The sequence below is a fragment of the Gossypium hirsutum genome, chromosome A10, assembly GCF_007990345.1.
Source record: "Gossypium hirsutum isolate 1008001.06 chromosome A10, Gossypium_hirsutum_v2.1, whole genome shotgun sequence".
In the NCBI taxonomy this organism is placed as follows: domain Eukaryota; kingdom Viridiplantae; phylum Streptophyta; class Magnoliopsida; order Malvales; family Malvaceae; genus Gossypium; species Gossypium hirsutum.
In genome coordinates this window covers 11387717-11459805 of record NC_053433.1, presented here as the reverse complement: position 1 = coordinate 11459805, position 72089 = coordinate 11387717, and the positions used below count along the sequence as shown (strand labels likewise).

Genomic DNA, 72089 nt, shown 5'->3' with positions numbered 1-72089 from the left:
ATTTTCTTGCTTATTTCATGCCCTTTCCGTCCAGCCCAAATAGACCTTGGGTCTATTTGCCTTTTAAACCCTCTTTCTTTTATCACTTAAGCTATTTAATCATTTCCCACAATTTTGCATTTGATACAATTTAGTCCTTTTTGTTCAATTAACTATCAGAACTTTAAGATTTCTTGACGAAACTTTAATACTAACTTATTAACACTCCATAAATATTTATAAAAATATTTATGGCTCCATTTAAAGTTTCTGAGTTCTCGATAACCCGTTTTCGATTCTAATTATTTTAATATTTATTTTTAGTACACTATTCACTATTCCAAATTTTTTCCTAACTTCACATTTAACTTATACTCACTAAATTAATAATATTTCCTACTCATTTGTCGGATTTAGTGATCTCGAATCACTGTTTCGACACCACTGAAAATTAAGCTGTTACAGATTCGTTCGTCCTAGTGTGTCTCCATGGGGAGCACCAGTGCTGTTTGTGAAAAAGAAGGATGGATCCTTGCGTATGTGTATCTACTACTGACAACTGAATAAGCTGACCATCAAGAATAAGTACCCCCTACTGAGGATAGATGATCTGTTTGACCAGTTCCGAGGTGCTTTAGTTTTTTATAAAGTTTGATATCTGATCAGGGTATCACCAGTTGAAAGTTAAGGAGATTAATGTGCATAAGACAGTGTTTAAGACTCTTTATGAACATTACGAGTTCCTAGTAATGCCATTTGGATTGACTAATGCACCGGTAACTTTTATGGATCTGATGAACCGAGTGTTTCAGCCTTATTTGGATCGGTTCGTAGTGGTATTTATTGACGACATACTGGTGTATTCAAAGACTGAGGATGAGAATGATGAACATCTCAAAATGGTTCTATAGATTCTACGATAGAAATAACTGTACACCAAGTTTAATAAATGTGAGTTCTGGTTACGTGAAGTAACGTTTCTAGGACATGTGGTTTCAGCAGAGGGGATTAGAGTTGACCATGGAAAGATTGAGGCTGTCTTGGATTGGAAGTAGCCTAAAAGTGAATCTGAGATCCGTAGTTTTCTAGGACTGGCTGGGTATTATCGATGATTTTTAGAGGGGTTCTCACTTATCGCTGCACCGTTGACTAACCTGCTACGTAAAGAGGTGCTATTTAACTGGACTGATGCGCAGTAAGAAAGCTTTGAGAAGCTTAAAATTGTACTGACAGAAGCCCCTATTTTGATACAGCCAGAGTCTGGAAAAGAGTTCACTATCTACAGTGATGCATCACATGTTGGTTTGGGATGTGTATTGATGTAGGAGGGTAAGGTGGTAGCTTACGTGTCTCGTCAGCTTAAAATTCACGAGGCAAATTATTCGATGTACGACCTGGAGTTGGCCGCAGTGGTTTTCACACTAAAAATCTGGAGGCATTACCTTTATAGTGAAAAGTGTTTCATCTATACGGATTAAAAGAGCCTCAAATATCTCCTCACTCAGAAAGAGTTAAATCTTAGGCAGCGTAGATGGGTAGAGCTGCTTAAGGACTATGATTGTACGATCAAATACCATTCACGTAAGGCCAATGTAGTGGCCGATGCACTAAGCCGTAGAGCCATGACTAATCTAAGGGTGATGTTGCTCGCCTCAGTTTATTTGATGACAGTAGTTTGTTGGCTGAGCTTCAAGTTAAACCGACGTGGATAGATAAGATTGAGGGTAAACAAATAGAGGACGAGTCGTTAGGTCTTCGCTTCTGACAGGTTGAGAGTGGGGATATTGTGGATTTTGGACTGAATAGTGAAGGAGTACTCTGTTTCCGTGGGAGAATCTGTGTTCCCAAAGATACCAAGTTGAGGTAGTCTATACTACGAGAGGTGCATAGTAGCCCTTATGCTATGCATCTTGGCGGAAACAAAATGTATCGGGACCTTCATGAGTTATATTGGTGGCCAGATCTTAAGCATGAGGTTACAAACTTTGTGGGTAAATGTCTGACATGCCAATAGGTTAAGGTTGAGCATCAGTTACCTTTGGGGTTGCTTCAGCCAGTTAAGATTCCACTTTGGAAGTGGGAGCGAGTGACTATAGACTTCGTTAATGGGTTGCCCCTGACGCCCACTAAGAAGGTGTGACAACCCTAATTAGACCCTAGTCGGAATGTGGTTTCGGGACCACATTACTGAGTCAAAAATTTATTTTTTTGTTTTAATTACATAAATTTATGTGTGATAGTGAATATATGAAAAATTAAATGCTTAATATTAGCTTTAGGAATGTGAATTAATTCGAAAGGACCTAGTTGATGAAGTTAGAAAAGATGATAGATGAATTATAAGGAGTAAATAATAATAGAGAGAGGAAGCATGGGTTTGCATGTCAAAATGCCCATTTTTGACTTAATGGCCGGCCAAGTAGTGATGCATTCCACTAATTTAAATTAGATTAGTATATTTAATTGGTAAGAAAATAAAATATTCATAACATAAAAGTTAATAAAAATAATAAAATGAACAAGAGAAAAAAGAAAGAAAGGGGTGTTCATCTTTGCTATCCTTTAGCCGAAAAACCAAGTAAAAGAAAGAAAGAAAGGTTTGAAGAAGTTCGACCATGCTTGTAACTAGGTTGAGGTATGTTTGATGTTATTCCTTGAAATTCATGCATATTTTTAGTTGTTAGTTTGAATTCTACCTAGTCCATGGTTTAAATTTTTGCTATTTGATGGAGATGATATTCGGCCATGGATGTTGTCTTTCTTGGTTGGTGTTTTGATGTTGTTGTGATGAGGCATGAAGATGATTGAGTTTGAGTGTTTAATAAAAAGGATTGGATGTGAGTGTGTGTGAGAATTAGAAAATGATGGGTCTTAGCAACTTCATGAAGTGTTCGGCCATGGTGCTAAAATGTTGTACTTGTGTTTAAACTTAGAATTATTTAGTTATATGGTTAGTATAGGTATGGATAACCGAATATGAGAGCATGAATAGATGAAGAGTTTTGTAATTATAAAAAAAGGTTAATTGATATGTGGTAAATGTTAAGTGTTAAATGAAATGGAAATGATATTATATTGGAATATGTATATTCGACCACATGAATGAATACATAAATTGATGTTGCATATATTCGGCCTTTAATTAAGTATATAGGTGATAGTGATAGATTGATGTTGCACATTCGGCTATAGGTAAGCATATTGATGATTTTATCTTGACTTAGATAATCGGCTAAAGGAGAATATTGGCTAATATGTTGAATTTGATTCATGATTTCATATATATGACTGGATGTAAATATATTCAGAAGATGATATGATGGGAAGTGATGTTGCATTCGGCATTGGAGAAATTGAAATATTAATTAGACTATTGATAGTAAGGTGATATTAATTGGCTATAAGCCGAATAGCTTAAGAGCATAAGGTAGAAAGATAAAAATTTTACCATGTTGTTCCGTATGTTATAAAATCATTAAAATGTGGATACAAATATATGTAGCAAAGCGGTTAAATGAGTTAATTTATTTGTTTAAGCTCAAGATCCTAAAGGAGAGGAGTCCAACAAGGGAAAATCGAAGGTCATCGAGTAGCCGACTTGGAACTATTTTACCCAACACAAGGTAAGTTCATAAGCAATCATAAGGTTAATTTAAATTATACATAAATGACTTTAACATGTCATGAAAGAATCTCTTTATTAAGTATTTCCTTGGAGAAATTATATATGTTTATTGTTGTGGCCGTATATGCCAAATGAATTAATTAAATTGTTTTATCATAGAAAGTGTACATTGGCACTATGTGTGCGGTGTAGTATGGCACTATGTGTGCGGAGTTGAATAGCACTATGTGTGCTGATTTGAATGTCAACATATGAGATAAACTTTCAAGGCACTATGTGTGCGGGATAGTACGGCACTAAGTGTGCAAATTTGTTTAGCACTAAGTGTGCAAAAGCGGTTGATGATACGAAGAGCATAAGTAAAGAATTAAGGTGCTAAAATGATTAACTGAAAAGTATGTGTGTATATACATCTAGTTCATAATTATTTCTTACCTTGAGAATAGTTTTAAAACGGTTGGTTGTTTAATAATTGATTCGATATCGAAAACTTGGGTTCGAGGTTGGATAAATAAACTAGGTAGTTGTAGCCTAGTTTGGTGTGATTGAATTAGCTGAACTTGCAAGGCTTTTATTTCAATTTCTTATAAACAACCTGTATTATTTTGCTTATGGAATACTGAGTTGAATACTCATTTGGTGTGTTTGTTTGTTTCTTATTTAGATATCTCTGACCATTTTGCGTACTTGGGACCATCGTCCAAGTCATCACACCGGCTTGTAACTTTTTGGTACCCTCTTCTTAGTTCGCCTAAGAGAACATTTCGGCATGTATAGGCTATTATGTTTTGTTTGAACCCCAATATGTAAACTTTTAGCCATGCGAATATGGCTTAAATGCTAAGTTTGAATTTAGCCTTATGGGTGCTTAGTTATAAGGTTCAGTAGATTTGGCCTTGATAATTCGGTTTTGATGGAGTAGTAGTCTAAGTCTATTTGATTATTATGCCGTATGCCATGGCTGATCATATTTGGTGTTATGTATGTCAAATTACTAGCTAATCCATGGAAACCATAAAATAGATTTAGACAGCAGTAGTGGTGTGAATTTGAAAAATCACTAAAAATAGTAGAAATGGAATTAAATAATGAATAAATTATGGCATCGAATCTTGATGAGTCTATTTTCATATAGAAGAAGTAAAACAGATATATGAGCTATATTGTATGAGATATTTAAAATTTTGTGAAACAGGGCCAGAACGATTTTTGGATCCCCTGTTCTGAATTTGGAAATTCACCATAAATTTTAAAAAGATAATTAGAAGTCATAATTTATATGTACAAAATCCTTATTGAGTCTAGTTTTATTAGAGACAAACGCAATTGTCATTAAATCTCTGTACAGGGAGATATCTAATTTGTAATACACAGAGGTCAGAGTAGTCGAACCCTGAAACAGGGGAGACTTTAACTAATAAACTGTACTAATTGGACCGACCAAAAATTCTGGAAAAAATTTAGTAGATAGATAAATGAGTCTAGTTTCAGGAAAAATTTACGGAATTGGATTTCGAGTTTCAGAACTCAAGATATGATTTTTAAAGCAACTATGATGCAGTTAGCTAGCTTGTCTAGAAAATTTTAAAATGAATTGCATTAGCTGTTTAAGTAATAAATTAAACCCGTTTACACCTTGTGTTCGACTCCGGCAACGGTCTCAAGTACGGGGTGTTTCAGAAGGATTCAGTATGGGTCATTATGGATCGATTGACTAAGTCTGCCCATTTCATACATGTTCGTACTGACTACTCTCTTCAAAAGTTGGCTAAATTGTATGTGCCTGAGATAGTGAGACTGCATGGGGTACCGGTTTTAATCATCTCTGACAAGGATCCTTGCTTCACGTCTCGGTTCTGGAAGAAGCTTCATGAAGCTCTGGGTACTAGATTGGACTTCAGTACTGCTTTCCATCCTTAGATAGATGGTCAGTCACAGAGGGTGATTCAGATACTGGAGGACATATTAAGGAGTTGCGTGATTGATTTTTGTGGTAGTTAGGAGGAGTACTTGTCGCTAAAAGAGTTTGCTTATAACAACAGTTATCTGTCTAGTATACAGATGGCACTTTACGAGGCTCTATATGGCCGTAAGTTCCGTACTCCTTCATGTTGGACTGAGTTAGGCGAGCGGCGTGTTCTGGGCCCTGAGCTAGTTTTTGAGACTGAGGATAAGGTTCAGCTGATTAGGGACCGTCTAAAGGTAGCTTCTGATAGGCAGAAGTCTTATGCTAATCTGAAGAGGCGTGAGATTGAGTATTTTGTGGGGGAATTCGTGTTTCTGAAGGTCTCGCCTTGGAAGAAGGTTCTGAGGTGTGGTCGCAAGGGCAAGCTAAGCCCTAGATTTATTGGGCCTTACTGTATTCTGAGACAAGTGGGACCAGTTGCTTACCAGTTGGAGCTACCACTAGAGTTGGATCAGATTCACGACGTGTTCCACGTCTCTATGTTAAGGTGTTACCGCTCTGATCCCACACATATTGTGCCAGTTGAGGAGATTAAAGTTAGGCCAGATCTGACTTTCGAGGAGGAACCGGTACAGATATTGGATTGGGATGTGAAGGTTCTGAGGAGGAAATCAATTCCACTGGTTAAGGTTCTCTGGCATAATCTAGCACCGAGAAGGCTACGTGGGAGCCTGAGGATGCGATGCGTCAGCAATACGTTCACCTATTCTGATCAGGTAAATTTCGAGGCCGAAATTTTCTTTCAGGGGGTTAAAGTTGTAGCGCCCCAAAATTCATATTTTTAGTTCTGTTAAAATTTGACACAAATGTCTATCTGCTTCAGTGGTTAAGTGTTCTGGGTCTGTCTGAGAGGTCCCAATTTCAAGCTTTAGCTTGGGCAAATTTTTTGCTTTTAAATGAACAAACCCCTCGCTCTAATCAATAGGCTTATTAATATATGTTGGTAAAATATGTCAGAATGGGCTTGCTGTCTGGTGGTTAAGTAGAGTGTTGAGTGTTAGAAGTCTTGAGTTCGAATCTCGAATATGGAATAAGTAATATTTTTTTGCTCTAAATTTTGACTAGAGTTGTGTTGATATGGGGAACTGAGTGGTGGTATGTTAGTAGAGTTAGTGGGAGGGAAGTTAAGGAGTTATCAGCTTTTTTGAACAGTTCTATTTTAAAAAAATTTCGGCTCTCTTTCTTTCTCAAAATTCTCTGCAGTTCCTTCACCTTATTCCCCCTCTTGTCGAAATTTCACTGATGTTTCCCCTTTATCTGCTTCTTATTCTTTCACCCTTTTATTTTTCTTCGTTTATGCAACGTGGCTAGTGCTTGTTCGAATTCAGCAAGTGGTTTCTGATTGATCTTGTCGGGATTTTTTCTTTTCTGAATATTGGTTAAAAAGGGATTTCAGCTGGTTGTAGGTGTTAATCGAAGGGCTGAATATCATACATCGGCGTTCTAAGGGCGTGGAATTCCTATTATTCTTCAGAAGGTAAGGTTGTCGATGGTTTTTGAGAATTGTCTGTTCGTAGCAATTTGGCTTAAGTGACAGAAGTTTGGCTTTATTGTCAAATATAGGTTCTGGAGTGCTCGAGAGTGATTACGCGTCGAAATTAAACCAGTTGTGTACTTGAAACATCAAAAATGAGGATCGATGAAATGCCAAAAAAGTATTCTGTCGATGCCACAATAGCGTGTAGTCACCCGTATGGTAGGCCGTGTGATAGAACACGTGCATGTGAGCGATGAGCCAGGCCGTGCGCGCCTGACACAGCCTTGTAATGGTCAGATGGGCTATGTGTGACATACGGGCTTGACCAATTTGGGTCGTATGGGCCACACGAGCGTGTGGGATATTGGGCTAAGCCGTGTGATCCATATGGCCAAGGCCAATCTGGGCTGTGTGAGCCACACGAGCGTATGGGCTCACAAGAGCAGATTACATAGGCGTGTAAGCCCAATTTATTGATTTATTTGCTAAGGTTGCACGGGTCACCCGAGACGACTGTAAACCTACTGTGGAGTCGCTAAGCAATGTTTTGATTCCTTAATTGACTGAATGATATATGTATGATTGTTTATTGAGCATGATTAGAATACTGTACTGATTATATGCATGACACTATGCGATAGCATGCCATGACTGTATGTTGCATTGCATGGGGATGAGATGATATATGTGGAGGAAGTGTACTGAAAGGCTTTAAGCCTAATATACTGACAGCTCAGCTGCAAATTACTGTCTAGTGCCGCTTTCGGTATTATTTTAGAGTGTAGAGATGGGTAGGTTGATTATATCCCCACACGGAGTGTAGGGTTAGACGGAGATGGTGTGTAGAGGCTGGCTGGGTAGAACTTGTTTACTGCCTAATCTGTTACTGTAGTGATTACTAATATTGTAATGAGCCAAGGCCCAAATGCATGATTGCTTTTGTACTGAGATGGGCTAAAGCCCTAACTGATACTGTCACTGATACTGAAAAGGGCTTAAGCCCAAACTAAGTTTATTTTGTATACTGTCTGTTTGTTTGCACGGGGGATTACATACTGAGTTTACATAAACTCACCCCTTCTGCTTAATCTATGCAGGTAATCCCCAGACTTGACGAATCAGTGCAGCGGAGGACTTGCGGTGGCCACACGAGCCTAAACTTTTTCTTCAACTTTGGGTATTTAATTTTTAATTATATTTTGGGGTAATTTTTAATGTAAACTGCAGACTTTCTGGGACTTTTACTTAATTTGAGTTATTATTTATTTTTATGAATTTATAACTGCTAAGACATTTAAAATTTGATTTTCAAAAAGGCAAAGTTTTCTCTAAACACGCAATTTACTCAAAATGCTTTTAAAAGCTTCCGCAATGAAATGTGTAAAAACGTACGACTAGATAAGTAATGATTTTAGGGTTAACAAGTGTAAGCAAATGGAAATTATTTTATCATAACAACCTAGTTTCAACTTTATCACGTGGCATCGCCAGATTCGGCCATAACGTCTAGGCCGGGATTGGGGTGCTACATGAAACATTTTCAAGTGGTCATCTATAGAAGTCTCTTCCTTGTATCTCAGCGTCATCATTCTCTTAAGCATGAACAACTAGTTATTGTCGGACTTCGAAGCATACATGTTTTCAAACTTGTTCTATAATGTGCCCCCATGTGTCTCTTGATGAATGTGATTATAAACATTCTCTTGAACAAATTTTCGAATAAAATCACACACCTACTGATGCTCTAATGCTCACTTCTCATCAGTTTTCGACTCAAGTTTTTGAATAGCAAAAACAAGAAGGTGCAAAGCTTTCACTAACAGAAGATCTTTCATTTTTTTCTGCCAAAGTTGATAATTTGTCATTCAATATAATCATCTTACTAATGATAATTTACATGATTACTAAACACGAAAATCAAGCTCTGATACCATTTTGTTAGAATGAAATTGAACTCGAGGAAACAATGTAGAAGCACAATCAATGTTCTTTCACTCCCTATAAATCAATTTGGTAATTATGGCAAATCGAATAATACAATATATCAACAATTAACGCAAATCAACCACAATATCGTAAAATAATAATAATAAATCGAAACACACAATTTTTACATGGAGAACCCCTTTAAAGCAAAGGGTAAAACTACAGAACTTAAAAGTACGCCAAAATTTTCACTATAATCAGAGTCTTGCTATAAGATCACAACCAAGCCACCATAAAGAGTATACAACTCAAACAAGACTAAAGCAAACTTTAGAGAAAAGTTGAGAATATCACAAAAAGAGGTTGACTTTAAAAGTCAAAAATCGCGAAGCTATAGTATATCAAACGAAAATCAGACCGTACACATTAAATATCTTCAAGTCTACTAGATACTTGAAATTGAAGATCTTTCATTTTTTTCTGCCAAAGTTGATAATTTGTCATTCAATATAATCATCTTACTAATGATAATTTTCATGATTACTAAACACGAAAATCAAGCTCTGATACTATTTTGTTAGAATGAAATTGAACTCGACGAAACAATATAGAAGTACAATCAGTGTTCTTTCACTCTCTATAAATCAATTTGGTAATTATGGCAAACCGAATAATACAATATATCAATAATCAACGAAAATCAACCACAATATCGTAAAATAATAATAATAAATCGAAACACACAATTTTTACATGGAGAACCCCTTTAAAGCGAAGGGTAAAAACTACAGAACTTGAAAGTACGCCAAAATTTTCACTATAATCAGAGTCTTGCTATAAGATCACAACCAAGCCACCATAAAGAGTATACAACTCAAACAAGACTAAAGCAAACTTAAGAGAAAAGTTGAGAATATCACAAAAAGAGGTTGACTTTAAAAGTCAAAAATCGCGAAGCTATAGTATATCAAACGAAAATCAGACCGTACACATTAAATATCTTCAAGTCTACTAGATACCTGAAATTGAAGATCTTTCATTTTTTTCTGCCAAAGTTGATAATTTGTCATTCAATATAATCATCTTACTAATGATAATTTTCATGATTACTAAACACGAAAATCAAGCTCTGATACTATTTTTTAGAATGAAATTGAACTCGACGAAACAATATAGAAGTACAATCAGTGTTCTTTCACTCTCTATAAATCAATTTGGTAATTATGGCAAACCGAATAATACAATATATCAATAATCAACGAAAATCAACCACAATATCGTAAAATAATAATAAATCGAAACACACAATTTTTACATGGAGAACCCCTTTAAAGCGAAGGGTAAAAACTACAGAACTTGAAAGTACGCCAAAATTTTCACTATAATCAGAGTCTTGCTATAAGATCACAACCAAGCCACCATAAAGAGTATACAACTCAAACAAGACTAAAGCAAACTTAAGAGAAAAGTTGAGAATATCACAAAAAGAGGTTGACTTTAAAAGTCAAAAATCGCGAAGCTATAGTATATCAAACGAAAATCAGACCATACACATTAAATATCTTTAAGTCTACTAGATACAATAAAAAATTCATCTCCAACGGACACCAAATGGACCTCCAATCGATAAAAATAAGAAAGTTGGTCTGTGTAAAAACAATCTGCTAAAGCTTATACTTTTTTCTCTTTTCTTACTTACAACTTGCGACACACACACTTTCATCATAATAAAATAAAAGTTGTTGCTGCCTATTTTGTATTGTAGAGCATAAGGGGCTTGAAGGCTTACACATAATGGGACCACTCACGACCCTCTCACTATGTAGGAATGTTCTCCATATCGGCGATCAAGCAACAAGCTTCAAACTTCCCTCTTGGTAAAGCCTTAGTCAATATTTTGCACCATTATCATCTATGTGAATTTTCTCAATCTCTAACAACTTAGCATTGAAAACTTCTCATATCCAATGATATCACACATCGAAATTTTTAGACAAGCATGAAAAGTCGAATTCTTACCAAGATGAGTAGCGTTTTGGTTGTCACAAAATAAGACATATTTGTTAAATCGTAAAAACACAAAATGAGAAAAAGTGTTATACCTATGTTGTTCGTAACTAATAAAGCCATTATATAGGTTAAAATATAACAGAAAATACACAAAATATGCATAACAAAAACTGAGTGAATAAAGCAACTAATCTCCTAAGGAATAGGACAACCACTATCTGCATAATCTAAGAATATCACAGACTTTGTTTTGACAGGTAGATATTTATTTCAACACCCTCCGTTGAACGTAATCTTTCATGTTGTAAACTCCTAGTAATTTTCTGAGCTTCTGAAATGCATCAAGTTTGAGGGGCTTTGTGAACAAATCAGCAATTTATTCCTTGCTTCTGCAGTAAATAAATCAATAACTTTCTTCTTGGTGAGATCGCGTAAGAAATACTACCGAACATCAATATGCTTGCTTTTTACCATGCAAAATTGAATTTTGAACAACTTGATTGTTGAATTGTTGTCACAATAAATTAGAGTAGAACCTTCTTGACTAAAATGAAGCTCTTTAAGGACATTTTTCAACCAAATTGTTTGGGAAGCATAGGATATTGTAGCTACAAATTCTGCTTCAGTAGTTGAAAGAGTGACTATAGGTTGCTTTCTTGATGACGATGAAATAGCTTTAGACCCCATCATGAACACATACCCAGATGTGCTTTTCCTATCATCTTGATCTCCTGCATTGTGATATCCCGAATTACGGCCTAATCGGAATAGTGGTTTCGAGATCACAAATCCGAGATAGAAATAATTATTTATAATTATTTTGAGGTCTATGATATAATTGCATGATTGTGTGAAACTTTCGTAAAGAAATTCTTTGCATAATATGCTTAATTTGAAATTTGGGACTAAATTGAATAAGTTGCAAAACTTGCATTCTAGAAGTTTCTAGTACGAAATTGCTTTGAAATATTAATTAGGAGGTATTAAATAGCAATTTGATCAATTTCTAAGTTTATGGACAAAAATTGGACATGGATGGAATTTTTGAAAGTTTAGTAAGGATGGGCATTTTGGTCATTTGAATATTAAATGAAATAAAATGGGAAAAATAACAAAAAAATGATCATCTTCTCCATAAGTTGCTGCTGAATTTTGCTCTCCACCATAGCTAGAGTTTCAACACTTTTAAGCCTTGATTGTAAGTGTAATGACCCAAATTTTACGGTTATCGGGAAAGTGAATTTTTGGGTCTCTGTTTCTGAAAAATGGATTTGTAAATATTTATTAAAAATATTTACGAAGAAAATTGAGTGGTTAACTAGACTTTAATTAAGTAAATTTAGCTTAATTAAGAGTAATTAGTGGAAAGGATTAAATTGAATAAAGTATGAAAGTTTAATTATAAATTAAAGAAAAGTTAAAGGGACCAAATAGGTAAATATACCAAGTCCCATAAATGAGGTGGCAAATGTGGATAAAAATCTTAGATTTTTTTTTCATGAATGTATTATTTAATAAGACTATATTATTATTTTAATTATATTGTAATTTATATTAATGATATTATAATATTATTTTAACAATTGTATGGTAATTATAAATACATGTGTAATAAATTAAATACATACACTTGTAATACAACTAAATAATTACTTAAAATATAAGAAATTGTTATTATATTATATTTTTATTATATTATATTATATATTATATAAATAAGTAAAGAAACATAAGAAACAGAATGAAATTGAAACGAAACAGAGAAGAAACAGGGGAGAAAGAAAGAAAGAAAAAGAAAAAGGAAAATTTGGGGTTTCAAGGTTCAAAGTTAATTTGGTAAGTTAATTTAATCCCTTTTATTGTAAATTTTGAGTTTATGGAATCCTAGAGATGAATACTACTTGATTTAAGTGAAAATTTTGAAAGTTGTTAGATTTCTAGATATTGTTCTTTTTGAATAAAAAGATGAATTAAGGACTAAATTGATAGAAATTCAAGTTAAAAATGAAATAAGGATTGAATTGTAAAGTGCTTCATAAGTTTTATGCTTTAAGGACTAAATTGAAAGAATTTTGAAATTATGATTTTATGATGAAAAATAGATAATTATGTCTAAGTTTGGTTAAAAATTGAGTAGAAATAAAGTATGAATTAAGATAGAAAAGTAAGTGAATTTAGTTAGGATTAAATTGAAATTAAAAGTAAAAAATCAACATTTTGCACTAAGACTATTTTAGACAGCAGCAGTAGTCTAAATTTAAAAAATCACCAAAAATTGTATAAATTTAATTAGAGGATGAATAAAATATGAGAAACGGTGTAAGCAATTGAATCGTAAATTATGAGATATAATAAATTTTGTGAGGCAATGTCAGAATGAATTTGGGTTCCCCTGTTCTGACTTTGGAAAATCACAAAAAATTGGAGAAAAATAATTAGAGGCTTAAAGTTATATGTTTAGAATCCCTAATGAGTCTATTTTCAGAACAAATCAACAAGAATATTATCCAAGTTCTGTACTGTGAGATAATTAATTTTTAGTGAAGAAGGGTCCAAACTGTCAGACAGCAGAACAAGGGTGAATTTAAAGAATAAACTGTACTTAATGGCTAAACCAAAAATTCTGAAAATTTTATGGTAAGAAGATTTGTGAGTCTAGTTTCAGGAAAATTAGCGAATCTTAATTTAGAGTTCTGTAACTCAATATATAAATTAGTAATGTATTAATGATTATGAATTGTATTAATTTCATAGTCAATGTGGTACCGGAAATCTCAGCTAAGAAAGGACAAGACAAAGTCAACGAGAGTTAGCTCAAAAACTACGGTTTGTATTTCTATAATCTGTACTTAATATTTAATTATTGAATTTATTATTTATTATGTATGGTAGGTGCATTGATTAGATTATTTGAAATAAAATGAATATTGATTGAAATTGAAGGGTGAATTTAATTAATAATTGTTGTATTTTAATTGAATGTTATGGTAGATAATTAAAGTATGAATATTGTGTTTTTATTGAAATGATTTGATTTGAAAATGTGGTGAAATAATTATGAACATGTGTTTATTGTGAAATTTAATTATATGAAAATAAAAAGTGAATTGAATTGTATTAAATTATGAATTAATGTGAATAGTTGAGATATATATATACATATATTGAATTGAATGAAAATGTATGAGATTGTGAAAATGTGTGAATATATGTAATTATTGGAATGGTATATTAAGGAAAGAATTATTGAATTGAGAAAGTGAATTATAATTGATACTGAAGAAATTATACTAAAAAGTGAATTAAATACCCTATTAACTAGCCGGGCTAGTCGGATATAGTTGGCATGCCATAGGATATAAAAGAGTACAAGTTTTTCCCGGCTTACTAATCAGGCACTTATGTGCCGACCACTGTTACTGTTGCCGTTACTGTTACCGATTCGGCACTTTGTGTGTCGAATACTGTTACTGTTACCGTTATCAATTCAGCACTTTGTGTGTTGAATACTGTTACTGTTCTGGATTTGTTCCGATAAGGTACTCTGTGTACCGTATTGCTACTGTTACTGTTACTGTTTCGGCTTCGGCCGATGAGGCACTATGTACCGTACTGGTGTGTTGGTTGGATCCGTGTATCCGTCTGAGTCCGAGTCATGTTAATAGGGGTAAATAAAGGTATAAAATAACTGATAATTATTGAATAATTGACTGTTACCGAATAATTGACTGTTACTGAATAACTGAATATTACTGAATAATTGATCATTACTGAATAACTGATTGTCACTGAATAAATGACTGTTACTGAATAACTTAATTGCTATTGAATATCTGAATTTACTAAATAATTGACTGTTACTGGATAACCGATCAATTGATCGATACTGAATAACTGGTTATTATTGAATAATTGATTGTTACCGAATAAGTGACTATTACTGAACAAATAATTGTTCTGATTGTTAATGAACATTACTGATTGATTAATTGCTATTGAAATTAATAAATGATTTGAAATTTAAAGTAGACCAAAACAATGGTTGGAAAGTAAATGTTTGAATACTCATTGAGTTTGAATAGTTCATAATAAGTTTTATAATTGTTTAAGTGTTCGGATTTTAGAAATACCACTGAGTGTATACTCAGCGTACGGTTTGTTTCCGTGCGCAGGTTAAGTTAAGGCTAGACTGTTGAATCAGCATCCCAGGCCGATCCCGAATTCAATGAGGTAAAGTATGTTGAGTATTGATAATGGCATGTACCTAGGATGTTCAATGAGAGTCATTTAGGTTGTAGAAGTATTGATGCAATAAGTAAATTATGATTGGCAATGGTATATAGTATGAATTTTGAAATTTATTAAAAATTCGTAGTGATTCTAAATTAGTTCCAAATTGAATTTACTGTTCATATTGGATCGCGAGGGCCCATTAATGGGACGACATCTTAAAACTAGGATGAGTGTGAATATTTATTTTAATTAATGACCGGAATTGGACTGTACTAACTGGTAATGTCTCATAACCCTGTTCCAGCGATGGTATAGGGTTAGGGTACGTTACAGTAAATGATTTCTATGCCCGTTTTTAATGTTCTTTACATTTTTGAAATCCTCGTAGCTCGGTTTACCTATTTCTACCAATATTTTGAGCTAGGGTTTATATTTAAAAATTTACCCATGAATGATATGCATGAATTTTGATGTTTTATGGTAGAATATGAAGCTTGAGATTGTGTTAAACAACTTTTGCTAAGTGATTTTACGTAAAAACGACTAAAATGACATAATCGGTAAAATACCTAATGTTCATAAATACATGTTAGAGTGAGAATTGGATATTGCTATAGAAGGGAAAAATGATCAGCATGTCACAAAACATAAGAAAATAGGGTGAAGTTTAATTTACGAGATTTGGGGTAAAAGTGTAAATATGTGAAAGTTTAGGGGCAAAATTGTAATTTTTCAAAAATATGATTTTGGGTTGATTTGAATAATATGAGTCCTAGTTAGACTATATTTGAAATGATAGAGCAAGGAAAATCAAAATTCGAGCTAAAATCGGCAAAATACCAAGTTGTGGACAAAATGGTAAAAATGATCATTTTCGCATATGAGGTAAGTTCATGTGTAAATGTAGTAACATAATTTTCATTTTAAGTAATTTAATGTTATTTATATGATATGATGATTAATATCATGAAATATTATGCTTTGTGGTTATTATTGAGTAATATGCAAATTATGTGTGCTACTTGTTAAATATGAATTGCTACTGAGTATCGGTTTCGACATTCCGTGGAAGAGGGCAAAGATGTGTAATCGAGAAAAAAGCCCGTTTGAACCTTGGAAATAGATTAGGATACAAGTAACATGTCACCAGGATATTTGAGTTCCGAACTCGTTGAGTTGAGTCTGAGTTTGTGAGATGTAACTAGGCATCCGAGCTCATTGAGTTGAGTCCGAGTTCACTTATGGATGCGAACGCCCGAGCTTATTGAGTTGAGTCCGAGTTCACTTATGGGCGGGTTACATGGTAGCTTGGCTACATAATTTCCGCAGGCTATTGAGTTTGTCTAGCTATGGGTATGGCACTTACGTGCATGAAATCCGTGTATCCGAATTATATTCCGGTTGTGTTCAACGGGTAAAGTTCTAGTGAAATGGAAGAATTCTCGAGATGAAAGTGACTAGTTGATAAGTGTTGTGGAATGGATACTTTGTACAGGTATGTACTTAACCCTCGGGTTGAGACTTCAATATAGCAATAATATGGTAAGATCATGAATAAGAAATATAATATGAATGCTTTGGTGATATTATGCAAATGTGGACTTCGTATTATTGCATGGTTATGTTACTTGCTATTTACATGTGAACTTACTAAGCATTTATGCTTACTCCCTCCCTTCAATTCCTTGTAGTTTTGACAAGCTGGCTTGGAGATCAAGACGGTCGGAGGCACGCTCACACTATCAACAGACCATCTCGGTATAGTGGCTTGTATATTTTGGGAATATGGCATGTATAGCATTATAATCCTTTTGTGTATATAATCTTATGATATGGTGAATGAGTGATGTGGAAATGCTTTTTGATGATTAGCTATTGGAATGGCTAATCAAAATTCATATTTAGTGTTATGTATGCTTAATGTATTACCTACTCCATGGAAAACCATAAAATGGTGAAATTGGCTATAAAATAGTGTCATACAATAGTAGTGACGTGAATTTGAAAAATTACTAAAAATAGTATAAATAGAATTATATGATGAATAAAATATGTAATTGAAGCTTAATGAATCTATTTTCATGTGGAAGAAACATAATAGGTAAAAAAGTTGTATTGTATGAGATATTTACGTTTTGGTGAAACAGGGTCAGAGCGATTTCTGGGTCCCTGTTTTGACTTTATAAATTCACCATAAATTGTGTAAAAATAATTAGGACTCAAATTTTATATGTATGGATTCCTTATTGAGTCTATTTTTAATATAAACAAACTTAATATCCATTGGATCTCTTTACAGAAATAAATTTGATTCATAATGCACAGGGGTCAGAGTAGTCGAACCCTAAAATAGGGGAGACTTTAACTAATAACCTGAACTAATTGGCCTGACCAAAAATTCTAGAAAAAAATTAGTAAGTAGATATCTGAGTCTAGTTTCAGAAAAAAATTATGGAATTGGATTTCGAGTTTTGTAACTCGAGATATGATTTTTTTAGAAACTATGATGCAGTTAGCCAGCTTGTCTGGAAATTCTAAAATAAATTGTTTGAGCTGTTTAATTAATGAATTAAGTCCGTTAACACCTTGTGCTCGACTCCGGCGACGGTCTCGGGTACGGGGGCGTTACATGCATAATCACTATCTGTAAATCCGATCAAATATGAATTTTCTCCTTTATTGTAAAATATCCCATAATCTGTAATTCCTTGCAAATATCTCAGAATTTATTTTGCTGACGTGAGATGCATCTCTGTTGGATTTTCCATGAATCTGCTGATGAAACTTACGGCAAGCAATAATGTCTGGCCTTGTTGTAGTTAAGTACATTAAACTTCCAACGATTTTCTTGTAAAGAGTGTTGTTAATCTTTTTACTAACTAGGCCTTTAACAAGATTTAAACTCGTCTTAGCTAGAGTATAAACTGGATTGCAATCTTGCATTCGAAACCTGGTTAGAATGTCTTGCACATATCTTTTCTAAGAGATAAAAATGCATGCATCAAATTGAACAACTTCTATTCCCAAAAAATAATGTATCAAACCAAGGTTGGAGATATCAAATTCAGACATCATCGAATTCTTAAACTGTTCAATTATCTCCATATCATCACAAGTATAGATTAAGTCATCCATATAAAAGCAAACTATGAGCATTTCTCCATCAACTTCAAATCGCACAAAAAATGTATGTTCATAAGGACATTTCAGAAATCCTTTTCTCAAAAAATAAGCTTCAATACGACTATACCATGCTTGTGGGGCTTGTTTTAGATCATAAAGTGCCTCTTTTTTTTTAAATTTATACACCTTATGCTCATTGCCTACTTTAATGTAACCCAAAGGTTGATAAAAAAATACCTATTTTTCCAATTCTCCATTTAAAAAAGCTGATTTAACGTCTAACTAAAAGATTGACCATGAATTTTGAGCTGCCTACGCAACCACAAGTCTGATCGTATCCTGCCTTACAATTGAACCGAAAACCTCTTTGTAATCAATTCCAAACTCGTGCTTGTATCCCTTTACAACCAGTCGCACCTTATGTCTGTCAACTTTGCCTTTCTCGTTCAATTTTATTTTATACACGCACTTGACACCAATGGTTTTCTATCCTTTAGGAAGTTCAAATAGCTCTCACATCTTGTTTCTCTTTAGGGATGCAATTCCATTATCCATAGCCTTTTTCCATTTTGAATGTTGGACAGCTTCATCAAAAGTTAAAGGATCGCAATATGAAAACAAAGTTATATTTACAAGTGGGTTATCATCAGATTGGTTAGTCCCAGTTATCTCATAATCAACCATCCATGCAGGTTTTCTTTTAACCTATTGTAGATGTTGATTTGTGGCTGTAGTTGAATCACTCGCTGACTCATCTTGAATCACATACACCTACTTTATTTCTAACAGGTTGCTCTTCACCATCTTCAAGATCTGCTAGTATAACCTTTTTTATTCCATTCCCAAAAATTGTCTTCATTGAAAATCACGTCACGGCTTATGATAATCTTCTTAGTGTGATGATTGTACAGCTTGTACATTTTTGAATTATCACTCACACTAAGAAAAATACATTTTTCACCTTTGTCATCAAGCTTCTTCCTCTGTTCATCTGGAACATGAGCATATGCTATGCATCCGAAAATTCTAAAGTGATCAACTGCTGGTTGGCGACCATTCCATGCCTTCTTCAATGTCATGTTCCAAACAGCTACTGTTGGACTTTTATTCAAGATGTGAAGACTCCAATTAATAGCTTTAGGCAAAAACAAATTTTGGCACTCGGCTCATCGCCCAAAGGCTTCTTACCATATACATGATTATGCGATTCTTTCTCTCACATACCCTATTTTATTGTGGAGTATAGGTCGCAGTTAGCTATCATTTAATTTTTTGTGTGTTACAAAAATCTGTAAATTCATGTGAGTTATACTCTCCACCACGACCCGTGCGTAGCACCTGAATTGGACATTCTGCTTTTTTTTCTCAACAATTGCCTTAAAAGCTTTGAAAGTTATTAAGCCTTCAGATTTTTCTTGTAAAAAATAAGCCCATTTTTTACGACTCAAATCATCAATAAAAGTGATTATATACAGTTTACCTCCATTGGAAGTAGGGTTGATTGGTCTGCAAAGGTTAGAGTTCACAATTTCTTACAGCTCTCTAGCTCTTTGTGTTTTTCCTTTCGAAAATGGATCTCTATGTTGCTTGTTGACAATACATCTTTCACATATCTCCGTTGGAGTAGAGATATCGGAAGGCCAACCACCATTTCTTCTGTTGTAGTGTCTTTAATCTATTGAAATTCAGATGACCATAGCGAAAGTGCCACAACCAAGCATTATCATTGAGCCTTGTTGAGAAATAAGTCTGGGAAACATTATCCAAATGGAGAGGGAACATTCTATTTGTTGTCATTTTAGTTTGAGCAATCAAGCCTAACTTGTCATCAAGAATGCGACAAATACCATTTTTTTACTGTAATCTCATAGCCCTTCTCTTGTAATTGGCCAATGCTTAACAAGTTGGTCTTCAAATCTAGAAAAAAAATATTAGAGATCATTTGAAAATTATTCCCTTTTGTTTTGATTATCACCCGACCTTTTCCCATAACAAAAATTTTAGTGTTGTTGCCAAACTTTACGTTATCTCTATATGGTTTATCCAAATTTGAAAGAATTTATTTTTCACCACACATATGGTTGTTGCAACCAGTGTCCATGTACAATAATTACTTGTTTGTGTCTTCTTTGGTATTGTAAACCATCAACAAAGATATCTCATCTTCTATTCTGCAAAATTTGATTTTTCTCCACTATCCTTTGGCAGGTTAGTTCTACATTCGTTCTGATAATGCCTATGCTTATGACAACGATAGCACTCCACATTTGACTTGTCAATTGACTTTGAATGTTCAGCTGTTGATCAGTATCCTCCACTTCCTCTTCTCTACCTCTGCCTCTTTTTCAACATGTGAAACTGTAATCAACCTAAGATTGCCGATGTTGTGAGCCTCTCCCTTCATTATTCTCTCTACATATGTAACATTCCTTACCAGTGTCCTACGTCGGAATAGGGTACGACGCATTACCGGACTTAATGGTTCACAAACATGCAAAAACTGGCTACAAAATTTTAATCGTATCAAAACTTTTCATACACATGTATAATGTCTCATACACGGGCCTACAAAGCCCTAAACATGTATTGAAAGTAGGTAGGGACTAAACCCAGAACCTTAGAAAGTTTTGGGAAAACATAGAAAAGTCTTCCATGACACAAAGTCACACGCTCGTGTGGACACAGAGACACGCCCATGTGCGTTTGAGATGCCTGTGTCCTCAAGCCGTGTAACTCTCTGACTATGACGTCAGCAAATAAATTGAACCACGTGACCAAGCCACACGCCCGTGTGCTAAGGTCGTGTCCCCTCTACGGTTGAGACACACGGCCATGTCTCTGCCCGTGTGGCCGACACTTAGGCTATTTTCCAAGCCTTTAAGTTACCCTTAATCCTTCACATCTTTGTTTCCATATTACACATTTAATTCATGGCCATGACCACTTAGATTGGTCATAAAGCATTCATCATGCACATATTTCATAACACCAACCATATATGGCCAACAAGCATAATCACATCATCTCATCACAAGCATTAGAACATAGCATAGATAGATAGGTTCACAAACCATAATCAATATGAGACACACCTCTTGGCCATATACTAATAACTCAATATAGACCAATACATTAGGCTAATCATAATAACACATATCATAAAAACCTAGTCCCTATACATGCTGCTCACTTGAACACGCTTAACATATATCCATATTCCAAAGGTGATGACTTAATAGTGTGATGCTGCATCCGAAGATCTCCAATTCCGAGCTAACCTAACAACACTAAAGAAAAGGAAAGGAAAGAAGTAAGCTTTATAGCTTAGTAAGACCATATGAAAAATAATAAGCAATTATCAACTTGTTCTTCAAGGTAATACAACCATATTTTGTACTTTTACTTATGTTCAGATCAAGTTGTTTTCTCGAGTCACAGTCACTAAATTATTTATATCTGGAGCTATAGAACTCCAAATTAAGATCCACTAATTTTTATAGAAACTAGACTCACATATATTCTTACCATAAAATTTTAGAATTTTTGGTTCAGCCAATTAGTACAGTTTCTTCCTTAAAGTTACCCCTTTTTCACTGTCTGACAGTTCCAACCCCTCTTTATTAAAAATTAATTATCTCATAATATGGGACTCGGATGATGTTCCCGTCTATTTTTCTTGAAAATAGACTCATTAAAAATTCTAATCATATAAATTATAACCCATAAATATTTTTGTACAATTTTAAATGATTTTCTCAAATCAGAACAGGGGATTTCAAAATTGTTCTGACTCTGTTTCACACAAATTCAAATATCCCATAATATGATATTCCTTTGCTTAAACCGTTTCCTTTATAAGAAACTAGACTCGCTTAGCTTTAATTAAATATTTCATTCAATCTTTAACCCTCTTTCCACTATTTTTGGTGTATTTTCCAAGTTGGACTACTGCAGTTGTCCCAAAACTGTTTAGTGTAAAATAATGGTAACAAAGCTTATAACACCTTTACAAACCATTTTAAACATCATGGTAAAAATACATATTGGTACATCATAAGCATAGAACCATAATCATAAGGTCATCAATATTTCATTCTCATAGGCATAGCTTACTTATTTATATCCTTACTAAAGATGCATCATTTCATGACCATAATAGTATTTGAGCTTCGAGTACATACCTGTACCTTTTCAACATGTTCATATACTTACCTTCTCGCTTTCATCACGAGCTTTGAACTACCCGTTGAACCACTTGGAAAACTATAAGATATTCAATAGGCCTCAAACATAGGGTACGATGCCGACGCCATGTCCCGGACATGGTCTTACACTGGCTCACACATCAAAGTCGATGCCATGTCCCAGACATGGTCTTACACTGGCTCTCATAATGTGGCCAATGCATGTCCCAGACACGTCTTAGACTAGTACACAGGTCACCTAAATGTCATGGCATAAATATCCAATCTATTCTTAAAGTTCAGCCGGGAGTTTATCACGTTAAGTCTCATCATACATTTCTCATAGCCACATTCAAACATTTCATGCAAAATTAACCATTCAGTGCATAATAACGATAAAGATGTAATATTTACGCACAACTTACTCGTTTCAATGGGATATCATATTCCATCAAATTTCCAAGCATCCAATCATCACATAAATGTTATTAACATTTGGCATCACTTTCTTATATACAATATCATCAACATAAAATTCAATACAATCATAGCAAGATAGATTTCAAGTATATTAACAATAATATGGATATCATGCTTATTTAATCACACGGACTTACCTCGAATGCAATTTCGGCTAATTACGCCATTTTAGTCCATAACCTCGTACTTTCCAATTTAAGCTCGAATCTCGGTTCCTTGATCTAAAATGATAATATTCACTACTTTAATCATCACATTAACTAATACATTCCATAATTTATACTTTGGAAAAACGACCATTTGGCCCCTAGACTTTCACAAAAAATACGATTTTACCCTTAGGCTCATAAATCGATTTTTATCGAATTTCTTCATTAATCAAGCCTAGCCAAATTTATTTTAGGCTTATAGCAGCCCACAATTTCATTCATTTCACACACTTATCACCTTTTTATCAACCTTTACAAAAAGGTCTATTTAGGTGTTTTTCATGAAAATCCTTTCACAAAAGTTGTTTATTACACAACCATGACTTATTTTTTTCCATAAAAATTCAGCAAAAAACATAAATATTCACATGGAAAAACCCTATACTTTCAACCATTTTGCAAAATAATCCCTCCATTAGCTAGATTAAGCTACAAGGGTTCCAAAAATATAAAAATCATCAAAAACGACCATCAAAATTACTTACTTGCAAGGGAACTAAATGGCTGAAAATTTAAGCTCTCAAAACCACCATGTTTGCTGCCATTTTCGGTGGAAGAAGAAGAAGAAATGAAAAATATGACAACTTTTTCTTTATTTTATTTTATTACCAAAACAAGTCACCTAATGCCACCAAATGTTGACTTTTCAAATTTTCTTGTCCCTATGGCTGACCATCACTCCCCAAATGGCCTCTTTGCACTTTAAAGACCTCCTCTAGCTATTTAACATGTTTGGGTAGTAAAATAAAACTTTTTCCCTTTATACGATTTAGTCCTTTTTCGCAATTAAGCTCACAAACGCTAAAATTAATTCACCAAAATTTTCATGCACTCATATAATCATGCTATAACACAGAAAATAATATTAAAATAATTTTTTGACCTCGAATTTATGGTTTCAAAACCACTGTTCTGACTAAGCCCTATTTTGGGATGTTGCAACATATGTCTCGTCCTCGTCCTTCTTTTTTATTAAAATTTGATGAGACCAGCAATGCTTACTCCTCTTTGTATTGTTGAATTATTTTCTGATCATGAACCAGTAAAAAGGTTTGCAGTTCATCAAGTGATAGAAAACCTATATACTTTGATTCTTCAATTGAACAAACCACGTAGTTGAATTTTGATGCCATTGAGCGTAGAATCTTCTCAACAACAATCACATCCTCCATCTTCTCACCATGAATCCACATCTTATTGACAATCGACATTGTTCTTGAGAAAAAATCATAAACGGTTTCTCCTGATTTCATCCGTAATATTTCAAATTTGAATTGTAGAGCTTGTAGTTGCTACCTCTTAGTCCTGTTTGAACCTTCATATTTTTTTTTCAAGGAATCCCTTATTTGTTTGGATGTGTCTTTGCAAAGAATATTTTCCAAGATTGTGCAATCAATTACTTGGAAAAGATAATCTTTGCTTTGAGATCTTTCAACTTTAGCCCTTCAAACTCTGTCTTCTGCGCGTTTATCATCGTACCAACAGCTGGTCCTATGATTCCTTCAGAGACAACCTGCCAATACTCCTTAGACCGAAGCAATTTTTTCCATTAGCATGCTCCAATGGTCATAGTGACCATCAAACGAGGAATTGTTCGTTGAATAAAAGTTTCGAATGCCATTGTTACAGAGTATTAGTTCTGCTGCTGTAAAATTAACTAATACACACTCTTTTTTTTTTAACTCACTCTTAACTTTTTTTCTCTAATAAGTTGTTATTTTTTTAACCTAGCTCGGATACCAGTGTTAACTCATAAAAACACAAGATGAGAAAAAGAGTTACACCTATGTTGTTCATAACTAATGAAGTTATTATATAGGCTAAAATAAAACATAAAATACACAAAATATGCATAACAAAAACTGAGTAAATAAAGCAACTAATCTCCTAAGGAATAGGACAACCACTATCTGTATAATCCAAAATATCGCAGACTTTGTTTTGACAGCTAGATATTTATTTCAAAAATATCTCTCTTGAGCAAAGTCGTGTTATTGCACAAACTTCTTCATCAAAAGCAACTTCTTGAACGCTTCAGTAGTTGCAATAAACTTCATCAAAATATTTACTTTGGATCAAATTATTTTCCACTATGCATGAAAACTGTTTTCAAACTGGATTTTTTTCCATCACCTGGGACTATGATGAAGAACCTTGAGACATTCTCACCTCTTCATTCAACACACCACTCTTAGCAATTTTAAAGGTCATAATACCCTTCGGAGTAGCATTAATGAGTGAAACTCGAAACTTTTCCCAATAGTTTAATAAAGTAGCAACAACCAAAGCCCCGTAATCTCATCATCAAATTTAATTCCCATACCAAGTAATTGAGTTAATAAACATTGAAACTCATTCAAGTGATCAGCTATAGAAGTCCCTTCCTTTAATGTCATAATTCTCTTAAGCATGAACAATTTGTTATTGTCAAACTTCGAAGCATACAAGTTTTCAAGCTTGTTCCACAATGTGTTCACACGTGTCTCTTGATCAATGTGATTATAAACATTCTCTTGAACAAATTGTCGAATAAAACCACATACATATTGATGCTCGATTTCTCACTCCTCATCAGTTTTCAACTCAAGTTTTTTAATAGCAAAAACAAGAAGATGCAAAGCCTTCACAAATAAAAGATATTTCATTTTGTTCCACCAAAGTTGATAATTTGTGCCATTCAACATAATCATCTCACTAGTGCTAGTTTCCATGATTACCAAACACGAGAACTAAACTCTGATACCAATTTGTTAGGATGAAGTCGAACCCAACAAAACAACACGAAAGCACAATCAATGTTATTTCACTCCCAATAAATCAAATTAGTAATTATGACAAACCCAATTACACAATATATCAACAATCGGTGCAAATCAACCACAATATCGCAAAGAAAAATAATAAATCAAGACATAATTTGTACGTGGAGAACCCCTTTAAAGCAAAGGGTAAAAACCACAAGACTTGAAAGTCCACCAAAATTTTCACTATAATCAAAGTCTCGCTACAAGATCACAACCAAGCTTCCATAAAGAGTATACTACTCAAACAAGGCTATTAACAAATAATTTGAAGCAAAATTTAAGAGAAAAGTTGAGAATAGCACCAAAAAAGGTTTACTTTGAAAGCCGAAAAATCGAAGCTATAGTGCCCTAAACGAAAATATGACCGTACAAATCAAAGATCTTCAAGTCTACTAACTATTGTAAAAAATTAACTCCAACGGACACTGAAGTAACCTCTGATCAAGGAAAATACAAAAGTTGATCTATGTAAAAACAAATTGCCAAAACTCACACTTTTTCTCTTTTCTGTCTTTCAACTTGTGGCGCACACAATTTCACTATGATAATTAAAAAAAAACTTGTTGTTGCTAGAGGTGTACATGGGCTGGGCTACCCGGCTCAGCCCGAAGGCCCGCCCGAAAAATGGAAGGGTTCGGGTAAAAATATAGGCTCGAAATATGAGTGTGGGCAAAAAACGAGGCTCGTTTAGAAAACGAGGTATCGGGTAAAACTTTTTTTGGCCCGGGCTCAGCCCGAATTATATACTAAATATATACATTTTTATTTTTAATCATATTTACATTTTATTTCCAATTTTAATATAACCACTTTTTATTATATTTTTAATTTGTGTATTGTTTTAAGAATTATTTTAGTCTCATTTTTTATTTGTTTTTATGTTTTTAAATGTATTTGATTTACTATATTTTAAAATTTTTTATTCAATGAAATAAGCTAAAAAAAATTTAATATGGGTCGGGCCAGGCAGGGCTCGGACTTATCAATTTTATTTCGAGTCGGGCTTGAACAAGTCTTTAGGTTTATATTTCAGGCGGGGCTGAGATCAGGCCTAGAAAATGAGCATAAAATTTTATCTAGACCTAACTCGAACCCGGCCCATACACACCTCTAGTTGTTTCTGATTACAATCCACATGAGGAAGGTCCTCTTATAATTCATGCACCATTCCCATTTTCAAATTTGGAATCCTCAATTTGTATTCGTGGGGGCAACTGCATTCAATTCGATTAGTATCGAAAACACCACTAGTGAACCGATTTGAGTTGTGGACTAAAATTTACACAACGATGCCTAAGGATTCTTTCGCTCTTTCTTTGATGAAACCCTCGTCGGCGAATTCTAATGACGACACAAGCGAAGAGTTCGTGGAGCTTTTCGATTTTGAGGGAGGAGAGGGATGGTGGGGGAAGGATTTTTTTTTTTATTAATATAAAATTTAAATTTATTATTATATTTTTAAAAAATATGTATGTATTTTTATATTTTTTAAAATTTTATATATTATTATATCTTGTTAGCAATCATTTTTTTATATATATTTTTAAATTTATTATTTTATTTTTTTGAAAATATTTATTTATTTTTATATATTTCTTTAATTTTTCTAAAATTAGGATAAATTGAGATCATTTTTAAATTTTGAGCGTTAAATTTTTTAAAATTTTTACTAAATCGATATAATATGTAATATTTGATAACTAAATTTATTATTATACAGATTTTTCAACTACCACATCACCCTCCCATTAGTGCAATTAACAAAAATGGATCAAAAAAACTATCTAGATTAGTTAGATAACTAAATTTTTTTAAAAAAATTATAATTAAATGACCAAAAAATAAATAAATAAATAAATGGGTGATAAAAAGACTCGCAATTAAATGACATGTGATATAATTTACCTATATGTATACATGGGGTACATGAGATAATAAATACCAAATCATTATTTTAAGTCTACCCAATTTAATAAAAAAAGTAAGAAGTAAAAATAATTGCATTTCAAGAGTTGGTCTATCAATTTGGAAAAACTTGATTTACTGCTTAAAAGTAAATTTGATATTAAAAAACAAGAATAGTATTTGTTGGTATTTTGAGATTGGGCTGTGTGACGGTACAAGATCATATAAAATAATTGATGGGTGAAAGCAAGCACTGGCTCTTCTGGATCTTGTTGGTTAGGTTGTGTTCCCGCACCATAACCTTATCAAGGTTCAAAGGTCGGTAAGGAAATTATACAAAATGAAATTAAGGTATTTTAAAATATCTTTTTTCTTAAATAAGAAAATCTTTGAAAATTCAATTTCAAATTTTTAAATTTATATCTTTAAACTGTTTTTTTTTAATAAAAAATTTATGTAAGTAATTAGGTTTGAAATTTACATAATTATATGCGTGGATTTTTGAATGTCAGTTGTCATATGTAGATTTTAATCCAGTTAGTTTAGTTTGTTGGCCTTAGTCTAGAGTGTAATTGCTCTTATTCCGCTTGTATTGTAATAGTTTAATACTACATTATGATCTCTCGGACAGTTCATATTGTATTAGTTTGATACTTGTGATTTTCCAGACATGTATTTGTATTTTGATTGTACTTGTAACACTTTTAAAAGAATTTCTTTTAAGATTCCTTTGAAAATTTAACTTTAAATTTTGATTTTGATGTATATAAATTATTTTGATTGGAAAAATAAAATATTTGAAATTAATTTATTTTATTAAGATTTGAATTTAAAAAATTTAAAGTATAGATGATTTAAAAGATTAAAGTTAAAATAAGAATTTTACTCCAAATTCAATTTGAATTTATAAAAGATTTAAAGTTGTTCCAAACTTATTAATTATAAATATAATTATTAATAATTAATTTTGATTAAAATAACTTAGAAAATATATATTCAAAAAAAAATATTTACGTGAGTTTATTTTCGGTCCACCTAATTTAAAATTTCCGTAACAATTCTGTCAAGAGTAAAACGTAAGGTCGCAATTAAAAGAAAAGGTTGCTTTCCAAGACTTGGTTTATAAATTCGAAAATTAGAACTATTGATATTAAAATATTAATTGCAATTAAGAAACAACAATAGTATTGTTGACATTTTGGATTGGACCAAATTTGACTGTGAGAGAATCAAAGTAAAAGTTTTAAATGGGTGGAATGAAGCACTGGACCTTGTTGGTTCCAACGCTAGCTAGGAAACCAAACTAATTATAACTTGAAATAAGGTATTTTAAGATACACTTAAAGATAAGATTGAAATTTTAATTTAATATTTTGACATAATTCAAAATGTTTGAATAATATTGAACTCAATATTTTTTTTGCAATTAAAGATCCGCACTTTAATTGAGGTTGTGTCACCAGATCTCAAATTTAAGAAGCTCATTGATGCTATAGATATTGATATTAACAGTAGAAATTAGTATCAATTAGTCTAAATTCTGTTTTTACCAACTAATATTTTGATGTTTCAACTGTTTTAAATTTTATTAACTTAACCATTTTTATCTTATAATTATATTTAAAAATATAATTGAAACTAATTAATAGTTTTGAAATATATTTGTGTATATAAATATACTTCTATGTATACATGCATGTATAATAACATCAGTTTTTAACAAACTAAAATTTAAACTACAAATACATCTTCTAAAAATACGCATAAACTTTTTGGTACATTTAAACACGCGTGTACCGGTAACAGAACAAAAACGATATTACCTACCAATACCAAAGTGTATTTTTGGATATCCAAAAATCCAGTTATAAAATTATAATTAAACATATTCGAATAAAATAAAATTGAGTTGAATTTAAAGCAAATAAGTCTGTTACTATTGAAACCTAACCTGAGCAGAGCTTCTTGGGCACATATTGTGTTTAACCCAACATTTGAGGTGATCGTATTCAAATCCTAGTTCTTACTCGTATTTACAACTCCAAAAAACATTCTTACGATTGGGATTTAGTACATGCAACTATGCAATGCAAGTATTTTTTTCCCTTCATTCCATACATAGTAGAATTTGGAGTCTTTGGTAAAAACAGATTTAGGGATTTAAGTAAAAGTATCCTCCCGATCTCCTTCCACAGTTTCACCTTCTTCCAAGTTGCTGAACTCCAGGAAATGTGTCGGCCTATGCTCCTCATTGTAGTACTCTTTCGGCGTCCCCAGCTTCACCCCGTATTTCATGCTCACTGTATGCTTCACTCCCATGAAATTGTAATTCCACGGACCATTGTCAGGTATCTATCAACCAAAATTCAACACAATTCAGAACAATAACATTAAGGTTAGTAGTTCAACAACACTAGCCAATGGGATGGATGCTCTTACCATATAAAATCCAAGGAACCGATCACTTAGGAGCATCTGCACCTTCTCATAATGCGTTGGGAGGTAACCATGAGGGTTGCTTCCTGTATCTTTGTTAACCCGTCCCCACTCATAACCACTTGGGGTAAGCTTGTAGGCTGTTAATGAGCAAGAACCGGGAGTGAAACTGCATGTCAAGATTATGCACTTCTCTCCATCCCACTGTTTGTTGTTCTCTAATATCCGAGAATGGGATGTCACATCCTGTGTTTACATATGCACGATAAGAGAACAATTATTAGTTTTATAGCATTTGATTTCCAATGATAAACTACATTGGCCGAGTCTGAAACCCCAACGGGCGGATCAGAGCAACACTGAAATATTCTATTAAATTTGAACATCAATAAATAAATAAACTGAATATAAACCTGTGGCGATAATTGAGGAAGCTCATTTGGCTGTGTGTGCAGCCATCCCAAAGGCTCCAGATCATTCAAGAAATCATGTTCAGGAAGAGCTGATGGAAGATTAACTTGCTGATGAGTACCCCATTGCGGTGGCATGGCAATGCATCGGATTTCCTTAACCTGGGGATTATCAGGAGGGCTTATTCCATACAAGTATCCAGCAATTTGAGTCCTGAGATCTGCTATACAGATGAACTTCTTTAAAATGTTCTTTGGCATGATATATGTGTACCCAGTTTCCTGCATGTTAGCAGATATATAAGCCTCAAGACCAACTGATACTCTCAAAAAAGTCCTATTTTTCTGGATAAATAATCTCACATAAGCGAGATTTGTACCTTTATGTCCTCTGAGTTCACATATATATGATTCACTCGAAGATAAAGATTAGTAGCTGATATTGCTCTAACACGCCAATCCGTCTTGGACCCAAATGCTGCTTGTTCATAGGGACTTGTGGTGGTGACAATGAGCTCATCTCCATGCACGTTTGTAGTCCTAGTTGTCACAGCTGTTAGCTGGCTTGCCTCCTTCGCCTGAAAATGTCAGTTCAAAACGTAATAGCTCCAAGTTAGTAAAAAAGTTCTCATTTTATTAAAAATAAAATAATAAAAGCAAATTAAATCAGCAATGTATATAGTAAGACAAACAGAAGCATAACCTGTTTCTCAATCTCTGCTATCTGCTGCCTCTGTTGAGAGGGTGGAGTAATCTCAGCTCCAAGGATGATGTCACGAATCTCAGACTGTGTCAGGGCTGATGTGTTCACATTGTTCTTTTTGGCATAGTCGGAAAGTATCAGATCTCTTAAAGCAACTTCGACCTGCACCAAGACATCATTCTTAAATGTACTGCATTGCAATGAATTAAATGTACTGCATTGCAATAAAGGATGCATGATTCTACAACATATTGGAAAATGTTTTATGAATAAAAATAACAAGGACCTTCATCCATTGATCATCAGTTAGAGAAGGCCAAATATGGTGTGGCTCAGTAACGATTGTCTTATCAGGTTTCAGTAACATCTTAGCCTTCTCATTGTTCACGTGAAGCGCACGAAGGATCAGAATGAGTCGGGAGAACGCAGTGTATGATGAGATACTCTTCAACCAGTCATCATAGATGTTGAACAAAACCATTTGTGGCTCTGTAGCTTTCAGAATTAGATCACCAAATTTCTCAATTTTCAAGCAAGCCTGGAATGGGAGTTGCAGCTCACTTCCCTTGATAACTATGTTAGGGAAATCCAGTAAGTGAACCTCCAAAGGATCAAGCATTCCCTTTCGTGTAACAATGATCTGCTTTGGTTGTTCTTCAACAGGCAAAGACCGCACAAGAGCAGCAACTTCTTCAGCAGTTTTCCATTTGGCAAGCTGACCAAGACGCTTTTGACCTGCCCAGACACTAGTGTGAATTACCTGCAAGAGGGAAATGTCATCCAGTTGAGATCTTCACAATTGACGAATTAGCTTAGAAAAGAAACTATATGAAGAAACAAACCTTTAGGAACAACTGTCCAGTCCGTGGATTGAAAATAAAGATGGCACCATTAATGGGTTTTGTCGTGAGATTCCCTTCAAATGTCTTATGTATTGTCACACGATACACATTGGTGTCATCAACAAACCAAATGATCTGGTTGCTGAAGATCTCCCCATAGTTCTGGGATGACAGATACGGCTCAGTAGGCTCAGAAGAATATAACTGCAAACCTTTCCTTATCCTCTCCCTTAAGACATATAAAGCTGGATTTGACTGTACAAGGATTTAAAAGAAAAAAGTAAGAAAAATTAGTTCAACCCTTTAGATTTATACCCATGCTAGCATTTAACAATAATTGTAGTGTCCAACATCTAAACTATAAATTATATCAAGTATGAATCAACTTGTATTAAATCAGTAAAGACTACATTACCTTCATGATCTTATTCATTGCCTGAGCGAGCAATGGCTTTGAACCAGGGAACCAATTACCAAATGCAGAATGCAAGTTGTAAGCCAGATCAAGGCCAATCATTACCCCTACATAAACATGATAGATATGATTATATTAGGCCAGAGAAAACAAAGACATATAAAAGAGTAGGAAGAGAAGGGTAAAGGAGGTAAAATTTACCAGTGGGAGATGGATAAATAGACATGTTATCTGTTGTATAGTCCATAAATTTGGCTCGAGTGTAACGCTCAATATCATGCGAGTCATAATCACCCCACCGGAGCTGCACATCTATCCAATATTTATTGCTTGCTTTTTGATCAAACATGTCCTTGGACTCTGCCACAAGACTAGGCTTTGACATAGGCCACCTATGAGCTGCAAAGAGAAGAATATCCGCACAAGAGCTGTTCATCTTGTAACTTTTCCTTGGATGGATTGTTTCCTTCTGAACAGTTTCAATTTCTAAAGCATCCAACTCCTGATCTAAGACTTGGCAAAGATCCATAACCACACTCTCATGAATTTTTTGCCACAGATGGGCACGGAAAATCTGAATCAAAGATATTTTCAAGGTTGGAATCTTCCCATGCATGAAAATTCCAGTTAGATCTAGTTGCACTTGAAAACCCACGTAAACATTAGCCCGGTTGATTGTAGGTGACCACCAAAGAGTAAACCTACGGTTAGGAATCTGGTTAAGACCAGATCTCTGAGCATTAGTGAGCTTCTTATACTTCATTGACTCCTCGAATCCTGAAGCCTTTTCCCAAAACAGACCCTCCCAAGTTGGAAAGCTGTAATTTTAGGAATAAGACAAACATAAAATAAGATACACAATTCATGTCATTACCAAGCACAGAAATTAAGTGATCTATGAACTATATAACTGAAAACAAGTACTTACTATGTTCCTTTAAACAAGGTATGTTCTAGAATTCCCTCAACACCTCCAAGAGCTTGGATAACATCAGTTCGATAGTTGTTCAAGTTCCACAATTTGCCATCATGCCTTTGGTGAGTCCACCAGAATGGGTTCTGCTTCAAAACTTGGTACTGCTTAAAGTCTGTACGTACTCTCCATCCTTTGTCATATGCTAATGTGTGCCTGTCCTTCTGAAACAAGGTATTTATACGTGGTATTCCCCTATCCCATGAATCCTATTGATAAATCCAAGAGAATGTCATCAGAACACAATTTCGTATGATGCAAAAATCATGTGGAATAAATAAGCTATTAGAGCAATAACATGAAAAAAATGTAAACAACAGGAGCAAAATGCCAAATGTAAATAGCATTACAATAAATGCATTGACTTAAGAAAATGAAAAAAGAAACTCACTTCCAAATCCTCAAGGGTTAGGCGCCTATTTTGTGCCTGTGCTTCCTGCCTCTTCAGAGCATACTCAGCCCAAACACGCTGTGAGTCTATGAACTCACTCTCCCATGGCTGTTAAAAGGCAGCAAGATGATCAAACAAATAACCAAGACCTGAGTAAAGAAAACACCTAAAAGAGTGCAATTGATTTCACCTGTATGTACCGATAAAGATTAGGAATCAGTTGGTCCTCTTCATGACTCATTCCACTCCTAAAGTGAGTTACGCCAACATCAGTCTGCTGACTGTACCGGAGATCACTCTGCGGAATCAATATGTGACCCATGGATAACATGCCAAGTCCTCCAATCTCTTTAGGAGTGTAAAAAATTACAGGAGGGAATCTGAGGCATCATAGTTTGTTAAGAAAATTATCATGATCACAAAAATGAGAAAGAAACGAGACGTAGGTTAAAAAAAAATCATACCGACTAGGCATTTTTGAATTCAGTCCAATCTTGATACGGGTTTGAATTTTATTTTCACATTTAACGAGTAGGTCTAGAAGCTCTTGTGTATGCACAGTTGCTTCACGGAAGTAAGTCATAAGACCTATTCAACAGAAAATGAAAAAGAGGAATAAATTCAATAATACCATAGATCAAACAGTAAAAACCAGAATGAATATGGTCAAACAAATACCTATTAAGGCAGTATTCCATTTGTTGACTATCTTTGTAAATGTTGTTGATCCAGAAGACATGAGAATCTGCCTAACACGATTCTCAAACACCTTCATGTGCTCATCATCAACCCGTAAGAAAGCAACTGCAGTTCGCTCCTTTGTCTGTTCATTCTGCAGATTCCAAACCCCATCTCTTGTATTGCTAAACGCTTCTTGAGTCATTCTTATTTTTGGAAGTATCCGGACTTCAAAACCACACCTAGAGATCAGAAATGAATATCAGTCAAACTGTTTACGGAAGGAATATTCATGACCAAAATGGAAAGCCAAAGTCTACACAAGGTAAATTAGTGAGACAGAAAAAGGATACAACTACTCAGAAGCCTTTCAAATAAACCGTGGAAAATGAAGTTCAACAAATACATAGCTATTATACCTATATAACAAAGTTTATGAAAAAGTCATGATCAAATTTAACAAAATACATTCTACCACTAGGGCAAGAATGGACCATGATCAAAACCAGCATGTCGACGGACATCTATCATCTATCTTAAAGCTCCAGAAGAACAATACACATCATGAATTCCTCATAATGATTGGTCAAATTAACACCCCTCAAACATACTAAATATAATGAAAATTTCAGAAATTCTTTAAATTAGCAGAAATCAACAGAAATTCTTTAAATTTCAAAAGAAGAACGAGAGCTACTAAGAAAACATACATGCTAAAAAGAAGGTTCGGATTATCCTTGCTGTAGACAGAAACAAAGCTGTTCTCCCATTCCAAAGTAGTGATGCTTCTAGGCAGACGATTCTTCATGTCCCAAAAGACACTTCTCCCAAGATTAACTAAAATCAAGAAGAATAAAAATTAGAACTGAAATCTCATCTCCAAAAGCAGTTTTGTCCTAAAAGGTTCGAATCATTAAGGTTACACATACCATCATGTTTCATAAGCCTCATTCTCGCATCTCTTGGCCAGCATTTCTTGTTGTTATATCCAACCATGTTTTCATTGTTCGGATCAGGGTGCTCAGTAAGATATCGCTGGATAAGGTCCCGTGCTTCTTCATGAGTAAATCTGAACAATATGTGCACCCTATCAATGTACCTAGAGTACAGACGAATTGGATGCCGGGTTTCAACTTTTGTATCCCAGTATGTGATGAATTCATTCGGCATCTGGGGTGGACCAGCAATCTCACTAGCACGAGTCAATCCAAGAAGCAAGAGATCCAGAACAAGTCCATAATACTGGACAACGAAAGAAGCAAACTGAAGACCACGTATAAGACCATACGAATTTGTGTGGCTCATATCTTTGTAAGACAGCACCACATTATTCTTTGCAGTAACATAATCTGCAATGTTGTGATCAAGAACCAATCGTAGAAGCCTGCAAAATACAAAAAAATATTATAGACATCCAACATAGCCTATACTGAGATGAGCAAAAGATTTCCATAAAAACATACCTGTTTAACATTGTCAGGTCAATCTTGTCAAAGAACTTCTCAAATTTTGTTTGAAGCATTACCACACACTGCCCCTCACTCGTGTCCCATACCCCTTGCAAATTATTTATACCTTGACACCATTTGTAAACCAAAAGTGGAGGTGGCTCTGAATCTGCAGGCTTAATCCAATTAGGAAACAGATGCCGCTTGTCTCCTTCATACCATAGGTATTGGTCAAGATAAGCATCTGTAATCTTCTCAAGGGGCTCAATTTCATAGACTGGAATCAAATAGCTGTACAGGTCCATGAACTCTATACCAACCTGAAAAAGAATATATAAATTTAAGTTCAAATTTAGATATAAAATATGAAGTTCAAAGCAAAAAAAGAAAGCCACTTTCAGTCACCAACTCACTTCTTTGAAGGCACGCTGGGTAAGCAAATGGCGCTTGATCCTTGATAAGGCCTCGTGAGGATTATCATAAGCTTGTTCAATTAGACCCAATTCTTCTCTTTGGAGTTGATTTAATCTTACAGCTACACTGTAAGATTCCTTCAACCTCTCCAGTGCAAGGATAAGTAACTTCGTATCATGCTTGTAAGACAAGGGAGGAAATGGAATGGGCGAGAATTTTCTGGACTCCAACCAATGCACAGTTGTAGTATAGATCGCAACCGCTTCTTCTGGAGTGACATATGGCCCATCTTTCAAATAATTGTGCTGTCGTTCTTGCTCAGCTTTCAGCCAGAGTCGTGTCAATCTGCCTAAGTTTTTCCTACAAACTGTTTTATCAACAGTTGCACCCCTTCTGATACGCTCACGATTGTAATGAGCAACATTTGTCCACCAATCAGCTTTTGACTTGACATATCTAAGAATCATATTCTCAATGGGAACTGGCAAACCCGGAACCTAAAGAATAGAACAGTGAGACAACTAGCACATGTCAAAAACTACAGAAAACATATTAAATCAGGATTTTACCTTCCATGGGATGTTTGCCTTCCAACAGCGCCATGCCTCACTCAGATGCTGCAATATTGTTCTAGCTTTATTTTGCTTAATGCCCTCTGTAGTTTAATTAGAAACATGATAGAATAAGAAACTGACATCGACAAAATAAATATTGTAACAAACAAGAACAGTTGAAAATTCACCTGGCATGGCATCAAGAACATCATGCATGACAGCAGCTCGAAGTTCCAGATCAAAGTGGCTCTCAACACGTTGCTTGGTAACAGTCTTGGCTACTCCTTTTGAATGACGCCCTTCAAATTGCCGTGCAAGCAGATTTCCTAACCACCTTTCTAGAAGAGGGACAATGCCACGGAGGAAAAAAAGCCATACCCTCCACATTGGTGCCCAGAATCCACATCCAGGTCCCTTCCCTACAGGCCCAGTATTGAAGCGGTAGTAAATCAAATGCTTCAAGTCTTTGCACATCCTAATCTGTCTCATGAGCCGGTACTTGTATCGATACATCCCAGTCAACTGGCCAACATGGGAAAATGTATACTGCAGACCATCGGCCAATTGGAAAGCATCAACGTTACCAAGTCGAAACTGGACATTAGCATCAACTACAAGCTTTGTTAAACGCAAGATCTCACGACAAAGATGAAAAGCATTGCCAAAACGTGACTTCTTGCGCTCTTTTGTAGTGAGAGTCTTCACAGGCTTCAAGTTGAAGTTATAATCCAGGTGAAGGTAGTTCAAATTTTTCCTATGTATCAACAGGTTCAACATGTTGTACCCTTGCTTGCAAACTTGAAGACCTGCTTCAACCCAATCAAGCTCTGTTGTCTGGAAAAACTTGGTCGCCTGGAGAGACCGGAACAAGTGCTTCTTCTTTTGAGCCTTAGGTGGTCTATGATGCAACTCATTCAGCACAAAGCATTTCAATAATTTCTGATAACTAACGCGCACTTTAACGGGGTAAGATGGAGGACAATGCTCCTTGTACCACTCTGAGACAAGTGGTATATCTTCGGCACGTCGCATCCGACCAGATCTCATATTAAAAGGACGTGGAGCAAATAAAAGAGAAACCCCAGCAGCAGTGGTGTCAGTGTAAAGCTGTGTGTCATTCAGCAAAGGTTCCACCCCTTCAGGCAAGACAAAATCATCTTCATCATCATCATCATAAATTTTCTTCTCACGCCGTTCCTTGTTTGTGGTAGTTATGGGGTGTATCAAAGGATCATAGTAGAATGCTGGCAAATCAGGGTCTTCTGTTTTAATGTACATGACCATCGGAGTGTGATACACACATAACTTCACTTTCCTGGGCCTATTGTTATAAAGATGAGGAAAAGCAATTCTGTATTCTGTCCTAAGAGGTGACCGGATAATTAGTTTGTTTATGTCATTAAATTCATTCCAGTCCTCATCCCCTTTCTCCATATCACGGTATAGAGGCTCAAACTTAGGACCACCTGCAAATATGCACAATTTGTGGAGAACGAGTTCAAGCAGCATAAAGACAAATAGCAAACAGAAATCACCATTTTATCAATCTCAAAGAAGACTGATTTCACAGCCACAACATGGCATAAAGATAGAAATGGGAAATTATTATCTCATTCTATTTCTCCATTACAGTATCTTCTACCACCACCAAATCCCACGCAATTAGAAACAAATAATAAAAAGTGATCAAAATGCCAGTAAATGCAAGCAATACAAGAGTAAAGAAGCTTTAAAATACTGCTTCCAATGATAACATTTGCAACATAATTATCGATCAACTCTATTAATCCCACAAGGCAGCATCAACCAACCTTTAAATTCAAAACATTCATGACCGTAGGAAAAAAGAAGTTCAGAGTAATACAAAAAGGAAGGAGACTAACCAGGTATGCACATGTTCAATGCTTTAGCTGTGAAGAATGACTCCATGTCAAACAAGTAGAAATAATTACGGTCAATCAAATCAGAAAGCAGCTGTCCAGCAAGCCGGTGCAAAGTAGCCATAATTGGAAGAGAGAGATGCCATTTCCTGTAACTTGGACCATTGATAAGCTTTGTTTTGACAAGAGGCTTGTGGTCATAAAACCATGCATGTACGGCAGAATCTTCCTCTTCGTCCAGCTCCAACTGAATTGGCTCTAGAGGATCGACATCTAACAAATTATCAGCATAGTCTAACGGAGGTTCCTCATCATCAAATGGTGGAAACCGCATTCTCTTGAAATGTCGACGATCTCTTTTCTCTCTCCGCATCATGATCCACATCGTACCCCACTGTAGAGATGAAGATAACTCAATCAATAGCAACAGCGGTATACTACTTCCATGTAGAATTGAACTGAGATACAACTCAATTCGGTGTCAGTTTGTTGTATGAGGGGAAGGAAATAAGCATACCTGTGCTAAATAAATTGGTTCAACAACCCATGGTATTTCATTCACAAATGTTATAGCTCCTGTAATATGGTATAAGACCTTCACATCACGAACCTGCTCCCAAGGCATTGGCATATTCTCAAGGAGCTTATAAACTGCATGTGGAATGAATTTAAGGGCCCCTAGATAAACACGTTTATCATGCCGATATTTTTTCGAAGACATGTCTCCATGATCTCTGCCAGAGAAAAAAAAAGTAAACCATTATTGCATCATGCATATCATGTCAATGGAAGTTCAGAGTACTAGATCCAACAGCAGACAAGTCAGGACCCGTCCTAAAAGACTAAGGCAACAAGAAAGAGAAAATAATAATACCATCAGAACATTAAACTATAAATCATCATAAAAAGGGCACGGGTATATTAACTCAACCAAGAGAGTACCATATCTTCAATAAAATTCAAAAGAAAAAAATGTTTAAATATTAAAGATTAACTGGTGAATAAAGAAACATCTTAGCTCAAAAGCCTGCACATCTTGGAAGAATCAGGTATCAAAGCAGAAAACAAATATAGAACACAAGCCATTTTTACAGATACACATTTTACAATTTAACTTTCCCTTTACATTCCATTATATAGTGAAAAAGTAACCATGAAGTAAGAACTTCGAACTTCCAAGGGCAAGTTATGCACTGATCCAACCACAAGAACAAGAGAACAACCCCTACGGAATGCCAGATCATATTGTACAATAGCAACCTACTCAAGCCATTCCTATGCAAACTCAATAAGCAGTCATCTTTTTGATAATTTCCACAAGTAATCATGTCTTCCTCTCCTTCTCTTGAAATGCCCTATGCAAGCTTCATAATATAAGGTTTTCTCTAGTCTTAACAAAACATAAGACATGAAACCAAAAATCTCTCAAATCATAGCGAAGCTTTCCACGTCCAACAAGAAATATAAATAATAGATAAAACCTCTATATCCTTCAAAATAGGGGGAAATAAGATGAAATTTAAAATAAATAAATAAAAATGAGAAGAAACTATCTTAACCGACCTAACCAGCGTAGCAATTCTTCAAATAGATAAAACCTCAGCTTAAGAATCTTTAATCCAGAAAAAATTATGTAAAAAACGAAATAATAAAGCTCTCACCTGATAATCTTCCTGACGTGCTCAGGAGGCATGTCCTCCTTCTGCGTCTCGACAAAACCAAACTTCCTTTTATCTCCATATCGCTTAGAGTTAAGCTGCATCCATTTCCGAGCCTTCTCCTCCAGCTTGGCCTCGGCATCCTGTGGCGTAGTCTGCGGAGCCAGCACGGTGTAAGAAGGTTGAGCAGCTGGAGGCGGCGGGATGGTGGATCCACCAGTTCCCGGTGGCGCAATCTGAGCGCCGTTGTTGTTGCTCCACATGGCAACTTTGGCCGAGAAGCTTCTACCTCAGCCTAAAGAAAGAAATGAAATGAAATTGGAAACTAGGGTTTTAGAGGGGATTTGAGTTTTTTTCTCACTTCCAGTTTTCTTATTTCCTTCCTCCCTGCCCTCTAAGCAAAGACAGACTGTGTGAGAATTTTCGAGTAAAGATGAAAGAAAATAGGAATCGGTTGGTTTTATAATTTTAGGGATATAAACGAATGGCGGTGTGAGTGTCACGTGATGTATTGTGGGCCATTTCTAGCTATAGAAGGCCAATGTTTGTTGCTCCAATTTTCTCTGCTGTCCGAAATGGCCCAATCCAGTGCCTATTTGTTTGACATAGAGGCAATAACCCAATCCATACCAAAATAGAGTTACAAGTAAACTATTCCATGAACGGATTTTAAAGATAAATTCGATATCATTTTTATCTAACGTATCATTGTTCATGTCTCTATTTTTAGATTCAATCCAGCTTTGATACTGAGACAAATTATTTCTTTCATCAGTTTTATAGACGAATAATTATAACATGAGTTATTTGGTTAATCTAACTCTATAGATTATGAACAATTTAGATTACCTATTAATATAAGTTGATTTCTTATTAGTTTTATAGTAGTTTGGCCCAATTGCCTACCTCCATTTCTTTAATATACCTCAACCAAAATTCCCAATTTACTATAAGAATTAATGCCTTTCAAGGAGAAGTATAACATTTACAACACTATCTTTTCCTTAAGGTAAGATAGAATCTTTTCACCTAGCTTTTATGGCTAAATTAGAACCCTTTTTAGTTTTTATAACTTAACTAAAACCCTCCCAATTTACAATTAGTGATATGAAAGAAAGTAAACAAAGAAACCTCTATAAGGTATGTGTTTAAAAAAAAATTTAAGCTCTCAAAGAAAAGAAATGAGAGTGACAAATGATCTAACAATAAACTCCTAGAGAATATTTTTACAAGAGAAATAAAGATAATAAATATTTGAATATTTCTCTCTTAGTCTCGATGCTTGGATATCTGTCTTGAGTTTTGAAGTATTCTTGAAGTGTATTTTTACCAAGGAACAAGTTTGTAGATACTTATGGTCACTGGGGATGAATTCTAGTCGTTGGAAGCATTAATTGTGAGCTTAAAAAATATCCATTATATAGTTGTTGATAAATAGCCATTATATAGTTGTTGACATGCCATGTCTCGAGATAATCTACCAATTGTCTCGAGACTTGGCAACTCTTGAAGCGGTTTTTTGTTTTGAAGTTTTCATGTCTCAAGACATATAATCATATACTATATGTCTCGAGACTTGCATGTCAAAGTCCCTTAAAAACATTTTAAACACCTTAAAACACTTTGATATTAACCCAAAAATATTTAGATAAATTAAAATATTTTTTTGAGTATTTTACAAGTCTTTGAAAATGTATAAAATTTTTAATCATATTTTCACCAAATGATTTAGGATATAATATATATAATTTATCTTATATGTTATTGTATCAAAAGTTTAGGACATCAAAACTAACAAATTTAACCATGTAATACAACTTGATTTAGTTAAACCTTAAGTAATCGATGAGCTAATATTTGCTTCACATGTAAAAACCACAAGAACAATCAACAAAAAATATTAAATAATAATGTGTAACCAATTAAAAGATTACAAGTAAACTATGATGAAATCACAGCAATAATGGCATAAATCCTAACACATAAGGCATAAATCAATTATACTAGTATTTCAAGACCATTAAGTAAAGATCCAGACATAAAGTCTTACCAATTACAGTCTCAGCCACCCATAACTTACAACTGCACTGACAATGCTAGGACATGCTTAAAGATATGATGAAATTTCTATTATAACCTATGCAAATAAAACAGCAAAACAATAAATGGTCCCAAGGAACAATCGAGATCCAAAAGTGCAGATACTGCTACAAAGGTGGAACTGACCCCGTCCCCTGAACATATATAAAGCCTATTAAGACAAACGCAAAGCAGTACGAGTAGGTATCGTCCCTATATTTTGGAACATGGATCTTCTTCCATTTTCCTTATAGACTACCAACCCACCAAATGATCAAGCTAATAGATCATAGCTTCATTCAATTTTCTATTCCTTACCTTGAATGAAGCTGCCTAGTTTAGTTTAGTTTAGTCTATCCATTAAAGAGGTATTTACCTTTTCACCCCCTTCTTTCTCGAATTCCCCATCCTTAATTGATAGTTCCACCAACCTCAAGCTTTCATAATTTCGTAAACAACTAAGTTGGTGTCGCATTCGTTCTCACTTTCTAGCAAGCCCAAGGTATTCCTCCTTTCTTACCTTCTCTTTGGATACTTTCTTTACCAACAGAAGGGTCTTCACTATTTTCCTGTAACTTTTTCTTGTACCTCAACCTCTTCAACATTTTTTTTACTCTCCTTTAACTAATCGGTTTTGAAGAAGGAAGAAAATGAACTTTTTGTTTCTTAGGCCAACCTTACCAAGGAAGCTCCAAATTCCAGGCTTCACTTCACCGGCGCTCTTCTCAAATCAAATAAGAGCCTTGGAGTTTACAAAGCCTTCCTTGTTGGAAATCGAAAACAATTTCTTAAGTAAAAAAAATTGGTTCGAAAACAATTTTCTTACAATGCAAAAATATAAAATTTTGAAAATTAAGTTGGCGTGTGATATTTATAGTAATAAACTTTTTCAGAAATTTCACCTGTATTTTGGGCTAAACAGATCCTTGTTGTTCTCGACTTTCAACTGAACGACCTTCTCCTCTATTCACGTACCACAAATGACTTCGAACATGGATTCAAATAAATTCGAATCAAACATAGAACCAAATTTTTTTTTTAACTTTTAGTGGGAAAGTAAATCTCTCTCATAATAGAAATTGGTAAAATTGTTATTCCTATAAAATAAATTTTCACCACTTTCAAGGAAAAATAACAATATTTAAAAGTTGTATGTAACTTCTTCAGTGAGAGGAAGTGAAACCCTAGTTAAATTAGTAGAAATATTCAATCGCTATTAAATAGAGAAATAACTTTCTAGTTGAACTAGGAGAGAGAGAGAGGTGACAACCCTAGTTAAATAAATTAGGGTTTGTCGTCTCTTGTATTCAATATGAGGGGCTTTTGGGCCTATCCCGTATTGGATCCAATTATAAATGCTTGTTGGACTTTTAACCCATCACTTTATAATTCAATCCAACAAAATACATGTTTTTCTACTTTTCAAAATAAACATCACAAATTAATTTTAATTAATTAATTTCTCAATTAAATGATTTTCTCAACCCAATTCTAATTTCGTTAAAATCATGATAACTTTACCATAAAAAGAATCTATGAGAAAATATATTTAATTTCCTACATTCAACAAACTCACAATGATCAATTAATTTAATTTCATTTTCGAACTTCAATTAATTAATTAATTAATAATTTGAAAAATTATAAATTAATTCTCAGGTCATTTTCTTACTTAGTGAGAAAACCACATCCATTTCTGTATGTTTCTCATTTCTCAAACTTTATCATTTTTATCCATTTTTGTTTATTTGATTCATGATTTTCTGTAATTTGATATGTCAAATTAAGCTTTCCATTACACTTAAGGAGCTTATTCTCGAGCAATTTAGGTGTCTTTTATATGTTTTCGTCAATTTTTAGTTTTGTTGTTAATAAATTATATTTATTAGTTTTATGCCATTTTTTGTACGTAAATAGGCCAAACGCGCCATGTGGAACTAACGATATGATTGAGTGGTGTAAGAAGTCGAGAATCGCCTAAAACTGAAGAACTTAGTGCTGAAATGAAGGAAATTGAGGCTATTTCCAGCTGTATCGTGATACCAATGATGGGTATCACAATATCGAGACCCCCTAAGACTCTCAAGTTTAATATTGGCTCAGGTATCGAGATACCCAAACCAAGTATCATGATACCGCTACCTAACGAGGAGAAAAATGATTACAAGGGTAGTTTTTGTCCAACACCAACACAATCAAAATACAATGTCCAAGGGCATTTTTGTCCAAAAATTTGGGTTGTAATCAGTTGTTAAAAGCCACTTTTAGCTGAGAACTAAAAAAGGTTGCTTTACTTTTGTTCTTTCACCTTTTTAGCTTAGGTTTAAAGTAGTTATAGTTGTCTTCTTCATTTTTTAGGGTTTTAGATATAGCTTTAAGGTGTTAGTTATTAGTTAGTTAGTTTTACTGTAGTTAGGTGTTATTTACCTTTAAGTACTTGAACTTTAAATTGTATTTTCATTTTCATCCCAAGTTTTTAATATAGCTTAGTCCCTTTTTTAGTTTATTTGTTAAAAATTTTATTTTTAGTGTTCTTTTATATCACTATTGCTGCCATTGTTATCTTCTTCAAGTTTCTTCAAGAAAAGTCTAAGCTTTTCTCAACCTCTTTCTTGAACTTGCTTTAATGAATATTTTGCTTGAATGTTAGATGAATCCATGCATGATAATGATAATGGGAAGCTAAATCTACGGTGGTTGGTTGATGAAAATGTTGTTTAGTTAATTTTTGGTGCAGAGACTAAATCATAAAAATTGAACTAAATCGAATAGACTTCAAAACTTAGAATTGATGTCTCTAAGGAAAAATTTAGGTAAGTGAGGCCGAGAGAAGATCTTGTCAAACACCAATTCAATAGTCTTGGATTAGTTGGTGAGGTCAAGAGATAAACGAGACTAATTTGTCTAAGTTGGTAAAGTGGAGATCGAGAGGTAAATTTGCACCAATTTAGGATTTTAAGTGGTTTGGATCCCAAATCCAAAAGTTAATTAGCAACATAGAAGTCAACCAACCGATGTTTGTTATTAATTTGATAATTTTATAAGTTAACTTGTTTTACAATTTGGTCATTTTTCACGTTAAGTAGTTAATTAGCGTAATTACCCTCAAAATTATGCTTCATCGTAGTATATAAATTACTGAACAGCTAGCTAGACTCCTTTCTTGCATGTTTGTTAGATATAAATCATTAAATCGTTGACTCTTTTAGGTTTGATCCTAGGAATACTCGGGTGTTCCATTGTAACACTACAAATATTACAATTGATTAGTCACACATGCAGATACCGCATCATATTTGATTATTTAGTGTTGATTCTCCGCCCTGGTAGTGGAAGGCAGTCAATTCAACATGCAATTCATTTCCGATTTCAACGAGCTAGCGGAGGCACCGATTGGACATATGTGATTAGGGCTCAAATGATTTGTAATTAAGTTTCAACTTTTCGTCTATTAATTATAAACACGTTCAGTCACAAAGTCATGCCACTATAGTATCGTGATTGAGCTCTCCCTACTGACATACTATTACAAAAGCTACTAGATTGATACACGTCCAATGACCTTGTCATAAATGTGTGTCACCCTCATAGGATATCCTTAATCTCTTTGGGATCTCATGGTAACATTACATTTTCCTTCATGAGAAGACAATTACTATCAAATAATAATTCAGTAATTCATCACAAAGATGAACAACTCATTACCATGTTTACTTTTCATTTATCATGTAATGTCAATGAGAGGATATTATTTTCTCATGTTTTAGGTTGTGAATTCCACTATTGTGAATGATGCTACATATTATAGAAGTTGTATACCTAAGGCACCAACTTTTGGTTCTTTATCTATTCAAACCTAGGTTTTTTACTTACATTAAAGTATTTGAGTCATGCATGCATAATCTATCATCCACTTAGTTTTTTACTTACATATATGTCTCTATCTTTTAGGAGTCATTTGCTCCGATGCCCAAGATAGAGTATCTCTCCAATTGGACTTGAAAGACGACATATTAATCTTTATGTTAAGTGACAGAAAAATAATTATTATGTTTATTTCTTGTCAATCATATGTCATGTCATATGAGAACAATCTAATCAAATTTTCAAGTTGAAAATTTTTGACAAAAATACTTATAATTTCAATGATTTTGGACTGAGATGTTTAAATAAAAAGAAAGAGAACTTAATTTTTAACATATTTGATTATAATCATTAAATCTCAAATTTTATCAAAATATATGGTCTAACAACAATTTTAACCTTTTAAAATTATCATTATTTTTTTCCTAAAATAAAACAGTTAAAAAATATTTTTTAAAATTTTTCATTTACCTACTTACGGGTTAAACATTAAGTATGTAGAGCGGATAGATTTAAAAATTAAAATACCTAATAATCTCTATTTTATTTTTGATTTTTACAATTTTATTATTGTACTTTCACAATTGAGTTTTACTACTCAACTCATGATACTAAATACAATGACACAAATTAGAATAGTATAAATTTTACAATTTTATTGTAACCAAGATTTCACAAATTTAATCACCAATGAGGCATTAGCAATTCCGATTAAAGTTGAGGTGTTGAGATCATAATATCTTAAGTTTAACTCTCACTTTATGTAACTCGTACATGGATTATCTTTAATTATTCTTATTTAGCTTTAAATATATTTTAGATTATTAATTTGATTATACTTTGTAATACTTTATTTTTATTATAATTGATTTGGTTATACATTATTTGTAGAGTATTATTTTTGTTATAATTGATTTGGATATACATTATTTATAATTATACATGTATACTTAAAAAAAAGTTAGTATCACTCTCACCTCCTAACATCAAATTTAATCACACAAATTATAATAGAATATGTAATGACCCAAAATTTACGGGCATCGAAAAAGTGCATTATCGGGCCTCCGTCTTAATAAACTGAATTCGTAAATAATTATTAGAAATATTTATGAGTCTAGTAGTGTGTTTAATTAGGCTTTAATTAGGTGAATTTAGCTTAATTAGGAGAAATTAGGAAAAAGGACTAAATTGAATAAAGGGTAAAAATTTAATTATAGATTAAAATAAAATAAAGGGGATTAAATAGGTAATTATGCCTATTTCATTACGTGAGGCGGCAAATGGGAAGAAAATTATATATTATATATAAATATTATTATGGTTTTATATTAAAATTATTATTATTAAATAAATTAAAATAGTGACAAATGTATGGTAATGATAATAAACATGTGTAAAATACATGAAAATACACTTGTAATATATTTGTATATTTTCTTAAATAATAAGTAAAAGATATTTATTAATTATTATTATATTATGAAATAAAATAAATAAAGACAAGTGAAAAGTGATGATAAAATACAAGTGTGTTAATTAAAATATATACATTTGTAATATATGTATTTAATTTACTTATTATTTAAGTAATAGATATTTGTTATAATTATATATTATATTATTGTTAAATTAATAAACAAATATAATATAAAGAAAGTAAAAAGGATTAAAAGGGTAATTAAACCAAATGTATAAGTTGAGGCGGTTAATCTGAGATTTTTAAGTTTAATATATATTATATTATTAAATAATAAAGATATTTATTATGTTTTATTATATATTATATATTATATTATTATTATATTATATATAGTAAAGTAAAGAAAGAAAACAACAGAATAGCAGGGACGAAATAGAGAGAAAGAAGAAAGAAAAAGAAAGAATTTAAGGTTTTCAAGGTTCAAATTCAAATTGCCAATATCGCACTCGAGGCATTCGCAAAGAAAGGAAAAGAAAAAGTGGACAAGGAGTAAAAACAAGAAATCACGGTTTGTATTATTATAATTCAAATCTATTTATTATTAATTATTATATTTTAATTAAAATGCATGGTAATTAGGTAAGCAATTGAAATGATAATATTGATTTAAATGAAATTGATTCAAAAATGTTTATGGTTATTGAAATTGAATGTGAACAAATTGAAAATTAAAAGTGGTTTGAATTAAGTAATTGAATTATGAATTATGTGAATATTTGAAAGTATATTGATTGGAAACTAAAAGTGATTTGAATTGAATCAAATTGAATTGAATGAAGAAAACATGTGAGTATTTGCAATGTATATTGATTGAAAAGTAATTAGTGATTTGAATTTGATTGAAAAATGAACTAAAAATATGAATTGAATAAAAGTGAATTAAATTATGAATATGTGTGAATATGTGAATTGTGTATTGATTGAAAAGTGGTTTGAATTGAATCGAAGTATGATTATATGTGAATATATGAAATATGTATTGGTATTGAATTGTATATTGATTAGAGAGTGGAAAGTGAATTTGAATTGAATTGTGATTGAATTGAAAGTGAATTTGAAATAGAAAAATGATTTGAATACCCTATTAACTAGTCGAACTGAGTTGAATATAGTTGGTATGCCATAGGATTAGAAGAGTACAGGAATTTATCGGCTTTGCCATTCAGGCACTATATGTGTCGTATTAGGCACCACGTGTTTCGTTTCAGGCACTTTATGTGTAGTATACTGCTTCTGATATATTGATCAAGTACTGAGTACTGTTTTAGGCACAATGTGCCGTACTGGTGTGTTTGGTTGGAATCCGTGTATCCGCCAAGGTCCAGGTTTGTTAATAGGGTGAATAACTGAAATGAGAAAATTAAATAAATTTGATTGATCGTACTATTAAAAATATAAGAAAGAAATTATGAGTTGAATTATGAATTGAATTGAGACATGAGATTTGAAGCATGAACTTAAGGTTCATGAATTGTTAAAATATCGAAATAAGAAGTGAAAATTGAATGAATTGGAAATAATGAAATAGTGTATGAGTTAATTGAAAATAAACATATGAATTAATTATAATTATTTTTATTGAAAAATGTTGTTTAAATAATTATTGAAAGACTGATGTTCTAAGGTTTTATATATGAAATAGAATAAGTTATTGAATTGAGATATAGAAATGAAATATATGAAATAATGATTTTATGAAATGGTTATTGATGAAATGCATGAAATGAATATTGATACAGTAAGAAGATATATAAATTAAAATGAACAAAGGCTATTTAAGATACACATTACTAAGAAAATTTAAAGTTTTAAATGCATGAATGATTTATTGAAAGTAAAATAGTGATTAGGTACAGAAATTTTGAAGAGTTGTATTTGAGATTACGAGCCTTCATCTCATCACATCTTCAAGCAACAAGAGGGTACATTTTAAAATTTTGAATAGAATGGCATGTACTTGGGAAAAATCAAGCATGTTCCAAGTAGTAGTAAGGACTAAATTATAAATTATTTAATTTATTATTTGTCCATTTTTATGTTCTAATATATTAGTAATTAGCTAAGAATTACTTTGGCACCAAATGTAATATTCCTATATTAGGTTCCTTGAGTCGAACATGGTATAGGGGTGCTACGGAATAGATATATTATAAAAATAAATTAGGATATTTTCATTTTTTTTAAATAACTTGTAACACTCCTAACCCATATCCATCGCCGGAACAGGGTTACGAAGCATTACTAAAAAATTTCAAAACAATTACAGATAATTCAAATCAATTACTAATCATTTTTCAAAATCATTCATAATGTCCCTTAAATGGACCTTCGAGACGCAATATGAATATTAAAATCGAGTTGGGACTAAATCAGGAACATAGGAAATTTTTCGAGAAATTTAAAAATTTTCTCATATACAAGGGTCACACGCCCGTGTGGCTAAGTCGTGTGGTTCACATGGCCAAGTGACATAGGTCACACGGCCGTGTTCCTAACCCGTGTAACTCTCTGACTTGCAAAACATGAAGGTGCAGTTTTTACATGGCCAAGACACATGCCTGTGTCTTTGCCCGTGTACCCAATCCTGAGCATTCTGTTTCTAAAATTTAAGATGCAGGGGATACACGGCCAAATCACACGCCCGTGTAGACGAAAATAGGCCATTTTAAGGCCATTTTTCTCACCCTTTATGCATTTAACCTGCACAAAACACTTTCATATACCTATATACTCCAATCTAACAACCAATACAAATTAACATACTTATTTTCCTTAAAATAAACCATCATAAAACTTGTTTAGCCAAACTTTCCAACATAATCGCATTCATTATTTTACCATAATAAACTACTAAGTATAAACATACTAACATGCATTCATATTTGTACATATACATCATTCACACTTTTAGTTTAAGTTTAACCTTTTACCATTCAATCCTATACATGCCATATAAATCATAAGTCGTAATACAAAAATCTACCGATGATCTAGATAGTGTGCCCTAATGTGTTGATCCGATACAAGAAATTCACGTCAATCTCCATAGAACATTAAACACACAGAAGTAAGCTTATGAAAGCTTAGTAAGTTCATAGGCTTTTAAATAAATCTTACCGAATAGGTAATAACAAAACATTAAACAGAGTATTTCAATAATATTCCCTGTCAATCACAATCTCAAACGTTGAATTTATTTGATTGAGCTTAATATCACAACTGATTAAATTCTTTCATTTTCATTCATATAACACTTACCAACATTTGCCAAATTATAGAACGCCTTACGGATTTAAGTACATCGTTTGCTCAAAACCATAGTCCAACTATGATCTTTCATTAATATTGTCATGGCCCTGCCATATTCTTTCACTCATGATGCCATAACCCAGTTATAGTCTTATACATGTACACTTACTGCCATGGTTCAACCATGGTCTTATGTACACTGTGCCATAATTCAATTATGGACTTTTCACTGAAATGCCATAGCCCAGCTATGGTCATACATTCCACACTTTACCATGGTTATACCATGATTATTATCCGTCAATTCATCACTTATCACTTCACTTGTCACTGAACGATCATACTCAATCCAGCGTTCTACTCAATTTGAACATTCAAATCACTTTTCATATACTTTTAATAGTCATAATTCGATGACAAACACACGAAATAATACATTATATCATTTATAAATTAACAAATAATCATAAAATTTAAACCATATGAACTTAACTGGGCCAATTCGTAGAAGTTGTAGGGATTTAGGAACAAATCAACAATTTTCTCTTTTTCACGTTTATCTTCGGATTCTTGATCTAAAATATAAAATTTTCTATTCATTAGCATCTAATTCAATTCTAATTCACTTCAAAATTTATGCCTTTCAATTTTTGAAATTACACTTTTACCCTAAATTTTATAGTTTTTACAATTTAGTCCCTAATCAATTAACCCATCAATTGAACTAATTTTTCTCAACCAACACTTTATTCCATCATTATAAAATACTACACAACCTTTGGTATTCATAATTTCAACATCAAACTGTAGTTCTAAACCTTTTTACAATTAGGTCCTAAAAGCCATTTTCTATTAAAATCACTTAATAAAATCACCATATAATGAAATTAAAGCCTAAAATCCATGTTAATTTATCATAAACATACAAAAATCATCCATGAAAACTTTAAAAATCACCCATAGAATAAAAAACTAATGAATTCAATAGGTGGACCTAAATGTAAAAGTCACAAAAGCATAAAAATTTCAAAGAAAAAGCAAGAATTGAACTCACATGGTGCAAAAATATGAAAAAACAGCTTCTTTTAGACCTCCTATGGTGTTTTTGCTGAAGAAGAGTGAAGAGATCTCTAGATTTTTCAATTTAGTCTTTGTTTTATTTAACTAATTTGTAAAATTTTCAATTTTACCCTTATTTTACACTATTTTCTTACTTATTTCTTTGCCCATATCGTCCAGCCCATTAAATTTGGGTCTAATTTTCCTTTAAAGCCTTCCTTATTAGACATTTAAGCCATTTAATCACTTTAACAACTTTTGCAACTTTACAATTTAGTCCTTTTTTAATTAATTAACTACCGAAACGTTAAAATTTCCTAACGAAACTTTAAAACTAACTCAATAACACTTCATAAATATTTCTAAAAATATTTATGACTCAGTTTATGAATTCAAGATCTCGATACCTCATTTTTAATTCAGTTTACCTAATAATTTCTTTTAAATCACAACATTCTCTAATTCAAGAATACTTTTAAATTCATACATGACTTATAAATATTAGTTTACTAAATTTCCGAACTCATTCATCGGATTTAGTGATCTCAAACCACTGTTTCTGACACCACTAAAAATTAGGCTGTTACAACTCTCTCCCCTTTAAGAAATTTCGTCCTCAAAATTTGTTATTTGAAAATAAGTTTGGATACTGTGATCTCATTGATTCCTCTATTTCCCAGGTTGCCTCCTTCGAGCCATGACGATGCCATAATACTTTGATTAATGGTACTTGTTTATTCTGTAATTCTTTAACTTCATGAGCCAAAATATTCACTGGTTCTTCTAAATAAGTCATATCCGGTTGAAGCTCAATTTCAGTGTGAGGAATCACATGTGAAGGATCTGATCTATACCGTATTAATATAGACACATGAAACATGTTATGAATCTTCTCAAGTTCTAGAGGTAGAGCTAACCGATAAGCCACAGGACCAATTCTTTCAACATTTTCATACGGTCCAATAAATCTTGGACTCAGTTTCCCTTTTCTACCAAATTGTAACACTTTCTTCTATGGTGAAATCTTTAAGAACACTTGATTACCAACTGCAAACTCTATATCTCTTCTTTTTAAATCTGCATATGATTTCTGACAGTCTGAAGCAGCTGTCAAGCTATCTCGAATGATTCAAACTTTTTCTTCAGTTTCTCGAATCAAGTCGACTCCAACTAACTTAGATTCACTCAATTCGGACCAATATAATGGAGTCTAACATTTTCTACCATAAAGAACTTCAAATGGTGCCATTTTGATGCTAGACTGATAACAATTATTGTAAGCAAATTCAGCCAAAGGTAAATACCTTTCCCAACTATTTCCAAACTCGAGTATACAACATCTCAACATGTCTTCTAAAATCTGAATCACTCGCTTTGATTGTCCGTCTATCTGAAGATGAAATGTTATACTAAAATTTAACTTAGTACCTAGAGCTTCTTGTAATTTACTCCAAAACCTCGATGTGAACCTCAGATTTCGATCTGAAATAATGGAGGTCGGAACCTGATATAATCTTACAATCTCAGACACATACAACTCTACTAATTTCTCAAGTGAAAAGTCTGTTCTGACCGGAATAAAATGTGCTGACTTAGTCAATCTATCCACAATCACTCAGATCGAATCTTTTTTCCTCGGTGTCATAGGTAATCCGGATACAAAATCCATTGTAACATGCTCTCATTTCCATTTAGGAATCATGACAGGTTGTAACAATCCCGTTGGTACCTGATGCTCTACTTTGACTTGTTGACAAATCAGACACTTTGACATAAATTAAAAAATTTCACGTTTCATTCCAGGCAACTAATATATTCTTTTCAGATCACAATACATTTTCGTACTACCCGGATAAATAGAATACACACTACTGTGTGCTTCAGAAGAATATCATTTTTCAGATATGAGTTATTTGGAACACAATTCTATTACGATAATACAACATATCGCTATCATCAATGTTATATTCTAAACTCAAATTATCTCGAACCATCTGTCATTTCAATACCAACTTCGTATCATTGTCTTGCAACTCCTTAATTCGTTGAAGAAATACAGGTTTTTTCTTTAACTCTGTCAACACAGAACCATCTTCATTAAGAGACAAATGAGTATTCATTACCTGAAGTGCAAATAAGGAAGATTTCGACTAAGTGCGTCAGCTACCACGTTAGCCTTTTCCAGGTGATAATCAATGATTAAATCATAGCCTTTCAATAATTTCAACCACCGTCTCCGCCTCAAATTCAGTTCCTTCTGAGTCATCAAATATTTCAAACTTTTATGATCTATATACACATAACATTTCTCTCTGTATAAATAATGTCTCTAGATTTTTAAAGTAAATACAATGGCAACCAATTTGAGATCATGTGTAGGATAATTCCTCTCGTGTGGTTTTATCTGCTATGAAGCATAAGCCACTACTTTTCCTGACTGCATCAATACACAACCCAAACCATTCAGAGACGCATCACTATATACAACATATGGCACATCCGATTCTGGTTGAGTCAAAACTGGAACTTTTATTAACATTTTCTTCAACTAATCAAAGCTCTATTGACATTCAATAGACTGTACAAATTCAACATTCTTCTGTAGTAATCGGGTTATTGGTGAAGCAATCAATGAAAAATTCTTGACAAAATAGCGATAATGCCCAGCTAAACCCAAGAAACTTCGCACTACTGTTACATCCTTCGAAACTTTCCTATTCACCACTACTGATACTTTGCTTGGATCCACACGAATTCCTTCAGCTGACACTATATGACCTAGAAATCCAACCTTATGAAGCCAGAATTCACATTTGCTAAACTTTGCATATAACTGCTTTTCTCTCAAAATCTGTAACACAATTTTCAAGTGTTGTGCATGCTTAGATTTTGTCTTGGAATAAACCAATATATCATCAATAAATACAACCACATATCTATCTAAATAAGCTGAAAAATTCAATTTATCAGATTCATAAAAGTAGTAGGAGCATTAGTTAATCCGAAAGGCATTACCAAAAATTCATAATGACCATACCGAGTCCTGAAAGCTGTATTCGGCACATCACACTCTTTAACTTTCAACTGATAATATCCGAATCTAAGATCAATCTTTGAAAATATTACAGCACTTTTCAGTTGATCAAACAAATCATCGATACGGGGCAAAGGATACTTATTATTGATTGTAACCTTGTTCAACTGTCTGTAGTCTATACATAATCTCAATGAGCCATCTTTCTTTTTCATAAACAAGATAGTTGCACCCTAAGGTGATGTACTCAGTCTGATGAACCCTTTGTCTGAAAACTCTTGCAACTGTGTCTTCAATTTTTTTAACTTAGCCGTTGCCATTCTGTACAGTGTTATTAATATCGGATCTATTCCCGGAACCACATCAATTACAAATTCAACTTCACGATTTGGTGGTAAACCCAGTAATTCCTCAGGAAATACATCAGTGAACTCATTAACAACTGGCAACTATTCCATCTTTGATACAGAACCCCGAGTATCAATAATATAAGCGAAAAATGCTTCATTACCTTTCCGAATCAATTTTCGAGCTGTAAAGGCTGAGATAATCTTGACAACGTTTTTTGTATTCCTAAACTCAGCTGAAATTACTTCCCCTGTTTGATTTTTCAGATCAATCTATTTTTCTCTACAGTTTACTATAGCATCATGTTTAGTTAGCCAATCCATTCCAAGAATAACATCAAATTCCTGAAAGGGTAACAATATTAAATCAGCAGAGAATTCACAACCTTGTGTTTTCAGTGGGAAATTTTGACATATTAAATTAACTAACACACTTTGTCCTAATGGATTAGTGACTTGCACATTATAATCAGTGGATTCAACAGAAAATTTCTTTTCTGACACTAATACAATGTAAATATACGAATGCATCGACCCAGGGTCAATTAATGCATACACAGAATCATCAAAAAGATAGAAAGTACCAGTTATGACATCTGGAGCTGAAGCTTCTTCTCTCGCTCGGATAGTATATGTACGTGCAGGTGCCCTAGCTTCTCACCGGCTAGCAGAATCTCTCATACCCAAACGAACAGTCCCCATAGTACTACTTTGGCCCGAGCTTTGCCTTTTTGAGAAGTGGCTGATTGTTTTTCTTTTTGTTCTCATTTTTTTAATAATTGAGGGCAGTCTCGAATAAAATGATCAGTAGCTCCACATTTATAACATGCCCCTATCTTAACTCTACATTCACCTGAGTGAAATCTTCCACAATACTTGCATTTAGGCCTGGAAATATTCTGTACACTGCTAAAACTAGCCGCAAGTTTAACAATTACCCCAAACTCTTGCTGAGTTACTCTATTTCTGTTCGATCGTTCTAACATTATAGTGGATCGACTAGAATCTTCTCTAAACTTTTTGGCTGGAAATGTTGAAAATGACTTGGAAAGACTTCTTTTATAAGATTCCTTACTTCTTCTTTCCCATTGCATCTTTTTATTATACACTTATTCCATTTTCTAGGCTTGATCCGATAAAACAACAAATTCCCAGATTTTTGTACCTCCAATCATTATTCTAATCTCATCATTCAACCCTTCTTCAAATGTAATACACATTTCCTCTTCAGTGGGTACAATATCTCGAGCATATTTGTTGAGGTATACAAACTCCCTTTCATACTCAACTATAGACCGGTTCCCCTGACATAAATCAAGGAATTCCCTCTTCTTCTTATCCAAATACCTTTTTCCCACATACTTCTTTTTAAATTTTCTTTGGAAAAATTTCTAGGAAAGTTTCTCTTCTAGCACTACAGCTTCTATGGTTTCCCACCAATTATATGCTTCTCCTTTTAATAAAGAAACTGCACATCTTAAATAATTATCTAGAGAACATGCCATTTGTCTAAAAACTCTTACTAAATTTTGTAGCCAGTATTCAGCTTTGATCGGATCATCATCCGACCTTCCCCGAAATTCTTCGGCCCCATACTTTCCGAGTTTTTCTATTGGAGTTCACTTACTAGATTCAGTCGTCGGAGGAGGTGGAGGAGCAACTGGGGGTACTACTAGTGGTGCAGTAGGGGGAGGAGGTTGCTGAGCCTGACTTCTTTCTTGCATCATCTTATTATACCACTGATTCATAAATTCATAAATCATATTTTTAAGTTCTTGTTCTCGCATCAGAGAAATTGGAACATTACTACTTTTCCCTTGTTCAGATGTCTGCACTCTATTTTTAACTTCTTTCTATTCAGCACGTTCAGGTCTATCTGACATATTTACAATCTATAAGAAAAACAAAAATTAGATCGGATCATACACATCACACTATCACAGATTTATATGGCATGTATTTCTAGACACTTTTCACGTCACTTTTGTTTAAAGAATCGACTAAACCGTAGCTCTGATACTAATAAATATAACATTCCTAACCTATATCCATCGTCAGAACAGGGTTACGGAGCATTACTAAAAAATTTCAGAGCAATTACAAATTCAGATAAATTACTAATCATTTTTCAAAACCATTCATAATGTCCCTTAAATGGACCCTCGAGGCACAATATGAATATTAAAATTGAGTTGGGACTAAATTAGGAACATAGGAAATTTTTTGAGAAATTTAAAAATTTTCTCATATACAGGGGTCACACGCCAGTATGGGTAAAGCTGTGTGGTTCACATGGCCAAGTGACACAGGTCACACGGCCGTGTTCCTAACCCATGTAACTCTCTGACTTCCAAAACATGAAGGTGCAGTTTTAACACGGCTAAAACACACGACCGTGTTCTAGGCCGTGGCACACATGGCTGAGACACACGCCCGTGTCTCTACCCATGTACCCAATCTTGAGCATTCTGTTTCTCAAATTTAAGATGCAGGGAACACACGGCCAAATCACATGCCCATGTGCCAAGCCATGTGTCACACATGGTCAAGACACATGCCTGTGTGTCTACTCGTGTGGACGAAAATAAGCCATTTTAAGGCCACTTTTCTCACCATTTATGCATTTAACTTGCACAAAACACGTTCATATACCAATATACTCTAATTTAACAACCAATATAAATTAACATACTTATTTTCCTCAAAATAAACCATCATAAAACTTGTTTAGCCAAACTTTCCAACATAATCTCATTCATTATTTTACTATAATAAACTACTAAGTATAAACATACTAACATGCATTCATATTTGTACATATACATCATTCACACTCTTAGTTTAAGTTTAACCTTTTACCATTCAATCCTATACATGTCACATAAACCATAAGTCGTAATACAAAAATCTACCAATGATGACCTAGATAGTGTGCCCTGATGTATTGATCTGATCCACCGGATTCATGTCAATCTACATAGAATATTAAACATACCGAAGTAAGCTTATAAAAGCTTAGTAAGTTCATAGGTTTTAAATAAATCTTACCGAATAGCTAATAACAAAACATTAAACAAAGCATTTCAATAATATTCCCGGTCAATCACAATTTCAAACGTTGAATTTATTTGATTGAGCTCAATATCACAACTGATTCAATTCTTTCACTTTCATTCATATAACACTTACCAACATTTGTCAAATTATAGAACGCCTTATAGATTTGAGTACATCGTTTACTCAATACCATAGTCCAACTATGGTCTTTCACTAATATTGTCATGGCCCTGCCACATTCTTTCATTCATGATGCCATAAACTAGTTATGGTCTTATACATGTACACTTACTACCATGGTTTAACCATAGTCTTACGTACACTGTGCCATAATTCAGTTATGGACTTTTCACTGAAATGCCATAGCCTAGCTATGGTCTTACATTCCACACTTTACCATGGTTATACCTTCATTTTTATCCGTCAATCCATCACTTATCACTTCACTTGTCACTAGAAGATCATACTTGTAATACCCCTTACCCATATTCGACGCTGAAACAGGGTACGAGGCATTACCAGACTTAAACACAAGCAAACATACATTTCCGAGCCATAAATTTTCGTCCAAATTAAAACCATTTGCAAACACTCATAAAGTCCCTAATATGAGCCTACGAGACCTAAAACATGCATTGGAAATGGTTCGCGACTAAACCGAGGACTTTAAAAAATTTTACAAAACATAGAAAATTTTTCGCTAAACAGGGGTCACTCGCTCGTGTGGCTATGGGACACACTCGTATGGGTAGGCTGTGTGCGCCCGTGTCTCAAACTCGTGTAACTCTCTGTTTGTCACCCAAGAACAAATTAAAGACACACGACCAAGTCACACGCCCGTGTGCTAGGCCGTGTGGTCGATTTAAAATTTTTGGTTTTTCATTAAATAGGTACAAACTTCATATGCCAAGGACACACGCCCGTGCCGGAGGCCGTATCATCAACAAGGCTAAGACACCCGCTCGGAGACCCGTGTGCTTAATTCTGAGCATTTTGTTTCTCAAAATTAAGGTGTAGGGGACACACGGCCGGAACACATGCCAATGGGGAAGACCGTGTGTCACACACGGCTTAGACACACGCTCGTGTGTCTATCCGTGTGGACAAAAATAAGGCTATTTACCAAGCCTTTTTGCCACCCTTTTATACACACACTTATACAACATAACAAAACACCAATCCAAGTATATAGATACAACTAAATCAGCCACAACCAAGACATCAACACATCATTCATATGCTACCATCTATCATACACAAACATCACAAACTCATCAACTCAAATCATGTTGTAACGCCCCAATTTTCGGGAATTCTGTGAATGTTGGCATAGGTTTAATTATGTTAGTGGGCCTCTAGAAAGCCCAAACTTAAGATAGAACTCGACAATTTTAGTTAATTTTTGTTCCATAAGAAAAGGGGGTGAAATTATGAAATAGGACCTATGTGAAAATGTTTGAAAATGCTATAGGCTAAATTGAAGTGGCCAAATAAATAGGAGTGCAAAATAGGAGGATTTGCATGACAAACCTCCCATTTTACATGAAGTGGCCAGCCATCATGTTGTTGTAGACAAAATGTACATTTGATATCCACAATTTATGGTGATTTTCCAAAGTCACGTTACTGCTGCTGTCCCAAGCAGATTTATTACCAAATCACTCTTTCACACCTAACTTGCATGCTTGTTATTTAAACATGTATATCACCAATCAATCATCACATATCTATGATTTTACTTAAGTATAATCTCCATTTCATCATTTTAAAGCACAACATGTTAGCTGATTTTTCCCTTTAACATCTAAGGCACATGCATGCTTATTTGTTTGGCTCAACTTCACCTATCTTCCATTTTTCATCAAAAGAACATGAAACAATAACCATTTCCTTCATTTTAATTCTTGACTAAATGCTCACAACACAACTAAAAATCAAAATATACTTCAAGAGTTAAGGTAGAATCAAGAAGAACTCATGAACCTCAAAATAGAAGCAAGGTACCAAGAACTTACCTTCAATTTTCCTCCTCCTAATGACCAAATACTCAAGAGCTTTCTCCTCTCCTTTCTCTTCTCTAACTTTCAGCTATGATGAACAAAGATGGACAAAACTTTGTTCTTTTCACCCCTTTTTCTTTTAATAAAACTTCATATTTCATCCATTTAATTCTTTAATACAAAAGACATGAAATTCTTATCATGAAACATTTACCTAACCTATTATCATGAAACATTTACCTAACCTATTATCATTGAACATTTACCTAACCTATTATCAATTTGTACCATAAATTATGGATATCAAGTGTACATTTTGTCTACAACAACATGATGGCTGGCCACTTCATGTAAAATGGGAGGTTTGTCATGCAAATCCTCCTATTTTGCACTCCTATTTATTTGGCCACTTCAATTTAGCCTATAGCATTTTCAAACATTTTCACATAGGTCCTATTTCATAATTTCACCCCCTTTTCTTATGGAACAAAAATTAACTAAAATTGTCGGGTTCTATCTTAAGTTTGGGCTTTCTAGAGGCCCATTAACATAATTAAACCTATGCCAACATTCACAGAATTCCCGAAAATTGGGGTGTTACAACTCTACCCTCCTTAAAGAAATTTCGTCCTCGAAATTTACCTAATCCAAACAGATGAGGGTATTGCTGTTGCATCGTCTCTTCTGGCTCCCAAACTCAGAAGTTTCCCCTTCCTTAACTTGTTGAAAACGAGCGACCAAAGACTCATCGTTCAACTGTTTTTCCTTAATCTGATCCACCCAGGTTGGCCTCACTTGCAACTCAGCGAACAGACTTCCATCATCATACAGACTCAGACGAGCAAACATTGCTCTCAGATCAGATACAGTTCTACGACTTAGAGCATCGGCTACCACATTAGCCTTGCCTGGGTGATACTCGATCGAACAGTCATAATCCTTAAGCAACTCAATCCATCTCCTTTGCCTAAGGTTCAACTCCTTCTGAGTCAACAAATACTTGAGACTTTTATGGTCAGTGTATATAATACACCTTTCTCCGCACAAGTAATGTCTCCAAATCTTAAGTGCAAATATCACTGCTGCCAACTCTAAATCATGAGTCGGATAGTTTCCCTTATGAGGCTTAAGCTATCGTGATGCATATGTAACCACCTTACCCTCTTGCATTAACACGCAGCCCAACCCACGTGTGATGCGTCACTGTACACAGTAAAATCCTTCCCAGACTCCTGCTGAATTAACACAAGTGCTTCAATTAGAACTTTCTTCAACTTTTCAAAAGTTTCCTGCTGTTTCTTAGTTCATACAAACGGTACTCCTTTCCTTATGTGTTTTTTCAGAGGTGCTGCCATCACAGAAAAACCTTCCACAAACCTTCTGTAGTATCCTGCCAGTCCTAGGAAACTCCATATTTTCGACACTGACCTAGGCGGCGTCCACTCCAAAATCACTTCAATTTTCCGAGGGTCCACCTTAATCCCCTCAGCAGAGACCACATGTCCTAAGAAGGTTACCTCCCTCAACCAAAATTCACACTTTTTGAACTTCGCAAAGAGTTCCTTCTCCCTTAATACTTATAGCACTATACGGAGATGCTCATCATGTTTCATTTCAGTTTCAGAATATACCAGGATATCGTCAATAAAGACGGCTACGAACTGATTCAGAAATGATTGGAACACACGATTCATCAGATCCATAAACGCCTCAGGAGCGTTCGTCAGTCCAAATGGCATAACCAGAAACTCGTAATGACCATACCGAGTCCTGAATGTCGTCTTTTGGATATCTGCCTCCTTGACCCTTAACTGATGATATCCAGATCGAAGGTCGATCTTGAAAAATACAGAAGCTCCTTTAAGTTGGTCAAATAGATCGTCAATCCTCGGCAGTGGATACTTATTCTTAATCGTCAGTTTGTTCAACTGGCGATAATCAATGCACATCCGCATCGTACCATCCTTCTTTTTCACGAATAGCACCGGTGCTCCCTATGAAGACATGCTTGGCCTAATAAAGCCCCTATCCAACAACTCTTGAATTTGAGCATTTAACTCTGATAACTCCTTCGGTGCCATCCTATACGGTGTGATAGACACAAGCGCCATTCCAGGCAACAAGTCTATTCCAAACTCAACTTCTCGATTCGGAGGCAATCCTAGAAGCTCCTCCTGAAAACATCTTGGAACTCCTTTACAGTCCTAACCTTATCCACTGTCAGTTCCTCCTCTTCTGACTGACTTACAAATGCCAAATAGACCTCACAACCTTTCCGAATCCACTTTTCGGCTCTTAATGCCGACACCACATTGGACAAATAATCCCTTCGCTCACCTATCACCATAACCTCCTCATCCTTTGTGGTCCTCAACACCATTCATTTAGCAGCACAATCCGGAGTCGCCTTATGCTTAACAAGCCAGTCTATTCCCAAAATGAAATCAAACTCTCCGAATGGTAACTCCATCAGATCTCCAGGGAAAATCTTACCTTGAGTTTCTAAGGGTACATTCCTATACAGTTTGTCTACCATAACCGAGTGACCCAAAGGACTTAGTACAGATACCCTACTCATAATCTCCTCAGAGCAGTCCAAGTCGTCCATAATCCGTTCTGTGGCCTCCAACCAATATTCCGCCACATTCGGGGCTATACCAGACACGCCCTTAAAGATCTCTGTTCCGTTAGTCCCGAAGTCATTCAGAAATAGATCCCTGAATTTCGTTGCCCGAACTTGCTCCGGCAACCCTTTCCAGAACACGAAGCATTGCCTGTGACAGGGCATCATCCTCGGCACCGCGGTCATGAGACTCTACCTCTGTTGCCGGTGGTACCGGTGCATCCACCGCCGGCATATGTCTCGAAGATGAAGATCTCGCTCGAGCACTTCCTCGGCTTCGTCTACGGCCTCTTGTACTCATATCGTATTATCTTGATTACGAATTTTTATGCATCAATTCAATATTCTAGTGTTTATTACAGATGTTTTATGAATCAGACAGTAATTCAAAATTTGTTTTCGCAGAATCGAAGTCTAGTTATAGTTTCAGTCTCTTATCATATTTTCCTATGGTTTCAGAATCATCCTATCTAGAGTATCCTAGTAGGGTTTCAGTACAGATAGATAATTCAGAAAAATATTAAGAAGAGTTCAGAGTAATACTTACAGGCTTGAGCCGGAGATTCGGAATGCCACCTTTTAAAGATCTAAATTTTGAAAATCGAGTTTTTCGCATTCTTTATAAAATTTTCATTTTCGAAAATCTTTGTTTTTGTAAACCCATTCCACAGCCGAGTTGTTGCAACCTAGGCTCTGATACCACTAAATGTAGCACCCCAAACCCGGCCCAGAAGTTATGGTCGGATCTGGCATGCCACATCAAAAACGTAAAAAAAAAATTTCCATTCTAAGTCCAGAAAATCGTACTTGATGTTCAAAAGATTAATTCATTAAAGGTTAAAGTGAATGGAAGCTGTGCACCAGGTAGGAAACCGGAAAAGAGGTGGTGAGTCCATCGAACTGCTTAAGTACCAAGCTCCCTTCGGATCCAATCCTAGACATGCATACCGCCATTGCCACACTTTAACGTCATGGATATTTCTAGGAAACCGATTTGATTAAGTTATTTTTAGGAAAAGTGATTAATTTTGGAAAATACTTTCATTGCAGAAGCTTTGCTTGTTGTCGTGTTATTTTGAAATCAACTGTTGTTTTTGAAAACGCGCCCTAAAGCTATCCAATTTCAACAGTTAAAATAAGTATTACCTATCTTAGTAATACATATAAAAAAAACCATCAAAAATAAATAAGCGGCCTTATTACATTTAAAAACCCAAAACTTCAAACGTAAATAAAAGGATGTCCAGTTCACCAGAAGAAAATCAAACTTTCAGAACAGGTGGCCACTCCGAATTCCCTCACAACTCCAAGCCCACTATGGTTGGGGATTACCTGCGTGGATGAAAATAAAAGGGGTGAGTTTGGGGAAACTCAGTGTGTAAATTAACCCAACCATAGCCTATATCAGCTTAAACCACATAAATAGAATAAGTTGGCCTTAGCCCAGAACAGAATTCAAAATAACACGACAACAAGCAAAGCTTCCGCAATGAAAGTATTTTCCAAAATTAATCACTTTTCCTAAAAATGACTTAATCAAATCGGTTTCCTAGAAATATCCATGACGTTAAAGTGTGGCAATGGCGGTATGCATGTCTAGGATTGGATCCGAAGGGAGCTTGGTACTTAAGCAGTCCGATGGACTCACCACCTCTTTTCCGGTTTCCTACCTGGTGCACAGCTTCCATTCACTTTAACCTTTAATGAATTAATCTTTTGAACATCAAGTACGATTTTCTGGACTTAGAATGAAATTTTTTTTTTTACGTTTTTGATGTGGCATGCCGGATCCGGCCATAACTTTTGGGCCGGGTTTGGGGTGCTACACATGTAAATTCCCACATCCATGAAAAGCATCATCATATGAATTATTTATACCAATAGTCTTTAATTTCAAATGGCCTTATACAAAATGAACTTTTAACCAATATAAGCCAACACATTTGGCCAAATTAATTATGACACATAACAAAATGTCCAAGTCCCCTATACATGCCATAACTCAAAATGTTGAATTCATTGATACCAAAATAATTGTTGATAGTGTGGTGGATCTTCGACGATCTCCGATCTCGAGCTAGCTTGGAGACACTATAAGTCAAAGGAAAGGAACGGGAGTAAGCTATATAGCTTAGTAAGTTCCTATGCAAATAATAAGCATCATAACCACACATTTAACATACAATTAACATGATGAAAATTGGCATAAATGTTATTAAAATCTTATAGTCATAACTTACTTATTCATAACTTTACCAAGGGTTCATCACATATCAAACTCATTACATTTTAGTTTTACGTACATACTTATACCAACTCGCAACACAACCATAGTCTTTCACAACTTTGACATTCTCGTTGAACACTCGGAATATTAACGGATACTCAGAAATCTTGCACATAAGTGCCATATATGTAGCAAAGTTACCTCATATCTCATAATACATACAGGCTCATTTTTAAGCTATTCACGAGCCTACTCACACAAGCTGTCAGTCAGGACATAGCTACACAGTGCTGCTCACACAAGCTTTTAGGTATCCGCAACACATGATGGACTACCCAGCCACTGGTAGGATGTACGAGACCAGCACTCGGATCACATAAACACATATACACATGGGTTCCTAGTGACATATCACTCGTATCCTATTCTATTCCTAAGGTTCAATCAGGATTTCTAGCTTGTTGGAACTTTTGTTGAATACGTCTAAAGAGTCAATCATAATTCATACAATATTAAAGAATTTAAAACATAAATATATCAATGCATTATTTACATACGAACTTACCTTGGTACAAAAATAGTACAATTTAACCTAATCGTCAAACACTTTGTTTTTCCCCCAATCTAGGTCCGAATCTCGTTTTTCTTGATCTATAACGACAAATTTAACTCATTTAATATTCACATTGTTCAATTCAGCCCCCAAAAATCATTTTATGGTAAAATTACAGTTTTGCCCCTACTGTTTCACATTTTTACAATTTAGTCCCTAGGCTATTTCTTCAAAACTCAAGCTTAGCCGAACCATTTTCATACTCATACCAGCCCACATTTTTCATTTAATCACACTTTTACTACTCATTTTTGTAATTTTTACAAATAGGTCCTTTTTGAAAATTCCATCAAAAATCACTTAGCAAAAGTTGTTTATCTTACATCTAACATACATTTTCTACCATTAGGCATCAAAATACACAATTATATATCATGGGTAAAAATTTAGACTTTGATTATTTCTTAAATTAGTGGTAGAAATAGATAGATCGAGTTACAACTACTTCAAAAATGTAAAGAGCATTAAAAACGGGACAAGAACGGACTTACAATCGAGCTTGGAAGATGAAAAAACCCTAGCTATGTCTTCCTTAGTGATATTCGGCCATGGAAGAAGAAGATGGACAAGATTTTGGTTTTATTTTGATTATTAATTCATTTATTAACCAAATGACCAAAATGCCCCTAACTTAAAACATAAAATTTCTCTTACTTCATGTTCATTTTTGTCCACTAACTTAACAAATGGTCTAATTACCATTTAAGGACCTTTAATTAGACACCTCTAACTTCTAGGACACACATTTTGCACCTATTGCAATTTAGTCATTTTAGCTAAATTAAGTGCCCAATCGATAAAATTTTCGAGTGAAATTTTCATGAAACAATTCCATGAGGCTGTAAACCACAAAAATATAATGAAGATAAATCTTTCTACGTTGGATTCGTGGTCCTGAAACTACTGTTCCGACTAGACCCAAAATCCGTCTGTTACAATACTCAATCCAACGTTTTACTCAATTTAAACATTCAAATCACTTTTCATATACTTTCAATAGTCATAATTTAATGACAAACATATGAAATAATACATTATATCGTTTCTAAATTAAAAAATAATAATAAAAGTTTTACCATATGAACTTACATGGGCCAATTCCTAAAAATTGTAGGGATTCAGACCTAATTAACAATTTTCTTTTTTCCACGTTTATCTTCGAATTCTTGATCTAAAATATAAAATTTTATATTCATTATCATCTAATTCAGTTCTAATTCACTTCACAATTTATACCTTTCAATTTTTGAAATTACACTTTTACCCCAAATTTTATAGTTTTTACATTTAGTCCCTAATCAATTAACCCATCAATTGATCTAATTTTTCTCAATCAAAAATTTATTCCATCATTATAAACTACTACACAACCTTTGGTATTCATAATTTTAACGTCAAACCCTAATTCTAAAATTTTTCACAATTAGGTCCTAAAAGTCATTTTCTATTAAAATCACTTAATAAAATCATCATATAATGAAATTAAAGCTTCAAATCCATGGTAATTTATCATAAAAATACAGCACTCGTCCATGACAACTTTTAAAATCACCCATAGAATAAAAAACTAATGAATTCAATAGGTGGACCTAATTGTAAAAGTCACAGAAACATAAAAATTTCAAAGAAAAAGAAAGAATTGAGCTCACATGGTGCAAAAATATGAAAAAAAAGATTCTTTTAGACCTCCTATGGCATTTTTGATGAAGAAAAGTGAAGAGATCTCTAGATTTTTCAATTTAGTCTTTGTTTTATTTAACTAATTTGCAAAATGTCTAATTTTACCTTTATTTTACATTATTTTCTTACTTGTTTCTTTGCCCATACAGTTCAGCCCATTTAATTTGGGTCTAATTTCATTTTATATCCTTCCTTATTAGACATTTAAGTCATTTAATCACTTTAACAAGTTTTGCAACTTTTACAATTTAGTTCTTTTTTAATTAGTTAACTATCAAAACATTAAAATTTTCTAATGAAACTTTAATACTAACTCAATAACACTCCATAAATATTTCTAAAAATATTTATAGCTCGGTTTATGAATTCAATGTGTCGATACCTCGTTTTTAACTCAGTTTACCTAATAATTTCTTTTAAATCACAACATTCTCTAATTCAAGAATACTTTTAAATTCAAACATGACGTATAAATATTAATTTACTAAATTTTTGAACTCATTCGTCGGATTTAGTGGTCTCGAATCACTGTTTTCAACACAACTGAAAATTAGGCTGTTATATAACTACCCCTTAAAATCGACATACTTAAAACTTTATTACTCTATTTTTACTAATTTCGTACTTAATTTATTAGAGGGTGTCTAGGGATTATAACACAAAACTATTACTTCACAAGCTCGATTTAAGAAAAAAAATTCTTTTAATTTTAATATATATATATGCTATTATACAATTTAATATTGACTTTAATGTTATTGACATTATGTCCATGAATGAAATTACTTAACCCTAAATTAAAACAATAATAATAAAAGTGAAGATATTTGATTATTTACTAGTTAATTTATAAATAACTAGAAAACATAAGTATTTGTTTGAAAATTACTTTATGTTTTTAAATTTTATCATATAAAAAAATATAAGTATTCCTTGAAAAACAATTTTTCGCTATTACTCACTTTAAAATTTGAATAAGATATCATAAAATTTTAAAATTAGAAATATATACGTATTGCAGCCATTGGTGTCAAATTGAACTCTTGAATCAATCATCTTCTCTTTGGTTGCTTTCTGGTTTGGACTTATTTTTTACACTGGTGGAATTTGAGTTGCTGCTGAATGAATTTCTCTTTTCTTGCAATTTACTAGTCCCGAATTCATGTTCCTGTAATTTCTCCGATTCTTTTTTTGTCCTTTCATACATTGATGTTGATTTTGAAGTACTAAGTAGATCAGTTTCTTTCATTCTTGCAATTTTACTAGTTCTGAATTCATGTTCGTGTAATTTCTCCCATTCTTTTTTTTGTCCTTTCATACATTGATGTTGATTTTGAAGTACTAAGTAGACCAGTTTCCTGACTTGGTTCTTCTATATCTGACAGGGCGCAGGATGCCTGATATTCGAAGATGGTCCAGATTTTGATATGGCATTTAAGTTCTTCCATGGGAAGGATGGCATTATTCCGCTCTCAGGGAAGTCTGATGTTCATTGTAATAGTGTAAAACAGAAACCTACTGATGTTCATTGTAATAGTGTAAAACAGAAGCCTACACTTTAGATCAGGAGGGTCGTTCAGCTTTGGTCCCTTCTGGGATAAATGGAAGAATAAAAAAAAAATAAGAAAAAGAAGGGAATTCTGACTCATCTAACAAGCAAGAACCCTTTTCTCAGGTATTCACACATTCTTACACCAATTGCCATGTTTTCAGTTTAGATATCATTTCCACAATCATGTCTACATTGGCAAATAAAAACTGAACCAGCCTAAGTAACATTTTGGAGCAAACAATCCTTGAGAATATTTAGCAAGATTTGTACTTATGATATTTGTCCGTAGTTCTGATTACATTGATGGTTTGGAGAGAAGTAAATCAGTAATTTCATAAGCATTGCTTTTTTGTGAAAGCTTCATAATATGAAATATAAACTTGGCATGTAGACAAATTAACATTTAAGGCTTTCCTTTTTAACTTTTAATTGTTTATTGTCATTGATCAGCAGTACTGAAGAGAATTTGAACAATTTGATCTGAATGCTGATGTTTAATAGTTGATCTTACATTCATCTAATTTGGATCAAGTTTGCATTATAATCAGAAAGCTTACATGCTCTATACACTGGCTTGCCATTTAGCAAACTAATGAATTATTTTATTAACTATTTGATTCTTTCACTCAACTGGTATGTTGGACATGCATTAGATTCATAATTGCCTACTTGGAGAAGGTGGGATACAACCCTTAGAAGGTTCCATTTGTTCCCATTAGTTTTGAGGGTGATATATAACATGATCGAGACGTCTACCAACTTGGATTGGTACAAGGGCCCTACGCTTCTCGAGGCTCTTGACCAGATCAGCGAGCCCAAGAGGCCTTCAGACAAGCCTCTCCGTCTCCAACTTCAGGATGTGTACAAGATTGGTGGTATTTGAACTTTCCAGGTTGGTTCGGCATCTTGAAGCCTGGTATTGTTGTGACCTTTGGTCCTCCTGGTCTGACCACTGAAGTTAAAGTCCATTGAGATGCACCATGAAGCTCTTCAGAGGCTCTTCCGGTTGATGAAGTTGCTTCAATGTTAAGAATGTTGCTGTTAAGGATTCAGGCGTGGTTACATTGCATCAAATTCCGAGGATGATCCTGCTAAGAAGGCTGCCAACTTCACTTATCAGGACATCCTCATGAACTACCACGGCCAAATTGGAAACACATATGCCCCAGTCCTCGACTACCACGCCTCACGCGTCCCTGTCAGTTTGCCAAGCCGTTCACCCAGATTGACAGGCAATGTGGTAAGGAGCTTGAGAAGGAACTGGTGATGCAGGTATTAGTGAGATGGTTCCCACCGAGCCAATGGTTGTGGAGACCTTCTTTGAGTACCCACCCACCCTTAGGTCGTTTTCCCGGCAGGGACATGCGTCAGACTGTTGCTGTTGGTGTTATCAAGAGTGTTTAGAAGAAGGACCCGACCAGTGCCAAGGTCACCAAGTCTACCGCTAAATAGGGTTGACAGTGAACCATCCTGGCAAAAACTATTAAAGTTTCCGCTAAATATGGTTGAACTTTTGCTTGGTTTTGCATGCTATTGTGTGGTGCCATTGTTGTCTGGTAATTGTTCTCAGTATTGGATGATTGACAGACGGTGGCATTGTTATTGCAGGGTGTCACTGACGTTATCTGATTTTGGATATTTTTCTATTTTATCTTGTCATTGTTAAGGGTGGCTCGGAACTTTTAATTTCAGACTTGCTTTCTTGTTTAGTCTCTACTCATATCTCTTCTTTATTTGCAATTGCCTATTATAATATCAAGTACAATATATATGTTATATGTATTTCTAAAATATTTTCTTCCAGTTCTACAATTTCACGATTCCTGTTTCACTGCGATAAAGGAGCAATTAATGATTAGACAAATTGAAGTTTAAAAGTTTAACATGTTTAGTACCTGTTATTGATTCTTAAGATTGATTTTAGGATTTCACTAGCTGAAACATAAGTAATTTCTCTTCATTCTATTCCCTTATATGTTCTTTTCTTTATTTTCAATAACATGGTCTCAAAACTTTTCGATTTGAGTTTGTGTGTTCAATGTTTTACTTAAATCTTGAAGGGATTAGGTATCTTTTTTTCTTTGTGGATTATTTTTTCAAAAGGATTTTTAATCTACACCCCGAGTTTAGAGAGGAGTGCCACCACTTCAATAGATGATCCATAGTTTTCGATAGCTTGAACTGTCGTGCGTGGGGCTTGCACACCACCCAAAAAGTAGCACCTTTTTTCCATGTACCAGTGTGTGGGGGCATGTGAGTGGTTTTCTTGTCACCAAACTTTGACTTTGACGTCGACTCGGGGTTCCAACAAAAGCCCAACGGTCGGGTTATCGATTGGAGGTGGTTCGAGGGTGTTTGGGTTTCTTGCCATTGTTTCAGTACTGTTCATAGGATACTGTTCGAAACTGTTTGGTTACACTGTTTGGTTACACTGTTTGGGTATTGTTTTAGGTTATTTGTAATTTTTCTTTTTTGTGTGTTTTGTTGCCTTTTGTTGTA

The 72089-nt window shown here is 34.0% G+C and overlaps 1 protein-coding gene and 1 pseudogene across 1 annotated transcript; one reads left to right on the top strand and one right to left on the bottom strand.

Annotated features, from left to right (window-relative positions):
- Window positions 1–29815: 29815 nt before the first annotated feature.
- On the bottom strand, window positions 29816–41170 carry LOC107897276 (pre-mRNA-processing-splicing factor 8A). The gene is made up of 23 exons (XM_016822660.2): window positions 40727–41170; window positions 39583–39799; window positions 39069–39459; window positions 37374–38651; window positions 37201–37286; window positions 36631–37128; window positions 36233–36537; window positions 35699–36153; window positions 35480–35606; window positions 34770–35011; window positions 34556–34679; window positions 34282–34471; window positions 34092–34199; window positions 33656–33909; window positions 32929–33545; window positions 32728–32834; window positions 32313–32567; window positions 31757–32230; window positions 31471–31632; window positions 31148–31345; window positions 30771–31049; window positions 30361–30603; window positions 29816–30273 (listed from the first exon to the last, which is right to left on the bottom strand). Exons 1-23 carry the CDS (start codon window positions 40984–40986, stop codon window positions 30082–30084), a joined length of 7062 nt encoding a protein of 2353 aa, XP_016678149.1. The 5' UTR covers window positions 40987–41170; the 3' UTR covers window positions 29816–30081.
- Window positions 41171–56427: 15257 nt separating this feature from the next.
- LOC107895701 (elongation factor 1-alpha-like) lies at window positions 56428–71042 on the top strand (annotated as a pseudogene).
- The last annotated feature ends 1047 nt before the right edge of the window (window positions 71043–72089 follow it).

Excerpts from the sequence above, each read along its gene's own strand:
- LOC107897276 (XM_016822660.2), bottom strand. The coding sequence starts at position 40,986 with ATGTGGAGCAACAACAACGGCGCTCAGATTGCGCCACCGGGAACTGGT. Across the intron at positions 39,460-39,582 it reads AACCAATTTATTTAGCACAG|TGGGGTACGATGTGGATCAT; the intron begins GTATGCTTATTT and ends TCATCTCTACAG. Across the intron at positions 34,472-34,555 it reads AATTCAAAAATGCCTAGTCG|ATTCCCTCCTGTAATTTTTT; the intron begins GTATGATTTTTT and ends ATGATGCCTCAG.